Genomic DNA, 60,263 nt, shown 5'->3' on the forward strand with positions numbered 1-60,263 from the left:
ATGACCTTTTTAAATACGGAAATCTTGATTTTTTTGTGAGTGTATATATATATATGTATATGTAAACAAGGCGACTTTCCGTTGCTCTCTTTAGTTGCTGTCCCTCTCTCTCTCTCTAGGCATGTCTCATTCGGTGTCTGCATCCATCCAAATGGAGCCTGGGCTGGGCAGCTGCCGTGTGTCTGACGCGTGTTGTTGGGCGTGAGTTGGGCGTGTGTTGGGCGTGTTGTATGCCTCAGTGTCGGCGTGTCATAAAAGTGTCGACGCTGCCAACGCGCAAAATGACAGCTGCACGATGGGTTCAAAAAATGCATATTCTTTTCTATTTTGGCCAGATAGTTAAGGCTTTAAAATGTTAAAAAATTAAATCATAATGGTGTCAGTGCTTTTTGGCTTAAACTATTTATCGTATGTAAATTTTATAGAAATGAAAATATATTTTTAGCTACTTATTATAAAAATATCTTCACGTATATCTAAGATAAGAAATTGCTTTGTGATCTTAAACATTGATGTTGCCTAAATAGTCCTATGAATAATTTACTCAACTTCAATTACTATGTATTTAACATTTAACATTAACTTTACTTCTCTTCTTTATTTTGCCTGTATAATTTTTTCTTGTTGCCATTGTACAACATTTCACCTTTGCCCTCTGGTGGCTTTATATATTTTTTCGCTCTGCCTCTTCTGGAATTATTTTGTACACATTTATATTTCTCATTTTTTTTTATGTTTTTTTAGCACCTATTTGACGTCTGTTGATGTTGTTGTTGTTGTCTTCGGTTACTCTGGTTGCCTGCAGCTCGCTCAAAGCGCTATTGCCCTGATTAGAGACCTTGATAAGCCGTGTCTCAACATCTTTCCATCTCAAGCTGACCCGTTTAAATTATGCATCAATCTAGCTATTGCAACGTTTTTAGCATTAGCGATGATTATCGTTGCAGCCACAGCAACAAGAGCAACAACCGACATGTCTTTCAGCATGTTCGAGTAGTTGTTGCTGCAGTTGCTGTTGCCGTTGCCGTTGGCGGCAAGGCCTACAGAACAACAGCAACAACTTGAAATGCCGTCATGTGCAGTCTGTGGCATTGTTTCGTTAAAAGGCAATGTGCCACACAACAATGGAGCGACTGCAGCAACGGCAACAGCAACAGCAACGTGCAACGTCATGCACTTGAAATGCAAGTCAAGAGCAGCGGCAGCAACAGCGCAGCTGCCCCAAAGTATGCAGCATAAATACATACGAATATATGTAGGATTGTTGTTGCCAATGCTATACTGCAGTGGCAAGCGTAAATGTTAAATGCTTTTTGTGGCAAATGTTTATTTTAGTTTTATTTTTATAGTCAGTTTCTTTTCTTGTTATTATTTATTTGTTGTAAGCAAAACACAAGTGTTTGCGTTGTTTGCAAATGTAATTACACACATGTTTATCAACTTTTGTCTTTATTTTAGGGCAACTCAAACATGCCACAAGTCAGCTGGCACAAAAGATCAAGAACAAGTATTGGACATACAAATTTTATTTACTTAATTATTAAACTCAATTGAAAAGCAAATTCATTTTCAATTGAATGCCAAATGAAGTGAAAAACACAATCAAGAAAAGCAATATTTTCAAAACTAATATTTGTAAAGCTTTTTTAACTGTGTTAAAATAAAAACCCACAAACGACAAAGAATTAAATAAGACAAAGTTTAATTTTTTATAATAATACTTTATTTATATTTTATAAAATTTTTATTTTGTATTATATTTTTATTTGAATACTTTATTTATTTTGTAATGCTTATTAAATATTTAAATATTTAAAGTTGAACATATTCTTCGAGTACACAATGCCAAGCCTATTGAAATTGCAGCTTATCAAACTCTCACTCTTTCTCTTTACTATATCTCTCTCTCTCGCTTTCTACACTCGCACAGCCAATGACATTTGTCTATGCTGCGCGTTCGTGTGGGAACGGGAACGCGATCGCCCATGGGAACGCCCCCTGGAATGACCACGAGAGCGTCCACGAGAATGTGAGCGATCGCGCTTTCTGTCCGAGCGGCGTCGACTCTCTCGCTCTCGCTCTCGCCCATGCACTGTGCTTTTCTTCACAATTAAAAGCTCATCGTCAGAAGAGTCTGAGGTTTCCAGGCAGCGAGCTTTTCCAGCTCGAGAATTGCCTGTACATTGTGTCTCTTCTAATTGTTGTAAAACATTTAAAAGCAAGCTCTGCGCTTTATTGGCCTGATCAATTAGCTTAGTTATCAACTCAGTTGTTGTTCCATGCGACATTTCAATATTTAGAGATAACACAATTTATAGAGAACTTAATTTCAAGATTCTTTCACTTGCAACACTCGCTGCAAACTAAATGAAAAGCTCAGTGTTACACAGCTTTTATAGAAGCTCGTCCAACGTTCGGTAAACGTTTACAAACGTTCAAAGCTTATCGAACATTTGCTGAACGTTTAAAAACGTTTTCAAATCTTCGTTCAATTTCGATGTTCGGTAAACGTTTACTTCGCTGCTGAGTCATATCAAAACCGTTAGAAATGTATACAATGTAGCTTCAATTTATTTAGCACCCGTCAAAAATCGTGCCAATTGGCATGACAATCCAAAAAATGTGAACAACATGCTGAAAGCTTTGCCAATGTCTGTGGAAATCCACTGTGAGAAAAAGTAAAGTAAAAATCAAATATGCGCCCGCAAACCAAACTAAACAGCATCACAAAGCAAAGAATAGCAAAGGATATGAGAGTGGAATCGCATAACGAATTGGTTCATCGACTATCAGATACCCTGCAAAAATTATTTTTAATAAGTTGAAAACCTGACCAAAACTTCTTAAGAAATTAAAATAAAAACAGTTAATATTGAATCAACTTTACAAATTTTTCAAATATTAATCAAATATATACTTAAGTTTGTATCGAGCAGTAAATATATTTTTAATATCTCGTATATCTTCAAAATTACTTCTAATCGCAACATAACCTATGACTAAAAATTGTACAGGGTGCAACTAGAATTCGCGACTATCGCGCACACAAACAGCATAAGAATGAATCCCACGCAGGGCGGAAAAGAATACGCTTGAAGTTAGTTTTGCCATGAAATCCCAGGAAACTTCAGATGTCGATGGGTCTGGGATGAGTTGGCCAAGCACATTTCATGCAGTGTAGAAGTAGAAATACGTGTGTTGGGGCAGACCACGTTCAGATCCACTGACTGCTGGGCTGCTCAAGTAGCTTCAAGTTAGGAATTCATTGTTAGTTATGCGATTTCATTGCTTGTTTTCTTTGCGAATTTCTTGCGACGACAACGACGAGGATGAAGATGAGGACAACGACGAGGACAACGATGAGGACAAGGACGACGAAGGAAGATGAGAACACCCAAGCAAACTAAACGCCTTTCATTGGATTTTGGCATGCCAAGCATCAGGACTAGAATCACGACTTCAGGCAGCCAGCAACAACAACAAAAACAACAACGACAACAACAGCCACAAGGGCAAAAACAATGGGGAAACAAGGAGCTTTGTAAGCCACCCTCTCAATCGCATTGCATTGCACGGCAGCAAGTCAAAGTCAAAGTGTTCGACATTATTTGAAATTCATGAGTGGCATTCTCTTCAGCTCTATGTACTTGGGTCTTCTACATTTTGTTTGGCAAATAAATTGAAGTAACAGCAGCTGATAATGGCATATTATCCACCCTAAACCCATCACCCGCTATTGCCCCACCCTTAGCTACCCCTTGATTGTAATTGAACACGCACGCTAATTAAGACACCAATAGTTTTAGTTTTAGTTTTAGTTTCAGTTTAAGTTGCGGATTGTGTGTTGCTCTGTGATTATTTGATTCTATGGTTCCTTCGTTTGCAATCCAATTCAGTATTGGTTTTGTCTTCTTATTTTTCTGCTTCCTACTTTCGCATTTAACGCAATTATTACGCTAATTAACTGTTTAAGTTTATGCTAATTATGCGCGGCGCGATTCTTACAAAACATTTCCTGGCTTGCGTCCAATTAGAAGCAGGCTGAATGCCAAATTCGAGCAGCCATTTAGGAACTTACCATAATTTATAGCTCATACGCAGTGTATTCCGGTTATGTGAAATATGTACAACACTTTATCAAAGCCAATTTATGTAAATGATAATTATTTTGAAAATTATATGAATACAAGTGTACTGATAGATGATTCATGTTTAAATGCAGTTTATCATATCTAATTCTTGAGCTTGTTTTCTGTGTGAGAAATTTATTTATTAATTTATTAAGTTCAAATAAGAACAGTTAATTTAAATTATGATAAATTACATGAGAATATCTTAAAATTGAAATAAAAAATATAAATTAAAAATTTAAAGGTATAAAAGTCTGGGAAAATTTTTTGATTACTTTTAAGTATGTTTTGGGCAACAATTTCTGCAAGTTGAGAAACTATTATATTTTCTGCTCTTTATCATTGTTATACATTCTCCCCTCCAAACTTTAACTAATGCACATACTATATCATAGCTAAAATCTGTCTGCATTTGCTCCCCTTTTCCTTTCCTCTTCACTGTCCTCTCTCTCTCTCTCCGCTTGCTGAGACTGGTGTCCACATCAAGTAATGCTTCATTCCTGGCATTCGCACGTCACCGTCACTCAGCAGCAAGCGGAAACAGTTAGCAGCCATCACAGCTCCCTTCGACCCACTTCCTGTGTATATATATGTATGTGTGTATGTGTGCGCTTGCATTTCTTCAACTCTGTATGTGTAATTGTGTATGTGTGCGAGTGTTTGTGTAATTATTGTAGGTCCAACGTCATCGTCATCGTCATCGTCGTGTTTGTGTCGACAACGCCGCCAACTTGTTTGCATACAAATTAAACTCGTCATTTATGTGCGCGCTCTCTCGCTCTCTCTATTTTTTCATATTTGCCCTCTTTCTCTGCTGTCTCCTTCTCTTTCATTCCTTGCTTTTTATGCTCTTGGCGCGGCCACTCAATAGCGCGCTTCGTTGCACACTGTAGATTAATTTATCATCTCGCTTTACAAGCATTCTATGAGTGTAATGAACTTTTAACAAGCAACTGCCACGCCCACAATATATCTCTCCCCCCCCCCCCTAGTCCACAACTTATATATCTCCCCCTTTGACGCGTTAGTTTTGCGCATCCAATTAGTTTTTGCAATTTTTTGCAATGCTTTTATTAGCGCAGTGCAAATATTTTTCCACTGGTCCACTACACATCCATCAAGTGTACACAATTTATATGCTATAATTTACAGCTAAAGATACATATACACATATATAGATGTGTTGTATGTATTTAAATTGCTACACATGCATGCATGCAAAGTGAATTATTGTAACGCTGTTGCTGCCTCATTAAAGTTTAAAAAACATAATTAAAGTTTTTGGCTGACACGTAGGAACCCTTGGGAGAAGTGCCTGAAAGCAGGTCTAAAGGTTGACTAATGCGCGCTGCTTTCACGCGCCGAAAGGTAATTAAAATGCTAATAAACACTCGTTAAGTACATAATAACCCAGCAGCAACAACAACAACAAGAACAACAACAACAAGGACATCAGCCAGGCGAAATAGAGGAACCAACTAATGCGACTTATCTGCAAATTTACACCCAGCATGAGTCCTCGACACGTAGCACACTTTGGTCTCGGCCAAATTTGCTGAATTTATGTCTCAAATGTACGCATACTTATGGAGAGAACGATTTTTGGGCACATTTCGGGCACAGAAGTCGACTAGTACCATGTACTAGGAGGAATACTACTACTCGTACTCTTAGTATGTTTATTATGCGTCCGATGTCGCCTCTGAAATATGAATTACAAGCGAGATTTAAATAAATTAACTCTTGCACACATACTTACGCACAGTTGGAGAGAGATAGAGGCACAGTTAGGAGAGAAAGCAATACAATACTCGATACACACACTCGGATATCCGAAACCCTGTCACACAAATAACAACCCCACTCTTCCCTCTTTGAGTTGGTTCCCTTGTCGTAGGCCTCATATTAGTTTCACTAAAATTACATAAACATAAAACCCAGCTCGGTCTGTGTATATGTGTGTGCGTGTGTAAGTGTGTGTGCTTAAGCAGTTAGGCTATAAATGAATGTGTGTAAGTAACGGGTGCTATGTGCGCTGTTCTATGTGATTCTCAATACCTAAACTTAGTTCCACATTAACCGAAAAAAGTTTCACAGATTTATACTTTTTTTTCATATTTTACAAACTACAACTTAATTGTAACTTGATATTAAAGCAATGAAAAAATAATATAAGATCAATATTTTAAATTGGGTACCATTAAATATTATAAACCTTTATTTAATTAATCGAATAGGCTTAAAAAATCACAGAAAAAAATGCAATTGAAGACATAAGTATACAATTGCAAGTAAAATATAGTAACCCTATTTTCACATTTTAATAAAGCATATTTTTTTTTTTTTATTAACACAGTTATATTATAATTTTAAAAATTGTTTTTTCAAGTTCTTCTCTTAATTCTCAAAATGTTTTCTACTTTATCGCATTTATTTTCCTTTCTATATAATGAGCTTAAATCTATGTATGTAGAAGTACCTACGGCAACACCCTATACAATAAACAGGTTACACCCTTCAACCTTCTGTAAAAACCCACAAACACTAAAGTCAAATTTTAATTAAGTTTTTTCAAGTGTTTTTTTTGTGCTTATGAAGCTGGCCAAGCATTCGCTACGGTTCTCTGACCCTGTGGTCCATAAATTGCCAGCAATTTCTCATGCCTTTGCCGTTGTTGTTGCTGAGTTGTTGTTGTCCCTGTTGTTGCTGTTGTGACTGTTGTGCTAGTAAGGAGGATCGACCCAGAGCGCTGTTATTTAATATGTCAAATATGTTGGCCTTGTTCAGATATTAGGCACCAAAGGCGCAAGCACATTAGAAATTATGACATAAAAATATAATAAACTCCAGAATCTGCACACAGACACAGAGTGTCAAATGTTGGGTGTACTCTATATCAGAGAGGGTGTGAGTGTGTGTGTGTGTGTGTTTGTTTGTTTGTGTTTACTGGCCAAAATGGTTACATTATTCAAAACTATTGTAGGGTATTAAATATGTAAGAGCATTCGGGTGAATAGAAGGAAATGTCAAGTCAAAGTTTGCAACTTTATTATGCTTCTTGTTGTTGCTGTTGTTGTTGTTGTTGTGGAAAATGAGCAAGAAAATGCGCCCGTTAGTAAAATTTGCATAAAGCTGATGCAGTGAAAGGTTGAAAGCTAAAAGAAAAGCGCGCAAGTGTTGCCACATAAACAAACAGGCGATGAGCGAAGCGTTACAAATGCCAACAGGTTAGCACCCGACACGCCCTCTTTCCTTACCCGCCTGCCCGTTTCCCAACCATGTGTAGCTGCTGGTTTGCTCCGGCATTATGACAATATAACAAAGCTAAAGTCGCTTCCAACGCTTTGCCTCGCAGTGGCAACAAAAACGAATTTGCATAAATAACAAAAACATATTTAAGCCAGCTTCCAGTCCGCAACCAGTCCTTCCTTCACCCTCCTCTGTCCGCCCACCTTCGTCCTCCCAACGTCTGACTTTTGAGCGCTGTAATGCCAAAGGAGCAGGTTCAGAGTTCGGGCTAGGCCAGGTCATGGCACAAGCTGGCAAACTTCCTTGGCAGCACCCGGACAGTTACCTTCAGCATTCTCTTCTCTTTCTCTGTTTTTCCCCCATTATTTTCCTTGACATCTTCTCCTTTTTTTTTGGTTTCTCTGGCGTTGTTTGCGTTCTGCATAATTTAGGGAGACGCAATGAGCCAAGGAAGTTGCTTTGACTCCTTGCGGACATCTTGTCTGCTTTCGGATAGTTGATTTCTCTTAGCCCATAAAAATCACAAAAACCGTCATTCGTTTTTCTTATTTGCTTTTCGATTTTTTTCTCCTCACTTTTCCGACTGCTGCTGTCTCTGGCAAATATGCATGCAAAATTATTTGTAAAATGTGGCGCCAAATATTTGAAATGAATGCAAAGCGGCAAATAAACGACAGCTAGCAACCGGAATAGCAACAGGATATGCAAAAACGCGTTAAGGAATTTCTTCGTTTTGCCTTCTCGATTTTACAAAGAAAACACAATAAGAACTTGAGTTCATTTTTAAAACGACTGAGTTGGGGAGGAGAATATTAGTTTTAAATCGCTTTTGGCATCTGTTTATAGATAATGCCGCTTCAAACAAAAAATTAAAAAATAAAGAGCATAGTTATACCCGTTACTTCAAGAATAAGTAAAAAGGGTATATTGTGTTCGTTGGAATGTATGTAACAGGGAGAAGGAGGCACAAACCCACAAACCCAGAGTTTTTAAGATAATACAGTTTTTATGGTAAATAATGTTATCTACTAATGTTATCTATAATCTCACTTAGCCGCAGCAAGAGCGGACAAGTAGAACGGCAGTAATTGCCAACCAAAGCTATTAATAAAGTTGTTATTTCAATAGAATCACCTAAAAGTATGCAGTAGTTTTTATTAGGTAGTAATTTCTTTAAAGTACTTTTATATATATTGAAATAAGTAACGGGTATGGTCCAGATCTCGACTATAGCCTTTCCCACTGGTTTTTACGTTAAATTTTAGTTATAAAATTGCTTAAGAAAGACCAATATATTTCAATAAAATTAATAGCAACATTACACAAAATTTAAATTCTATTCATTCTGATGTAAACTTAGAACCAGAAAAGATAGCATAGTATATATAAATACTGCAAAACACCAACTAAACATTTCTTATCTGATTTCTAATTAGGCTGACTTCTATATGCTTATATCTTTCTTTATAAATACTTTTTTAAACCAAGTAGATAAAATTAAATTCTAGCATTCTTGAACCTACCCCAAGGAACCTTCATCAATTTAGCCAATAACAAACATTGGTGCACCCTGTTTGCGACTCGGCAGGCTTCAGAGTGCCAGGGGGTACCAATCAATATGCTCCACAGACCGCAATGCACAAGACCAAACAACGGGGAGAAAACCCCAGCGATAATGTTGCTGCGGTGTGCAAAACAACAACTTCAACAACAACTTCAACAACAACAAAAACAACTGACAAGAACAACAACAACTGAGAATTGCTACAAAAACCGCAACAGCAGCAGAGACAACCAGGACAGCGAGGACTTTTGCCAGGACACGCAGAATGCTCCGCAAACAAGAGAGGGGCAAGATGTGCGGCAAGTGATAGAGGAAGCAATAATTTAATTCTGCATTGCAAATGCAAACAAATTTTGTTGAGCCGCAGAGAAAAACTTAAACCGCAACGCGCGACAAAAACGCAGAGAAAGACAAAACCGAAACGCGCAGCCGGAGGGGATGAGTAGGAAGAGCGGAAGGAGCAACTAGGAGCGGCATACGACCGGGAAGAAGGAGCAGTGGCAAAAGTGAGCGAGTGTTTATTTTATAGCCGGCATAGAGTTGACTTGGCTCCGGTTCCTGGCTAAAACCGCCAAACGCTTTGCTGTTGCTCCTTCCTCGTTCTCGTTCTGCATCCTCTCTCCCATTCTCTCAGTCTCTGTGCTGCAGCCAGCGCGTCGGTCTGTTATTATTGAAGAATTATTACGCGGAGAGGCAACAGAAGTTGCCAATGCAGTCGACGCGTCGTCCCGACAGACGACGACTAATAGCGCAAATCCCCCGCACAATATCCTCACTCTGTTGTGTTCCTGTTTCGTTTTTCTTCTCGTTTTCTTTTCTGTGTTTTTTTTTTGCTAGCTTTTTAGATTTATATATTTGTGCATAAAAAGTGAGTGTAAAAGTTTTGCATATTCATGGCGCTTTAAATGTCGTCGCGATGTCTGAAGTGCAGCAGCAGCAACCACAAAGGCAACTAGCAATAATAGCAACAACAACAACAACAACAGCAATACAAAACTTGAAAGATACTCTACTGACAATGGGCACAAAAGATTGTTAAAAGAATATGCATACGGACTTAGATAATAACAGAAACTTATTTGAAAAAAAAAAAAATATATAAATATAATTAAAATTTTCAATTTTTAAATGCTAAACTAATAGAAACAGAATTAATTTAGAGGACAATCAATGACAAAATGTAGTGGCCCATCAAAATCTGCCAGGTTATCAACGAATTTCAAGAGTTGGAATCTTTTAAAAAAAAATTAAAAAGTTGTTTCGTACTAACAACTTTGGCAACATTTAAGAAAAAATTAATTTTTATAAATATACAATTAAAAACTTTGATGCTGTATCAATAAAGATGTCAAAAAATAATGAAAAAATAGTTGCTCATTAAAGTCGGAAAAATGTTGTTCAAATTGTAAGAGTTTTAAAAATGAAATAATATATAAATTTTCAATTTATATTATTTTTAAAAATTTAATTTTTTCAAATAATCAAAATGTTAAAACAGAGTCAATTTTTATTTTTTTCAAACAAAAGGAAGTTTTATTAACAAAAAATTATAGGTTTTGATATAATTATGAACGTATTGCCAAAGAAAGTGTATTCACGCTTCAGCTAGTTATAGTTTGGTAAAAGTTCCCATGCTTTTTATGCAGCAGTCGCTAAGGACTAAAAGAGAGCGCGAATATTCAGAGGAAAAGAGATGGCGTACAAAAAAGTAATAACATCAACCATAAAAGTAGCAACATCAGTTGGCAGCTGCAAGCAAACCAAGCGACAGACAGACAGAAAGACAGACCAATAGACGTACAGACAGACGGACAGACGGACAGACGGACATATAGCAGACGACCGACGTCACAGACATATTGTGTCTGCAAAACTTTGTTGACAACACCAACAACAACAACGATGTCATAGATATACAACAACAACAAGAACAAGGAGAAAGTGTTACAGCGACTAAAAATCGCGAGCAATGAAGCTCATGTGAAAACAATGAGATTATTGGTTGAATTTATGTGTGTTCCATGAAGTTGGCCATCTCTCTTGCTCTCTCTCTCTCTATCTCTCCTTTTAGTATGCTCACTCCTTGCTTAGTCCGCCCAGTAATTGTCGACATGTCAGCACATTAAACGGCCATAAAACGTTGGCAACTGGCAAATCAAAGCAACTTGTGCCGCGCACAGAAAAGTTTTCTAATTTATGGCCACATGGAATGCAACAGTTAAGAGCCTGTGGCGCTTTGTGAACCCGCGACCCCGTCAACATTTACATGTCCGAAACCAGAACCAGAACCCAGGGCAACCAACCTGGTCTACCTGCGAACTACGAACTACGAACTGCGAACTGCGAGCTGTGAGCTGTGAGCTTGCTGTAGAATTTATCATGACACTAATGAGCATGAAATGGGACAAGGTTTATTAAATTTCCTTTTTAAAATGCGCACATGGCAAGTTGCCCAGGAAGATGCGCTGCAGTTACCACCAGATACTCTGGGACTCGGAGACTGCTGAGGAGGCAACAAGTTTTTTTTTATTTTCATTCTCAATTGTGGCAAACGATGGTGTTGATGCTGGCGACATGGACATGGCGCCATTGCGACGTTCACACCCTTTTGCTACCTATCAGCTGGCTAACTCTCATCCCTCCAACCACTCCCTCTTTCCACCCCCTCTTTTAGAACAGACGTCCAAGCAGCTGCCGCCTGCCTGAGTTGCAAAATGAAAAATGTCCGCAAGTGAGAAAATGAATCTGCCCCATGTTGCAATTTATTATGCCAACATAATAAATATTATATACAGATGCTATGCCAAGGACTTTCTCTCTCCCTCTCGCTCTCTCTTCCCACTCTCGCTGGGGAGCTTCCATTCCCCCTTTGGGATGCGGGTTTTTGGAAACGTCGTTGTTTTGTGACAGTTTGAGAAATGCTTGCAGTCTTTTCCCCCTCTCTCTTTTCTCTCTATTTCTTAAGCTAATTGCGGCAAGGGAACAAAACTTATTTCGAATAAAAACATGAAACGACAACCAAGTACAGCAGTAAACAAAATATGACCAAAATAAAAAATATATATCAGCTTAAACTACTTTGGTAACATACAAAAAAGGCAAAAATGTTGCTTAAACAAGTTGCGAATTATTAGCGCGAACCTAGGCAAAATTTTTCTGGACATTGACTTTTCACATGAAATGCTAATTTAACTATGATTATAATAAATTTGCAAATTTTTCAATAGACTCTCAAATTTTTTATCTTATCGAGAAATCTTTGTGTTGGGCGTTAAGTAAATTTAATATTGTTGATCTTTTTATGACTTATGTAAGTAAGGCCCGTTACTTAAAAATTTAGTAAAAGGGTATATTGTGCTCGATGGAATGTATGTAACAGGGAGAAGGAGGCATCTCCGATTCTATAAAGTATATACATTCTTGATCAGCATAAACAGCCGAGTCCATATAGCCATGTCCGTTTCTCCGTCTGTGTGAGCAGGTCAAGTTTATTTTAATTTTTTGACACGCCCCCTTCCGTCCCCGTAAATCGCGAAATACCACCATTACCACCGTTTTTAAGATAATACGTTTTTTATGGTAATTAACTTTATCTATTAATATTATCTATGACCTCACTTAATCTCAGCAAGGTTGGACAAGTAGAACGGCAGTAATAGCTAATCAAAGTCATAAAAAATTAAGGCAATACAAGCACCCAAAAGTATGCAGTAATTTTTATTACATAGTAATTTCTATGAAGGATTTTAATATATATTTAATATAATTATCGGGTATTCTACAGTCGGAATCTCGACTATAGCCTTTCCGACTAGTTTTTTGTTGTGGTGTTTTCCTTTGGGTATATGAAAATTTTGCGACGCACCCATAAATAAATCATTCAAATTGTCAACACGAATTTATTTGCGTTGCGTTTTCGTAACATGTAAGTTTCTTGCGGTTTCCCAAAAGCGGAAATGAACCTTAGTGTCATGAGTGAGCGACAGAGAGAGATGGTGAAAGTGAGAAAGAGATGTGGTATTAAAGTGGGAGCCAAATTCTATTGAAGGGTTTTCGGGGGCAGCATCAGAGCATTGTGCTTTTGTCAGGCATCTCAACTTGCTGGCGATGCATTCTGCCTGTATGTATGTATGAATGAGTGAGTGTGTACATGTGTGTGTGTGCATGTTTAAGTAACTGTTTACGTGTATCGTTGCCTTGGCAGCCTCTGCGGTGTCCAGCTTAGTTACTTGTGGGAATCCCCTTACTGAAAGTCATACAACAATTTGATTAAATGTAATATAAGCGCAAAATCAAGTAAAATTCTGAATTTAAAAGCAAAAGAGAGAAAATGCTGTATACAAAATGTACCAGAAAAAATATAAATATTAGAAAAATCTATAAAAAGGTACATATTTTTAAATTATAAAAATAAATTTTGGTTTATCAGAATATTTATAAATTAATAAATGATATAAAAAATATATTTAGCTATAAAATCAAAGCAAATCAGAATTAAATAATGGTGTAGACACAAACAAAGAATAATATTATATAGACTCCTCTTTTCGAAATGAGCATAAGGGATATTTTCGAAGAAATTGAGTTTTTGATTTAATATTATTTTGAAATCCTTAATAAAAAAAAACGATCTTCTAAACAATTTTTTTTTGTCGCTTACGATTATTTCGAAAAAGGAGGCTATATGTTTGTATGTCTGTCTGAAAATAATTTCCACCCATAAGATAGAGCATGTGTAAGTCATTGTATGAGTGAAATGTCTTGCTTTCCTGTTGTTATTTAAGCAAATTTATTTGTGTGCTGTTGGCACTGCTGCTGCTGCTGCTTCTGCTGTGTCTCTGCCTCTGCCGCTGCCTCAGCCTCTGCCTCTGTTGTTGCTGCTGTTTGCTTTTCATTTCCGGCCACGTCGACAAATCACAAACAACCTAAAAGGATATTATATGCAGCAAAACTGTTTCCTTGGCCACACTATCGTCGTCTCTGAGGTCTCCCATCATTGCTGTGTAGCTCTCTCATGTTTATTTGGATAAATAATTTGGAAAACATTTTTCGTTTTTTTTTTCGTTTTTCATTGTATGCTTTCTTAATGGGCTTTTAAGTGGTCTCCAGTTTACTTCAAAGGAACACCAGCCATAGCATAATCTTATCAACGCCTAACCGAGCGGTTAACGCAAAAAAAATAAATAAATAAATAAAAGAGAAAAAATGATAAATAGAACCCAAAAGTGTCAGATGTTCTTAGACTTCTGGTGCGAGTATCTCAATTTCAGTCTCACGTGTGCAAATAGAAAACCGAAAATGAAACTAAACTGATGTTGGGTTTCAATGTCTGCACTCCAAAAATCCCAGCACAATTCAATCCTAAGTGATGATGCTAATTGACTGAGCAAATGTTTATGAAACATTTCCACTTGTCACCATTGATGGCTCATTTAGAATTTGGCCCGAAATCGGTTGGTTACAACGACACCCACAGTTGGACTTGAAACGCGCTACGACTATGTCGGGAATAAGGAATCTGATCTGTGGATATATATTACTGGCTCTTGGATGCAGCTGCTGTGGCTCTAGGAATCTAACCGAGTTCCTTTTGCATCGCCAGCGTCGAGGACTCATCTATCAGAATAGTGGATCCATCAAGTTTGGCATTGGACCATCTTTGCCAATTCCTTTGGGGGATCACGTGACCTTTCGCTCGACTGTGCTCTCCTTCACATTACAGGGTGGCACCTACAGCCTGCCAACTACGCCCATTTGGCCTTGGGATAAATGGGAAAGCACTTTTGCCAGATCTCTGCAGCAAATGAGACGCAACATTGAGAGGCATGAGGCAAACGGAGGCGTTAGATATGCGGACGATGCACGTCTGTTGGTTTACACGGTCCTGGAGGAGTACATGGGCAGAAGGAACAATGATATGCCTATGGGCAGACAATGCCTATTGCGTTCCATATGCGAAAATGCTCAGGTTCATCATCATGTTGGCATTTTCTCCGAAATTCTAAACATTGTGCTGAGGTGAGCAAACAATTTAACAATGTACAGTTTCCCATCTCTTGCTCCTCTGCCCCTTTTGACATCATCTTTGAACTCTTTGTAGTCCGGGCAAAGCGGATTTAGATAACTCCTATCACGATGCCTTTGCTGCTGGCCAGGCAGGTGCTAATTGCCTGGCCCTTTTTAAGGCTTGTCCACGTGGCCTCAACTTTCTGGATGAGCTGTTGATGCTGGAACACAACTGAAACTTGATTGATTGGATTGGATTCTCGTTATGGATCGATGCATTGAACAACAATAAAGTATTTCAAATTGGCAAATCAAATCGCATAACTAATGCCAGTTGTTGTTGTTGTTGTTGTTGCCGTTAATGTGTGTAGTTGTGGCTGTTGCATAATTTGTATTGCTGTCAAAGGAGATGCTCGCTGTGAGTATGGGTAAATGTGGCAGGAAACGGCATTAATGGAGGCTGCACAAACAAACAGACAACAGATACAATTAAGCAAACATAGCAGTTTATACGCAGTACGTTATCACGAACAGAATAAATAAAGTTTGTAGTGATTATGATTAGTACTTCTTAGAAATGTAAAAATAATACAAAAATCGAAAACTTGATATTCGCGAAAGCTCTTTTAAATCACTTTAACCTAATTATTTGTATTATCGATCAATAGCGTAATTTAAATCGATTTTTATGAAAATTCGACAGCTAAACTCTAATTTTATTTTGCATCTAACTGTCTATTTTTTTCATACTTTTTCTTTTTAAACCATTTTTAATACCTTCAAAGTTTAATAACTTTATCAAATCTTAACCGATTTCATAGCGGAAAATCAATTTAATTATCATTTTGCATCTATTTTGATTCGGCATCAAAATTGAAAAATTTAATTTTTTCCTATCACTGCCTATTTTTTCGATTCTGTTGTTTAACGTTTTTCAAAAACTTCAAACTTGCATAACTTTGTCAAAACTTAACTAATTTCCTTGCGGGATGTCAATTTAATCATTATTTAACCTCTATTTTCATTCTGCATCAAAATTAGAAAATATAATTTTTTTCAATCACTGTCGATTTTTTCAACATTGACGCCGATATTCGATTTTAACATTTCGATTTTAAGCTGAATTCACAGTTTGGGCTTACATCACTAGCTCCAATCACATAGATATTTCTATAATTTGTATACAATTTGATTTCAATATCGCGTATTCGTTGTCCACATAAACATCGTCGCTACAGGATTGTTACCTATTCCTATGCTGCATCGCAAGTTCAAATACCGCAAAGTTGCACAATTCCTGCGCCTGCCTCACTGCCACACCTCCTGTCTGCATGTTGCACGACTAACCCACGCCTACCCCTGCCCCACCCACCATTTACTCATCCACATCGTTGTTCGCGTTGTCATAATCGCATTTGAATTAGCTGTGCATACAAAACGACGGCTGATAGCAAATACAGGGTGTCTCCGCTGCATTTCATTGTTGCCGTTGTCAACTCTGACGTAAATTGAGCACCCTGTATGTCTCTATTGCTGTCTTGTTGCCTCGTTGTCAGTGTGTAGCCACCTGGCAAGCCTAATGTGCCACTTAAGACGCATTTATTGTCTTTCAGTTGCTGTTGTTGTTGCTGTTGTTGCTGTTGTTGATGGGGCTGCTGCATTTCCATTTAATTGACGCCATTGTTGACAAAATGGCGGTCGCATGCTCGCTTCTCCGCAGCTCGTCTGACAGCTAAAGTTGCAAGCCATTAATGTGACGGCTTTTTTGAGGCGTGGCAACTACCAAGCTACAACAGACAACAACATTACAAATACACTGATAATAAACTAGCTGAAAATGTTAAAAACGAGCAATCTCCACTGAGAAAGACGCTCTACTTATTTTGTAAACAAGAGCTTATTGAAAGTTCAAATAAATAGCGTTTAAATATGTATTCTGAAGCGCGAGTCAAAACTTGATACTTTTCACATTAAACTAAATATTTTAATATAAAAAAGGATGGAGATTAACAATTTTTTAAGTGAAAACTGCCCAAACTAAAAAAAAAAAATACCCTAAATCGAAATTAGAATTTAATATACAGTTCGTCAAGAAAAAAACTTTAATTCTTGACATTAATTATTCACATCCAAAGCAAAGGCATCCAGGACACTGTCTCCTCTGGGACAACCCGGAAACTGCCGCAAGCAGTCGACACCTGCCAAACCCGCCGCGTGTGCTTCCCTGTAGACATCCTCGAGCTTCGCTTTGCCGGGTCTGCAATTTATCACGTAGTGAAATGGCGATTTGGATAACGATCGTTGGCACTTACGTTAGCAGCACATTTAACAGCTCGGCCATAATGCCCACATGATGATGCACTTGCGCATTCTCACACATTGCACGCAGCAAGCACTCACGACCACGACCCGACACGCCACTGGCATTGTCCATATACTGCTCCAGTGCCGTGTAGGCGAACAGTCGAGTATCATCCTCATGGGATGCGTCCAGTTGACGTATCTGTTCGTTAAGGGATCTGGAAAATATGGATTCCCACTTGTCCCATGGATAGAGCGGGGAGGAGGGCATTGAATATGCCCCAAAGTGTAGCACGTAGAAGTTCACCATGCTGCGCCACACCACAGGATCCTGGAGTTGCACTCCCATCACAGGACCAACCACCAGGCGAATTGTTGCTCCGTTCTGATAAACCAACTGATGACGCTTCTGTCGGGCATGAAGATAAGCCGTTAAATTCTGTGAAGGTGCAATAACATCGTAGGAGGCATGCAACAGAGGCACGAGGCAAAGCAGATGTATAAATAAATGCATCACAAATTCTTAAAGTAGTCAGTCGTCCGTAAGGTGCACACAAGATTTGAAGAATGAGCGACGACAATGCCTAACAAGATCAGGCGACTCAAATATTCTTCAACAGAAACCAAATAAATATTTACTCGACCAATTAGCAGTTAAATTGGGTTATAAAGCCATCAACTGAGCTGTAGCTAAATATATCAGAGATTTTGGGCTACTGTATATCATTATTTTCTGATTGCACGATTAATTTGTTGATTTCTTTATTGCATTGTTTAATTTTCAAACAAGTTCAAGCTGCGCGCTCGGAAAACAGAGCTGCCAGCCCTGCGAATGTAATCGATGTCCAATATCGATAGATGCCAGTGCGGGTTAATTATAGAATCCGCAACTTCTAACAAGTTAACTGGTATGAAAATCACCTAAATATTTTGCAATGAAAGCTAAAAATAAAGAAAAATTAAAAAATATATATTTAATTTTCAAGTTACTTTTTTTGGCATTGTACCTAAAATGGTACGAGCTGACACATCTAAGAATTTTGCAGGGTGGCAGCTTTAGGACAGGGTGGCAACCATCGAGCTAAGCAGCATTCAACTTTAGCAGACATCTGTTTAAAAATTATCTGGAAAAATGAGCACCGAAGCGGCGAAAGCGCAAATCTCGCAGGAGAAAATTGTGGCCCAGTTCCAACAGCTAAGGAATGAACAAAGAAACTTGGCCAACAGCCTTAACACGCTGGAAATGGATCTGCGTGAACACAAGTGAGTCAGAATAGGGCCGCTAACCTAACCTCCAAATAATAAACAACTAATTGGCGTTCTTCATAAATAAAATACAAATTTGAAACAGAACTGTGATAGAAACACTCCATTCGGCGGATCCGGAACGTAAATGCTTTCGTCTAATTGGTGGCGTGCTGTGCGAACGCACCGTCAAGGACGTCCTGCCGCAGTTAGTGGAGAATAAGGATTTCATAGCGAAAACGATTACAATGGTCACCGAGGATCTGAGCAAAAAGGGTGTGGAACTCAATAAGTTTAAGGAGGAGCACAACATCAAGATACGTGGTGAACAAATTGGCACTGACGGCGCCAAGTCATCGGAGCCGGAAAGTGCCAGCAAATCGGAGAATCGTAATGTGCTCGTGTCCAACTAGAAACCCGAACCGAAGTCAAGTCAAATCAGAAAAGCAATGCCAAAATAAGCAGCGTATTTATTGTGTCCAATTGGAGGTTCATTCAATAATTAATGCATTGATTAATGATTCTAATGTTATATGTAATTTTAGCTCTAAGGCGCGACACACACACACACACTTACACACCTCACCACTACCAACTTAACCATTAAACACACATTAACACTTGGCCCACAATTAAAAACGAGAGAAATGCTCATTTCAAATGGCAATGGATGCTTTATGACTTTATTGACGTTGATAATCCCGCTTGCCGCCCGATTTGCTCAGCAGTCGCACATTCTGGATGCAGATGTCGTGGGAAACGGCCTTGCACATGTCGTAGACGGTGAGAGCGGCCACGGAGACGGCTGTGAGTGCCTCCATCTCGACGCCAGTCTGTCCCTGACAGCGCACAGTGGCCACCAGGTGCACAGACTGCTCCGCCTCCAAAAGTGTCGCCTGCACTCGCACCGACGACAGTGCAATGTTATGGCACAGTGGAATCAGTTGTGAGGTCTGCTTGGCGCCCATGATGCCCGCCAATTGGGCGACACTCAGCACATCGCCCTTGGCCAGCTCATTGGCCGCAATCAGCGCTGTGAGACGCTCTCCCACCTGCACAGTGGCCTCGGCGCTGGCTACTCTTAAGCTCAGTGTCTTGTCCGCCACATCCACCATTTGTGCCTTGCCCTGGGCATTGATGTGCGTCAAGCTGCTGCAGTTGCGCAGCTGTCCTAGTTGTTGTCGTTGTCTATGTGTATGATGGGGATGAAGCAAGGTCCTGTTGCCGCCGTTACCTGCAAGCAAACAGTTGTTGTTGGGGGATGGAAGTGTCTTGCAAGGATTAGCCGCCTATGAGTATCATTGGGCGATTCTCCATTTGCGACAGATTCAGCATGCCTACAGCGGATACATGCGCCCATTAATACAGACTACTCTACGGATTAGGATTTAGGATGCACTCACCAGCATGTTGACGCTTCTTGCGCTGCACTGCCATTCCAATCAGCTCCACCAGCTGCTGCTCTGTGCAATCCTCGCTGCGCATGGCATCTCTTAAAGAGAACTCCTTGTTGCCAAAGAGACACACCTTAATGTTGCCATCTGCAGTCAGACGCAGTCGATTACAGCTGCCACAAAAGTGTTCCGTCATGGAGGTGATGAAGCCCAGTTGGCCAGCAAATCCTGGCACTGCATACGCCTTCGAGGTGTCATTTGGGCCATTGGGCAGTGCCTGGAACTCTGGCCAACGCTGTCTAATCAACTGCACTGTTTCGCTGTAGGAGATCAGGCGATCCGTGTGCCACTTGTTGCCGGAGAAGGGCATGTACTCAATGAAGCGCACATCGACAGGTCGCTCGCGGGTGAACTCGACAAAATCACAGATCTCATCGTCATTGAAGTTGCGCATCAGCACACAGTTGACCTGGGGATGAATATATACTTATAAGAACTGTTATGGTTCAGCTGAAACTCCGCACTCTGACCTTGGGTCTATAGCCGAGTTGTATGGCCAGATCGATGCCTGCTATCACTCGCTCCCAGCCCTTGCGGCGCGTGATCTTCTCGAAGCGATCCTTGCGCAGTGTGTCCAGGCTGATGTTGAGGGAATCCAAGCCAGCGCGTTGCAGTGGCAACAACAGACGTGTCAGCACCAAGCCATTGGTGGTAATGCCCACATGTTCCAGTTGCTCCAACGCCTTCAGCTCTGCCACCATCTCCACAATGTCACGTCGCACTGTTGGCTCTCCGCCCGTCAAGCGGATCTTGCGCACTCCCTGCTCCACAAAGATGCGCGCCAGTCGGAGCACCTCCTCCGAGGTGAGCAGCTGCGATTTGGGCTGGAGCGGCACACCTTCTGCGGGCATGCAGTAGTCACCTGGAATTTCACCACAAGACATTAGTTTCTTATCAAAGGTTTTGGTATTCGAGATAACACTGATTGGTTTGGTAACATTTAAATATTGTTTTGTTGCTAAACTTACAACGCAAATTGCAGCGTTCGGTGAGGGAAATTCTCAGATATGTGTGATGTCTGCCAAAGCTGTCGGTTAATGGAGACATCGCGACAGATTGTCTCTATAAATGGAGAGTTAAACAGAGAAAGATGAAACGGATTAGTTTAATTCCAGTTTGATGATACTAATCATGTTTACCTGTGATTTGTTGTTGCTGTCAGTATCCACAGTTTTTGTTTTTGTTGCTGTTGCTGTTGCCAATTTGTGGAACTGCGAACCGGTTGCCATGCCCACCGAGGGGCGAACCTGTGCCGTGCATTGGATCAGCAATAGATTTACACTCCTCACCAGCAATCTCATTGTTGACGAATGTATCTTTCACTTGTTTAGAGTAATCAAATTGTTATTAACATGCTAGACTGACGATTACCTAACCAATAATTCACTGGGGGGACTGAGGCTCCAGTCTCGCTGTCCCATCAAAACATTCAGAAAACTTGACACTCTTGATAAGCAATTATTATTTAAACTCAACCCAAGTGCTTACCTTACGTGTGTGCTTCTAAATTCCACTTGTTGCCCAGTTTCTTCCGAAGATCTCCCGCGATTTCCAAGTCGACCAACAACCGGCAACTGTTGTTTATAAACTGAATGCTTTGATCATATGGCAATTGTAACGTGGTGAAGCTTTGGGAGAAAAGCTCTCACTCACACAGCCAACGAGCAGTTGTGAGTGTATGTGTGAAGGTGTACATGTATTTGTGAATGTGGGGCAAACTGCTGAATGGACTATTATCTCTATACTTCAGAGAGTGTGCAATTGTACTCAGAGATACCCTGTAAATAATTTAGTTTGTAAGAATGTGCTATTTTTTTTTACTTTAATTTAATACTTCAAAAGCAGCGAAAGTAATAAAACATACCTTGATATAGTTAATTGGTTACCTTTTATTTTCTTAAAACCTACAGTCTTTTCTTACCTAAGGACACTGAGAAAGTATTTGCCTAAATTTTCTGAAAACTGATTGGATTTTTCTTACTATACTAAAGAGACTGTGAAAATGTCTGTATTAAAACACACTCTAAATATAAAACGTACTCAGCAAAAGTGATTGTTAAAAAAATATGCATAATTAAGGTGTTTGTTTTAATTTTCTGAAAACTAATCAGTTTTTTCTATACTACGAAAATTGAGAAAATGTCTGTTCCCTAAATAAAGAACATAGACAGCTAAAGTGACTGTACTAAAAGATGATCTGCTTGCATTAATTTGTGAAAACTAATCGATTTATTTTCTATGCTACAGATACATTCCGAATGTCCGTACTAAATGAAAGCGAAAGTGTCTGTACTTAGAGATAACTACTAAACATTTGAACAATATTAAAACCGATTCCCAATTGGAATTTTGCTATATTTCTCAGAAATTATGTTTATTAAATAATTTTCGGTTCTAACATTTTAACATTTCTCAACATTTCACTACATTTCAACTTTAAACATAGTAAATCCCCTTTTTATAAATAAATTTTATTTTAAACGGTATCAAATTCTATGTGGATTTTAATTTCAGTCCAGTTTTCTTCTCTTAAAGAACTTCATATGTAAATATTGTGTTCCGAAATTATTAAAAATTCAAAGCCCCTTTTTTCGCTACACTCTACGCCTCTGTGCCAGCCTCTGATGAACTCCGATATTAACATACATATGTATTATCTTGCTCATATTCCCTGCCAATTCTCTTCTGCTCTCAGTCTTCAGCTTGCATCGCTGCTGTTTGGTTCGTCGTTGGTTCGTGAGGCTGCTGGAATATTGTTTACTGAAGATCGGTGTCCGGCAGAGTTGTACTTTGTTTATTTGAAATTCGAATTGGTCTCTGCCAAATACATACACACACTATGCGTAGTGCGCGTCTTTGGAATCTTAAGCGAGTCTCGCTGTTGTTTAGCGCTGTCCTCGTGCTGTACGTCTTTGTTTTCTCCGGTGGCTATCAGAAATATCAAATAGACGGCGTTATCGGCAATACGGGACCGGAAAGGGTTTGGGAATATGTGGCGGACTTTAACAAAATGCGCCTGCTGAATCCCACAATGTGAGTAGAGCACCCGCAGATGCCATACATCAACAACTGACATCATTTGCTTATGTTCTCAGCATCAATTTTAAGATTCTGGCGGATCACGGCCACGCCCACGATTGGCGCTATACGGTGGAGTATACAGAGAGATTATCCCACTGGCCACACTGGCTGAACAAGGCTACGGCCAAGTATATTGTGACCAAGACGTTGCCGGGTGTCCAGCCACAGGAATGGGCCATAGAATCGAATCATGAGACCTGCTTCTTTGGCGGCTTTTATTGCTGTAAGTTCTCGGAAATATTGACTGCCACATGTTTAAATTCCCCCTTTTTCACAGTGCATTCATACAGCGATTTCCGTTTCGTCGCACGCGGCTCTGATACCTACGCCAATGAGAAGATCGAGTATCAGTGTCCACCACTTTTGGGCAGCGCCTGTCGACGGGAACTCGAGTTCCAGCGACGTGCCGTCATGCACAATCTGACGCACATTTTAAAGAGAACATAATTCGTAAATAACTATAAAAATAGTTCATCATATTCCCCGTTTAGTATAGTTTTATATCTGCATGTATTTCCGCAATTAAATGCTTTACAATTTCATAGTGTGTGCATTAAAAAAAAAAATTAATTGAAATCAACTAAATTAGCTAAAAGTTGCTCAGTAACAAAATAATTTAAATACATAATTACGTGTATTTATTAATATCGTCAACTAAATTAGACAAGTCATTTTTAAAATTTGTGCTACTCACAATAAAAACTTATAATCTTCTGATTCTATTTGAAATCTGTTAACTTTTGATTGAGGTACTTCAAATCCTTCATTCGTGTCAGTGAATAAACCTAATTTAATGAATAGAGTAAATATTCTTTACATCAACTTTTTAGAATAGCCCTAAAGCTTTTAAACAAATTGATGTGATTACTTTCTTCACACTTTAAATAGCAAATGATTTCATTGAATAAAATCTTAAAATTATTTAAATCCATCATGTGGACTTTGTTGAAGTTTTGGCAAGTTGTCAGAGTACAATTCACTGCATAGTCTTGAGTCTCTGAGTCTTTTTTTGAAATAGATCACGAGATCCACAGCCTCCCTTATCACTTGAAGAGATTTAGTTGCTTGCGTTTTGTGGGTCCTCCACTTCGTGCCACACGAGCGGCATTTGCTTTCTCAGCTGGCACCACAGGAGTGCTGGGCGCACTTTGGGATGATCCCGAGGCTGTCGCCGAGTTGAACCAACGGGTCAGCTTGGTGGACTGTGTGGATTTGATACTTTTCGGCGATTTGCGTTGTGCTTGACTTGATTGAGTGCGTTGGCCAGCATCCTCTGGCGTGCAGCCGGAGCCAATCAAATACTTGGTGATTTTGTTGCGCTGTTGCAATAGTTGTTGCGGTTGCTGCTGTTGATGGACGGGGGAGACATTGCCCGTGGAGTTGAGACGCAGTCGACTGCCAAACTCGCCGTTGTTGGTTATCTCAAAGATGTCATCGTCCAGCAACGTGAAGCGACGTGGTGGCAACTGTTTCTCTGGGCTGGGCAAATTGGGCAACAAACTAATGCCAGATTCTTTGCCTTTGGTTTTCTGCGTATCAAACATATTCTCCAAGAGATCCAGACAGGAGCGTTCGCGATTCTTTTTTGGCATCGTCAATTGTTGCACCTTGGCGTGTTGTTGCTGCAGCTGTTTTACTTCAGAGCCAAAGATCTTGAAGCCTTCAAACGGAGATGTTGAAGGCAAATGCTGTGCCAGCGTAATCTGCGATAAATCGGAGCAGTTGCTAAAGATGTCGGGAGATTTATTGACACCGTTACGTTGCTGTGCGAGCAACATGCCAAAGCTCGAAGTGCTGGGTTGCGATTGCTCCTTAGAGGAGCTGGAGACCTTTCTCTTCAACGCTCGTGTGCGTCGACTTTGCGTAGTGGATTGTTGAGAGCACTCATCATTCGAACTATTGATCACCACAACATCCGGCTTGGGATTTGAGTTGGGAACAACAACCACCTCCGAGTCGCTAAAGAAATTCAAAGTGACGGGCAGCATCGAAGGCGTCGCCTGCGGTGCCTGAGGTATGCGGAACTCAGAAAAGGACTCCAGTTCTGTGAGGTTGTCTGGCAGCTTTTGTGCGCACTGCATATACGAATAGTTGGAGCTGATGGATCCAGAGCTAAGCAGCTCTGGCGTGGCAACTACTGCACTAACATCCTCTTTCTTCTTTTTGCTGGAGGAAGGCTTTGATAAATCATTGGACAACTTGTTCTTTGGGCGACCTCTGCCTTTTTTCACCTTTGGTTCCTCTTCAGTTGTTGCTGTTGCTGTTGATTTCTTGGGCGTGAGTGCGGCCTCTAGTTTAACAGCTTCCTCTTCATTCCTGCGCTTACTCGTTTTGGGGGTTCGATTTACGTCTAGTCTGCGCTTTACTTTGGGTGCGACTTTCTTCTCAAATTCCAACGCCTTCAAGGGTGCCATGTACTTGCTGTGCATTCGCGAATCCGCGGAACGCGTCAGTCGTTGCATTCCCCGTGTTTGTCTCATCACCACCTCATCTGAATTCATGTCACGCAAATGGGAGCGTTTAGATTTGGGCTCGGACTTGGGTGTGACCAGCTTATCTTGCTTGGGCGTTATCGGCTCGGGTGATGACAATTTCTTCTTCTGTTCGGGTGTATTCTTAGATGTAGCAGGTGAAGCTATTGTCTTCAGTGCTGTCTTTAATGGCGTCTTCTTAGATGCAGGATTTCCTACGTGTGTTGTCCTTGATGGTGTCTTCTGCTCATGCGTCTTTTTGATCGAAACCAATGGCTCTTCAGACTCTAAAGGTGTTCTCTGCTCCTGTGACTTTTTAGACGCAGGCTTTGTCACTTGCGATGACCTTTTTGGTGTCAACTGGTCAGTTGAAACAGATGCTGCATTTTTCTGCTGCTCCGTTGTCTTTTTAGCTGTAACAGGCGATGGTTTCTTCACCGCCGTTGGCTTCAATGGAGTCTTTTTCTCTTGTGTCTTTTTAGTTGTCAATTCTGGTGACTTGTTGCAAGCAATCGGAGATTTCGTTCTTTGCGTTGTCTTCGATGGAGTCGTTTTCTCTGGTGACTTCTTAGTCGTCAGTTCGGATACTATTTTAGTATCAACAGGTCGAGGTTTTGTTGCTTGCGCAGCTTTCAATAATGTTGTCGGTTCTTGTGACTGCTTGGATGCAACAGGTGCTGGTTTCAATGGTGCCTTCAGCACAGGTGACTTTTTAGGAGAAGATTTCGTTACGGGCTCTAGAGACTTTTTGGAGTTTGATGTCACTTCTTCCTGAGTATTTTGAGTTAGCGTAACTCGACTTAGTCTAATGTTCAATTTTCTGGTCTTTCGTTGAGAGTTCGTCGGTTCCTCAGTCTCCGAATCGGTGAGATCTACCGACTTTGCAGCCAGCGAGCGTTTTGTGTATTTTCTCTTTGTTTTCGTCGCTGGTGACGTTGTTGGCACTCTTGACAAGCTCGGTGGTGTTGTTGGTGGTGTTACAATCTCACAATCATCGCTGGAGAGCAGCACTACATCGGTGGATGACATTGTTGGCGTACTCTTAGCCACTCTCACATTCTCTTCCACAACCTCTTCGGTTTCTGAGTCGGACATTTCCAAAACCAGTGGCTCCATGCCAATTGCTTCATCGCTTGACTCCGATACTGACATTTTCTCTGGTTTTTCCTGCTGGGTCCATTCGCGTTCTTGCTTTATTTTCATCAGGCACTCGAATATTTCATCAGTTCCGCCTGTGGAAAGCGCCTCTGTTGAGGATTCTATTGTCGTTTGACTTATTGTGCTATTACTGTTATTTTCTCCCAGCCAAAGCGATAAATTGATCTTGAATTGCTCCGGTGTTACCAGCGGCAAATATGACTCGAACTGGTGCCGATATCGACGCAGGCGAAAGTCTCTGGAAAATACAAGAAGTTTATAATGAAATGTTTTCCAAATGTGATGAAATACAACTTACTTGATATATTCGCCCAGAACGCCGCGCTGCTTGTAGTATTCCTCGAGATCGACGCGTTTGCTTAGCACCTCCTTAACATCGGGCAGGTGAAACTTACGCTCAAAGCTTTGGAAGGTCTTGTACTGATGCTCCAGGCAACCGCCTAAGCGTAACACATTATACAGCAGCTTTACATCGGACTAAAGGTAGAATAGAATAAATTTGAATACAGGATTCTTTGTTGATTATATTGTTTTTACTACCGTAATGTCCACACTAGAGATCACAATGTTGACTTTGCGCTCGAATTGCTTGAGAAGCATGGAAGTGCAAAAGTTGTTATTTAACGTAAAACCGCGATGATCTACAATGACGTAGTCAAACTTCAGCTTGCTGAGATCGCCAATGCTACGCAGGACGCTCCATTTGCTGAGATAAACGCTATGCGCCGACTCTGTGCTGTCTATAAAATAAAATTGAGAGTAAATAATTTAAAAAAAGAAGAGCAGTTTATTTCTTACTATTAACATCCTTTATGACGCATACGGGCAAATCGGTGAGGACTCCCAGGTGAAACTGCCAGCCAGCCAGCAAGTGATCATCGTTTTGTAGCACAATAAGCGTCTTCTTGGTTGCTCCCAGGCCATTTAACAAGGCGACTATAGAAGCACATTTACCCAGACCATTCTCATCGTTAAATATACAAAACTCTTGTTTGGACAGCCGGTCGTGGAGAAAACGCACTGCTTCCAGTTGAAAGCTCTTCAGGTACTGCGTTGTATGGCTGGAAATGAGCACATTGTCGGAGAGGCGCAGTTCCGGTGTTTGTTCTGAGACAAAATGATACATTTGCCCGGGTTACGGTTTCGTCGGTTTTGTTGTTTGTTTAGTGGACGTGGTGCAGGGCCAAATAGATTGCCACGAGTATATACAGCAGTTTCAGGTATGAGAATATCACAAACATTGAGAACGATCCAATTATCATCTTCTTGGACGACAACGGTCCATCGATGTAATCAGGACTAAAAATATCCGCCAAGTTGTTGTTATTGTTGTTGTTGTTGTACACGATATGCATGTGTAGAGTAAATGCAGCAGGTAGAAAGTAGGGAAAAAAACGCGCGTATCGTGCGGGCGGGAAAGCTGTAGGTTTTGGAAACGCGTTTACTGAGTGTTGCACGCGACTTTCATTGTTGCAGTTATTCAGGCCATGTTTCAAGCACAATTTCACAATATATTAGATTTTTAAGAAAGTAAACTAGAAGAAAAAAATTTATGTTCTTGTTTTGTGCAGAGTTGCCAACCTTTGAGAGGAAGAAATAGCTGCTTCAGCTAAGCTGGCAGCCCCTGTTGTGTGTCCATTGCGGGTTTTCAGCACTGTAAATTTAAATTTAGATTAATTCCAATTTCAATATGTAATAGCTTTGAAATAAATTAATAATTTGATAAAAAAACTAAAATTCGAAATTAGATAAAATTAAGGCAAGCATTTCTATAAAGGTTTGAAGCTCATCAACCCAAGGGTAAAGAAGTTACAAATTTAATTCTAAAAACTAAGTCAAAATATTGACAAAGTTCGAACAAAAGATCTGCAAAAATTTAAAAAAATTGTAGCTAACAATTAAGAAAAAGTCAAATTTTTAATTTGATTAAAATGAAACACGCTGCCATACTGGAAAATTTTGCAGGGTGGCAGCCTTTGGACCGAGTGGCAACTTTCGGTTTTTGTTATTATTTAATTGCACCAGCGGCCATTCATTATTTACATTTTTGGCAACAAGTTTTTAAGAAAAGAAATTATGTCTGGGACCAAAAATAGAAAGTCGGGAACAAAAAGAAAACATGAAGAGAGTCCTCAGAATACGTCAACAGTGGCTCCGCCTGCCAAGCAGAGAATGGTGGTGACTCCTTGGCGCGACACGTGCGTTTTGTGTGCGATTCGTTGAAGTTTTAGCCTTTTTTTCATAATTTTTTTCCACTTGCAGTGCAGAGTTTAGTACCGTGTACGAATGGCTGTTTTCCAAGCAGACCACGCCTGCCAACCTCCGCAAGGCACTAAGTCAAATGCGGATCTGGAGCCTGCGTCGTGGGAGTCTTTGTCCAGCTTCCGTGCTGGCCACTGGAGTTCTGGTGCAGGCCCAACTGGAGGATAAGCAGGGAAACCCCAACATTCAGACGACCTATGCCAGTGCTTTCACCCGCTTCTTCAACTTCATGTCCTCGATCATGCAGGGCTTCAACATGACCAGCATGTACGACACGGCAAAGCAACTCGGACTGCAGTCATTCATCGTGGATTTAAGGCACCTGTGTGCACATGGACAGGAGCTGCCGCCAGCTGTGGTATTGCGTCGCACGTCGGAGCATTGCTTGGAATGGATACGTAATTTTTACTGGCTGCCACAGAACGAAACGATGTGTAATCTAGATGCTCCAAAGCTGCAGCGCAAGGATAAAGCAGCATTTGAAAAGGAGCTGAAAGCTCTTATGGAAATTTACGACTTGGCCTTGGAGTGCCACCTAATGGGAGCAGATAAGCTGAAAGCAGTAAGCAAATTGAAGTCCAGCGCTGAGTTTAACAAGATTCGAGTTTATTGCTCCGCAAAGAAAATCAAAACCACAACAGAAATGATTGACAAAGTAATTAGCGATCTGGGTGCAGCAATCAAGCGACAAAACTCATCCATGAAAGATCTGCTGGACATATACATGGCGAGTGTGCTTAAGATGAAGTACTTCCTTGGCGCAGGCCTGAAACACAGTGAGGATGAGGAATTGGTCATTCAGGCCACACAGAGCCTGTTTCGTCTCTTTGCTGTGCAGGGATATATTGAGAATATATTTGTAGCCTTTGTGCAGTTGGCCGAGAATCCAAATGCGGACGATGACAGTCGACAAGGCGCAAGTTATTGGGGTACAAAAATGCTGCAGACATTTGGAATGCTCAGCCGAATGAAAAGCATGTATACAGAGGAATTGGATAAGGTAAGAATAACAAATATTCAGAGATAATATCTAACTAAGTATTTCTTTTTCAGAACCCAAACATGAAGACGGTGGACTTCACGACACTCAATAAACCAGAGATGTCGAAAATAATGCGCTCTCTGCTCATCCACTCGGGCGTAGATTTGACGCTCACATTAGTTTTTGGCGAGTGCCCGAAGAAACCACGCTCATGGGTATTTGAACGAGAGTTCCTAATGAGCAGACTGGATCCCCTGAGCTTGCACTCAGTTCCTATTTTCAAAGGGTATTGAGTTCTCTACATTGTTTTTAAATTGCAATTCATAAACTATTCATTTTAATTGTAGTTTGTTACCACTTGTGGAACCTCCATTGACTGCCGAACAAAGTGACGACTTGACGAAGTTATGCAACATAAAAATGCAATACACAAATGGAGAGACATCAAAAAATTCAATAGACGACAAAGTCAAAGAAGAAGATTATAACAAATCAGAGAATACAACATTTGGCATTTGGACAGTCGAAAAAGGTATGTCTACTTACTAAATTGTACTAACTAACAGTCTGATTAAAAATCTATTAATATTTTCTAGAAAATAACTGGTCAACTTGTGCGCTTGGAGTACTGCCCACCAATTTAGCTTAAATGAGAAACGTTAACTGAAATGTAATTAAGCTGTAAATATGATAATATGCGATTTTATTGCTTAAATAAATTTATAATACATTATATATGTGTACTTCCTACAAGCTGAAAAATCGAATTTTTGAATCTCAATTAAAATCATATTCAAATAAAATATTTGCGCGCCAATCTGCTTCTTCACTTTTACCATTCGCTACGAAAAGAACAGCTATTTTTTCCTCTAAGTAGTTGGCAACGCTGGTTACAAGCGTATTGCTTGGAATTGTTTTTTTTATAATTTAAAATTGAAATAAACCATACAAATAAACATGGAGATTCAACGAAGCGATGCGATGTTAATGGAAATATTGCAGGAGCGTAAAACCATCACAGGATTTCTGGACGCAGTCTTTGGTTTCTTGAAGCGCAAGTAATAAAAGAATTTATAAAAGTGAAACGAACAGAGTCAAATGAAAGTTTTATTTGCAGTACTGATTTTTATCACACAAAGAAGGATGCAACAGATAAAATCGGGTTTCCGAAGGGAATGCGGGATCAAATACTCTACGGCGCCATGCAGCGCTACGATCCGGAATGCTGGCTGCAAACAATGAGTGCGGAGAGTGGAATTGACGACAGTGGCATAAATGCTCCGCCTGCCATTTCTGAGATCACAGTGGAGACTGATGAGCAGAGACTCCAAGCTAAGCCAGCTGAAGCAGATGTGAGTACCAGCAAAACTAGGCGTAGCTTTGAGCCTGGTGACTATAAAAACGGTGCCGCATTTGAACATCATTGTTGGTCACAAACGCTAAAGGATTTGGAGCTGCATGTCAAGCTTCCCGGCAATCTACAATCTGCCAAACAACTAAGCATCGACATTAAAGCGCAACAGGTCAAAGTGTGCAGTAAAATGGATGCGACTCAAGTAATCCTAGAAGGTGTGCTTAGTCAACGTATAAGACATAACGATGCCGTGTGGTCCATAGAAAATGGCACTCTGCTCATCTGTTGTGGTAAGTACTCCAATATAATCATGAATGCGCTTCCTAAATCCGTGAATTTGCAGATAAAGCGAAGGAGCGCTGGTGGGATCGACTCTTTGAAGGCGACAATGAAATCGATATTAAGAAACTTGACTGCGAGCGTTACATAGATGAGTTGCCGGAGGATTCACAGCTGGCAATAGAAAAGCTGCGGGTGCAGCAAATGACAGCGGATCAGCAACAAAAGACTGCCTTGCAGACAACAGATCCTGAGCAGAACAAAACCTTAGAACGTTTGAAAAAGGCCTGGGATGCAGAAGGTTCACCATTCAAGGGACAACCATTTGATCCTTCTATGGTCCAAATGAGTTAGTTTTTATTATATAAATATATGAGTACAACTGATGAGAAAATACAAAAAGTATAAGTTATAACTTAATGGCTTAGAACTAGGGGTGTTCAATAAGTTTGATTGAGATGTGCTTAGCTTGTTAATACAAAGATCAGAAAGAAGGTGCGGTAGTAATACCATATATAATTGTGAGAATAAACTGATTGCTACATTTATTGAGCCTTCAATTCGAGTTTCTTGCGCTCCAGCTGCGACTTCTGATAGACGACGTCTCTTTGATCTGTGGACCAAGCCACATACATGTAGGTTGTAAGAAGCACGGCAAGAATCAGTCGGTCAAGGCTCATTACATTGGTGACAAATAGAATGAGAGTGAGTCCAACGAATGAAGGATGACGCACATGTGCATAGAGATTACGCAGGTCAGATGACTTGTATGCAAGGGGTTCCGTGTAGTTGTAGAGACTGAAGTAGGCTTGTTTGACGCCGAGCAGTTCCATTATGTCCATGATAACACAACCGCCGAAAATGACAATCCAGCCTATAACATGGGTTATCACAAATGTCCACCAAAGTGGCTCGCTCTCGTCCACATTGATTTGCCAGAGCACAATCGATTGAGCGGGCAGCCAGTGCTTTATCAGATACTAAAAGAATAGTGTGTAAGACTTCAATATATACAAACTACAAGGCTATACAAACATGTAAACATAGCGATGACGTCAGGGCATAAATAGTTCGCTCCGCAACAGACAAGCCCAATTTGCATAAGAGATTCTTCACCAACGCTGACTTGAGCAAGCTATGCTGTAGGATAAAGCCAATCACATAGAGAGTGTCCAATACAATAGGTCCATAAGCGGTCTCCAAGCGCGACTTATTGTCCAGTAGATTAAAGATCCAGGTGTGCGCTTTTGAAACGGAGCGCGGCATGGAAAGAAATAGAGTGAACTTGCCAATCACGTAAATTGTGTAGCCCACTGTGGCTATAGAGCTAAGCAGCAATATAAGTTTAGCAAAAGACGCCATTTCACTTGCACTTTCTTTCAGTACAATTATTTAAATAATTATTAAACAAGCAGAAATGTAAACAACTAAAATGCAGTAGAGCAGTGTTGCAACGGGTCTCATATCGAGTTAATACTATTGCGAATGGTAACCCTTTAAACTCAAGAACAGCTGTTTGTGACCGTCATACAGTGACTGGCAAATGCGGCTTTAAAACTGACGTCAACAAATAATTTGCTTTCCTTATTTTTATTTAAATAATTGCTATACCCTGTAAAGATGTTTACGCTGTGGACGTTGATTGAAGCCTCGCTGCTCTGCTTAAATGCAGTGTGCATTTTACACGAGGAGCGTTTCTTGGCCAAGAGTAAGATTTTCAAGTCCCAAACTTCCACAATACAATTGACACGATTCAATTACAGTTGGCTGGGGAAGACAAGCTGGTCAGCAAGAGTTTGGAGCTCCAAGTGCCAAGCATCAAATATTAAATCTCATACGTTCTATACGCACAGTTGCCAAGAGTAAGTAGAAGTTAGTTAATAATTACTATAAATAACACGTGTCCATCTTTTTCTACACTTTGCAGTTCCACTGATATTTCTTAATATAGTAGCGATTATATTTAAATTGTTACTTGGATAAAACTTAAAATCTATTGTAATAAATGTACTGTTTATGCTTTTTTCATAATTCTCAATTATTGTGTTAAATGTTGACTGGATTTTCGCTGTAGCACACACTTGACTCGATTCTCCAGTGCTATGCTATATGCATCCAACTTGTAGGCAGCTGCCTCCAGTTTGTCCACAGTATCTGAGATCTCATCAATTTGCTGCATTAGAGGAGCCAACTGCTGAAACTTGCCGCACAGCTCGTTTGTGGATACGTTTAGGTTTTCAGCTATTTGCCGCATGTCTTTGTACTTGGCAATAGTTGCCTTGTTCATCTCCTCGAGTAACTTGTAATCCTCCAATGGTGCATTCAACTCGTGTGTTATGTATTCTTCTGTTTTCTGGAACATTTTTGTGGCCAATTTGCTAAGATTTGGATCATGGCCGTGTGCCAATGCCTCAAAGCTGGAGGTCGACGTAGATAATGTCGGTCCACGCATCGGTGAGTCCAGTTGGGGATTGTGCTCCTGATAGCTTGGTTGATCCTTGGCAGCATTAGCGCTTGTTGTTGGCTGCTCGTTTTCCATGTTTACAACGCAAGAATTTTACAACACAAGTATTAAAGCATCAGCTGTTGTCTCCGCTTTACAGCGAATGCCCACATTGTGAATCGCAGTCTGTGATTGGCAAAAGTACGCGTCGTATGTGAATGGACAAATTTGTGGCGTTCGTAAAGTTAATGGCTTTTTGTTATCAAAATGTAATCAGTGTCGAACTGTCTGTAAAGAAGGAAAGTCTTTGAAATGTCGAAAGAAAATAAAGATCTGCAGCTCAAACATCTTTTCGATGGCGGTGCTTGGAACGTATATACGCCGGACATTTTAAATCTAGGTGTGGGTGCTCCAGGCACAGATTTATTGGAACCCTGTTGCGATATTTTCGAGCAGGCCACAACACATTGCTTGGTGAGCATCAAGCTATTAGAATCATATGTATAGTATGTATAGTATGTATAACACTGGGTAACAGATAGATTATTGCCCTTATCATAATCACTCTTGTTTTGTATTCACATGTTGCGCCGAATAAGAAAAAATATTAAAACTGAGATTTAAAATCGAAACTTAGAATTAGAGAATTTTAAAAGAAAATTAATGAAATTAAAATACAGAATGAATTAAGAGGCCAGACCATTTCGCTTCAAAATCGGTTCAGTTTTGACAAAGTTATGAAAGTTTGAAGTTGGTCGAACCTTTGAAATAGCTACTATACAATCCAAAATTTTTGTTCGATTTGACATGATTTTTTACAGAAAAATAGAAGGTCTCAGAATCAACATTAATTTGTTGTTTTATGCTAATAACGATATAAAAAATCGAATAAAAGTGAAAAGTTGAGATTTTAAATTTTAAATTTTCAAAACTCCAAAGGGGGGAGTCTTACCATCGAATCCATGTTTTTGAGAAAAATATTTTTTTTTCAAAATTAATTAAATTTAAATGCAGAATGAATTAATAGTAACGCGATATGATAATTATCTTTTGTTTATAAATTATTTTATTATTTTTCGAATAAAACCAAATATTTAAGAATTGAAGTGCTTAATAAATTTTTAATTTTTAATATGGATTTGTAGTTAGGTTTTGAAAATAAAAAACCAGGGAATAACATAGGAACCGATACCGGTATGTCATTTTGATCATGATTTGGCCTCTTAATTGATTCTGCATTTAAATTTTTATCATCTAGAAAATTTGATATTTTTTCAATACTAAGCCATTTATCATCCAATTTTCCATACATACCCCTTGACATTTTTTTCAAACACTTTGATCTCTCATAACTTCATCAAAAATTAACCGATTTTCAAACGGAATGTCATTTTGATCATGATTTGGCCACTAAATTGATTCCGCATTTAAATTTTTATCATCTAGAAAATTTGATATTTTTTCTATACTAAGGCATCTATCATCCAATTTTCCATACATACCCCTTGACACTTTTTTCGAAAACTTTGATCTCTCATAACTTCATCAAAAATTAACAGATTTTCAAACGGAATGTCATTTTGATCATGATTTGGCCTCTAAATTGATTCTGCATTTAAATTTTTATCATCTAGAAAATTTGATATTTTTTCAATACTAAGCCATCTATCATCCAATTTTCCATACATACCCCCTGACACTTTTTTCGAAAACTTTGATCTCTCATAACTTACCATCGAATCCATGTTTTTGAGAAAAATATTTTTTTTTACAAAATTAATTAAATTTAAATGCAGAATGAATTATGAGGCCAGACCATGTTTAAAATGGCATTTCGCTTCAAAATCGGTTCATTTTTGACAAAGTTATGATAGTTTGAAGTTGGTCGAACCTTTTGATCAAGCAACTATACAAGCCAAAATTTTTGTTCGATTTGACATGATTTTTTGCAGAAAAATGAAAGGTCTTAGAATCAACTTTAAAGTGTTCCTTTATACTAATAACGATATAAGGAGTCGATTAAAAGTGAAAACTTAAGATTTAAAATTTTCAATTTTTGAAATTTCAAAGGGGGGACCCTTAGCATCGATCTCATGATTTGAAGGAAAACAATTTTTTTTACATAATTAATAAAATTTAAATGCAGAATCAGTTTGCAGGCCATACCATGATCAAAATGACATACTACCTGAAAATCGGTTCAGTTTTGACAAAGTTATGATAGTTTGAAGTTAAAAAGTATTAATAAATAACGCTTTTTTTATAAATGACACCAAATATTAGCTATAAATAAATTAACGACTTTTGCAGAAGCGCGAAAAAGAAGAGAATCAGTCGCTGATCTTTCAATATGGACCAACAAGCGGCACTTACGAGGTGCGCAATGAAATTGCGAAGTACTTCAGCAAAATGTACAATAGCCCCGTTAACAGGTAAAAGCTTAAATATTTTATTATCCCTTTCAAAAGCTGTAAATACCGTTACCGCTAGCGAGGACTTGATAATTACAACTGGCGCAACGCAGGGCTTGCATTATGTGCTTTCTACTCTGATCGACTTCAATGGCTATATATTTGTGGATGAATACACATACATGATTGCACTGGACAGTATGAAGCACTTTACGAGCATTCAAATTGTACCACTTAAACTTAACGACGATGGCGTCGATCTCAAAGATCTCGAAGAGAAAGTGAGCGGGAAGCATTTCAAATCAAAGAACAAGGAGTTTTGGGGCATTTACTATACAATACCAACATACCATAATCCGACAGGCATACTGTTCTCGCCAGGTGAGTTCGAATTCTTTTTTTTTAACTCTTTTTGCAACTAAACTAAAACCTATGTTACTCCGTACAGAGGTTTGCCGTGGAATTGTGCAGCTGGCACGTAAATACGACTTCTTGGTGCTTTGCGATGATGTCTATAACATTCTCAACTATGGCGAGAAACCACTGCATTCCCGTCTGCTTTCCTATGATGCACGTACGGATAACGATTTCGCTGGCAATGTCATCTCCAATGGCAGCTTTTCGAAGATTATTGGACCAGGAGTGCGTTTAGGTTGGCTCGAAGTGCCACCACGTTTAAAACACCAGTTGGAAAGTAGTGGAATTATCAACAGCGGTGGCTGCTTCAACAACTATACAGCTGGCATTGTGGGCAGTCTATTTGAGTTGAAATTGGCCCAGGCACACATTGCACGGCTGTTTGAGGCTTACAAGGAGAGGATGTTGGCTACCACAGCGATACTTAAAGCTGAACTTCCTAAAAGTTGTCACTTTTCTGCACCCAGCGGTGGTTACTTTATTTGGATAAGTTTGCCAGATCACCTGGATGCACGCACATTTCTGGAATACAGCTTGAATCATGAGAAAATAACTTTCATTGCCGGTCCGCGTTTCGCCGTGGAAGAGGGTAAAGGAAAACAATTCTTCCGTTTATCCATAGCCTTCCATTCCAAGGAGAAGCTAGTGGATGGTGCAAAGCGCTTGTGTTCCGCTCTAAAAGAGTTTATTAAGACTTCTCCATGCAGTAGTTGAGTTTCAAAATGATGAAGACTGTTTACTGTTCACTATTCTCTATTTTGTTTTTAAAATATGGCAAAATCTTTTTATTGCTTGTTTTTGTTTGTTATCGTATTATAAATAGTGCTTATAAAGATAGGACTTAGATAGTAATTATCTATTAATAAAGATCGTTATAAATTACAAACATGTAATAAAAAACTTTTGGGCACAATGCTTAAAAATATCACAAATTTGATAAATTTATACAAATATATTCAAGTTGAACATTACAAAACAATTGTTTACACATAAATCCTCTCGTTTTTATGTGTTCTGAGAATATTTAACGTTTTAGTTTTGCATATTTTGTGCATAATACTTTGCTTGTACGACAATTGAAATGCGTGGAGGCAAATTCGAAAGAAAATTACAAAAAAAAACTATGACTACAAGAAATTCTAAATAATTAGATAACGAGTTACTCTGTGAATGTGTGGACAATCTCCTTTAGGGAGGTATACGTGCCAATTACCAGACCAAGAATGCCCACAATAATCAGCACAAAGTTGCCTGTGAAAGATTGGTAGATAAATATATGGCCTAGTTGGAGATGACAGTTGAAATACTTACTTAATAGCAGCCAGGCTTTGCTGATGCCACTCGTGTTGTACCAGTGTGTGCAGATTTGTATCAGAGCCGGAAAAGCCAATCCCAGAGCGGATAAGCACAGAGCACCAAACAGCGATATGAACAGCTCCAGATTGGGTATTGCCACAGCCAACAAAACTAGCAGATCAAACAGATATTCAAGGTCAATCTTTGAACATTCTTTCAGTTGCTTCTTGTATACTTACAAGTGACCAGCACAAGACCCGTGCGCACCGCATACTCCCAGAATAACTTGTTTCTCTGCGGGCCCAGCTTCTTGCCTACGTAATCGTTCCAGGTGATGTCAATGGCGACATAGCAAGCCAGTCCGTGGGTGATGTAAATGGCAAAAGCGAGCATACCCTTGACAATCTGTGCTGGACTGAAATATATAAATGGGAATCAGTATCACTCAATAGGATTATCTATAAGCTACTCACATTTCATGCTTTGGCAGATTTAAAGTGATGGAACCCAGCACACTGGCACCATAGTTGAGGTATCCAAACAAGCCCATGCCCACATACAGGAACACAATCCAAATCATGGATACGTTAAGCACACCACAGGATCCGCCAAACTTGTGCGGAGATTTCATCTCATTTTCAAGCGGCAAAATGACGCCAATGGCCTCCAAGGCAAACAGAACGGTGCCAAAGAACAGCGGAAAATTCTCCAACTCGCCAAAGGCTTCCTTGCCCTCAGTTGTGACGGGCTCGCGGAATATGTAGTAGCAAATGATGGCAAAGGACACCATGGTGATGAGATTGGCCAGCGTGGAGAAAGGTGCCAGGTACTTGAGCTGACGCACCCAGTTGATGAGTATCAGCGGAATCAATATGATGATCATGCATAGACGCACATCCGTGTCCGTATCATAGACTGCGTCCACAATGGACTTGATGTTGGAGGCCACAAACACCACATATACACAGCAGGTGCCCAGTTGATAGATGAGCAGAAAAACATTCACCACGGTGCCAATGTAGGGTGAACAGCATTTAAAGAAACCCGGACCCTCGTTTAGCGCTGACTCTGCCACAGCCGGATAGTTCATGCTGGGCACCTAAAAGGAAAAGATTGTTAGATCTCTTCAAATAAAGGAAATACCCTTGGACTTACTCTCTTGCGTCGGCAGAGCTCGTACTCCGCCTTGACCAGTTGATGTATGCAGTAGGTGCAAATAATGCCAATCACAATGGTTCCAATGGAGCCCGTCACATAACCCGAATTGCGAAAGGCATTGGGCATGGCCAGAATCCCTGTGCCCAGTGATCCTTTCAGCAAATGGAAAAGTGTTTCCCAGTTGCTAAATAATGATTTTTAAATTTTAAAATTTTATTGCTTTTCAATATAATTCCTGTGCTTACGTTGTGGGATGTGGCACATCGCGATGCTCGTAGGGATTGTAGTCGGGATCCTTGGCCGCCTTGTTGTTGTTGCCCTTCTCCGCCAGCTCAAGCGAGTATTTGTTGCTGCTCTGCTGTTTGATGTTGTCCACATGATCGCTGACAAACGCCGGATTGTTGTGTCCATTTTTACTCATGTCTGCCAAAGAGAGAAGAGGTAGACTTTCGGTTAAATTTCACTCGTAATGGGCGATAAATCAAAGGCAAGGCAAGTCCAGTTGCCACTTGGACAGACATTATTTAATTGCTGACACTGTCTATGGAGATCGCGATCTATCTAAACGCTGCAAATGCAACTGAAAATACTTTGACATATTTCTAAATTAAAAGCAGACCCCGCACAATGTCAAGTTCAATGTAAGCGAAACGTTTCCCTCCCCCTTCCAACACCAATAGCAGATGAGTCCACAATGTGTGTACTACATCTATAGTCTGTTGTGTGTGTGTGTCGTCAACATCATGTCGTGAGCATGAAACGTGCTAACATTTTGTAATTGCAGCCAATTTTACTGTCACTTGCGACTCGCTTTGGACTGCACTTTGTTGTGATTTTCATTTATTTAGCTATTTAACTGTTACCGTTACCCCTTTTGTTTAAGACACAAAAACACACACACATACACACAAAAGTACAGACAACGAATGCCTATATCTAAATTAGAAAACGGTTCGTTTAATTACCCCTCATATTAGTTGTAATAGCAAAGATTCAAGATAAGACCACTCCCGAGAAATGGAAATTTTGGCAAATCAACAGCAAGTTTTCCGGTTGTTCGAGCAACGTTTACAATTAGTATATTTAATTGTCCGAGTTGACTTCTTGACATATGTATAAATTCTACAAGTATTTCATATCACGTATACGTATGTGGGTAGTATTCAAAGTATGAGTATCAGAATTTGCAAGTGCACTCACTTGCATAAATATAAATAATATAAATAATAACAGTAATTGTCGTTTCTTGTTGTGGCCCAAACTCAGACAGAAGGTCGAGTGATACTGATTCATCAATGAGAGCGCCGGGTTGGGTTATTTTGTTTATTCTGTTATTATTATTGTTCATTAAATAACAACGTTTTAAAGCTGGTCATATTTCTCACACCCACACATTAAATTGTGGCTTAAGATGTTGCATGCATAATTTCAAGTACAGCCAGTTTTTCAGTCTAGCCAATATTAAGATCTTTGATATGCGGAAGTTGTTGAAAGACAATGAAGCTAAATGGCTTTTAGGTAGTCTCTTAATTGCATTCATGAATATCTATTAATAAAATAATAAAACAAGTATTTATACCCTGTCAGAAACTATTTGTGTACTTTAAAGAATACATTAGTGGATCATTGATCCCATTCCAGATGGATTAGATTACTATATCAAATAGCTGTCATATAATCATATAGCTTGAAAAAATAATAACTGGTAGGTACTGGATACTGTTCATTCTGAAAGAACTTTCAAATTTATAAAATAGCCAATCAGGTTCATGTTTTTGTTTTGATATTTAAATAACGTCATCAAACTCACTTTTTATTTATTTTTTATTTATTGGTTAAACCAGATTTACGTAAAACAAAATTCGCAGAAATACTTTGGATAATTTATTCTACTATAATTTATTCCAAACTAGTGGACAAAATAAAGTAAAAGAAAAATTTTCAAAGTTTGTTTTATTAATGAACTAAACTGCAACCGGTTCAAACCAGATGCGCTGTGTCTTTTAAGCCAAATAAACCTTTGACAAAGATAAAAAGAGAGGCAAACTAAACTCGTATAAGCTATAATAAATTATTTTAGCAAAAAAATACCAAAAATCCAAACATATCCAATATGCGCATTATTTAATGTAAATTTGTAATTGCAAATTGAAAAAATTTGCAAAAGAAATATTTGTTATGATATATTAAATTTAAAGCTAGAATTGCCAATATCTCGAACTTGATATCATATGAAAAATAAACAAAAACGCCAAAAAGTAATAATAAAAAAATGCGATCAGCACGCGACATTTGTTTGTTTTATTTTTCGTACTTTATTTTTTTAACTGAGTTCAATCGGACGTTTGAGACGAGGGGCGAGTTCAATGTGCCTGGCTTACGGTTTGGCCTTAGCGGTGCTTCAGGTGTTGAGACTGAGACTGTGACTGGAATTCAAAAATCATTTGTCAGCGCAATGTTGGCAATATCAATTGGTAATGATGGTTGATGACGGCTTCTCGACTTCGCCAGCGCCAGCTTCTGAACTCCAACAAAAGTTGTTGGCCTTGCTCCGCATTTACTTGAATAATTTTATTCGAAGTATAACTCAAATTGTAATTACTTTGTTCTAGTCAACTTTCAATTTCACTTAAAAACTCATAAAACTAACATTTCGAAATTCCAATTTTGAGTCTTAAACTATGATTACATAATACTTGAGTTGAAGAAAAGGTCGATCGCTACTTCAATTACCACAACTACAAATACAAATAATAAGCATGTGCAAATTTTATATAATTTAAATTTTATAGCCATTTGAAATGTCAAAAGGTAATTTACTGGAACGTACTATGGGAATATTATGTCAGCCAGTAGATAAACAAATTTTAAGTCCACATATAGCCAGATAAGTTTGACTTTTGAAACACAAGATCTCGTTGCCACATTTGCTTGTAAAAAATGTGCAAATAATGTTTTGAACAATAAATCAATTGCTGTATTCAGCTCATTCATTAGCGCATCTCATAACTGATCTCGCTTTTGGCTCTCTGGAGGCTTTCCGGTAACAAATCATAGCGAAAATAATTGTCCTCGACTAAGTTTAGTTTGTTCTATTTTCGTACACTTGATCAATAATTTGCCAGTTGCGCTAATTTTAAATGCAATTAATTTAGATTTACAAAAGAACTTTTAGCTAGATTCAAACACTCATCTCATAGCCCGGACGGAGAATGTGCACTCAAGCTCGACTCTCGAGAGTGTTTTGAGTATTTCGCTGGTTTTTGAGGGGCAGCGGGGAGTATATTCGGTATGTTTAGTAATTTGCAAATGCTGTCGCACTTCCGTTGTTAATTAGACGAAAAATTGTTCGGCACAAGTGTCGAGATAATAAAGTCCAAAACTTACCGATGAGCCTAAGAACAGATTTTTTATTAAATAAGTTACAACTGAAGATAGAAATTGACTCTTTTTGTTTTTTATCACAATTTGTGTTTTAATTGCAAATAGATTTGATTTTATAATAACAATAATTTTTAACTATCTAAGGAACGTATTGCAAAATGCCAATTAAATGACTTAAGACATACTAAATAACCGAAACTAATATCAAAACTGAATCCGATTCGAGACAGGTGTCACAATTGATGTAAACTAAGAGATACGATCTGAATGATCTGCAATATTCGATGTGATCGTGTTGACCGCGCGCTAACGACTAAATCAGACCCAACGTGGGTCACCGGTTTTATGCACTGAGCGAATTGTATTTGCTGTTGTTGTTGTTGTTGTTGTTGCTGTTGCTGCTCGACGCCGATCGCGATGACAGCAGGCTGGTGGCACACACATGAATACTCGTTCTCTCAGGTTACGGGGTAGCACGAAAAATCAGAGCCACACACAAAATATAACTACATTTTTAGTATTAAGTCAAGTGATACAGAATCCGCCGTAATAAATATACGTGTGTGTACGAAAACAATGCCGGAGAAATGAGAATGAGAGAGAGTGAGAGATTGTAGATGCGAGATATGATATAAAATAATATGATATATTTATATATCTTTTAACTACTCTGTTGATACGCGTCCAGACTATACTATATAATGATGAGGAAAGCTCTTTCCGTCTTGAATCTCAATTGATATGTTTACTACGGCTTACAGTTACCGTTGACTATCGAAGATTTGATCAGTTGAAGAAATCATTTGTGGGATTTTTATTAAATAATTGTTACTACGATAATAAAAACGGATTAGAGATTGTGATTTTCTTAATGGGTTCACAACAATTTCAATTCATTTCCTTATAATAGTATTATGTAAACTATATAGGAAATGTTTTTATTAATAAAATCCATGAGATAAACTTGTTCTACTCACTAGACAAATTTCCCTTACTCAGCTAAAGAATCAATTCCACTAAGTTAAATCTTATATAAAAATTTAAGTGAATGGTTATATATACGAGTATATCGAGTATATATTCGCTTCGCATTCTTTAGCTGTCCCATTATCGATGTCATGACAAATGAACAACAACGATAATAAATGTAAACAATGTAAACATGCGTTTTGCCTTAACAGTTGAACAGTTGAACAGTTGATGGATTTCTCACTCTCTTCTCTTGTAAACGCTTTCGAGTCTTGGCACAAAGCCGTTGCCAAATATTCGACAACAACTACAACAACAACGACAAGTACTCGTAACTATGGCAAGACTACATAAAGAACCAGTACAAGTTGAGGTGTAAGGTGTCTTTAGCTGCTGCTACCGTGGGTAACTAACTTTGGGCAACAGCAACAACAACGCCAGCAACAACAACAACGCTGTTGCCAAAATGTGCAATTTACATTTTTTTTGTTGCCTTAATGCACTTTCTCAGGCGAGCAACCGGTTTTGGGGCAAAGAGAATTTGCAGGCTTGCGTGAAATTTCATTTACAACGGCGGCCTTCCAATCATTTTGCATGCATTGCGCATACGCCGTGTGTTACAGTTTCATATGGTAGACACTAAGTATATCGTACGACAAGCAACTACAATACGAGTGCGAGTGCGAGTACGAGTATAACCAAAAGCCGGCTAAATATTTGCCCATGTCCATGTCTAGCTACTGTTTGTCTGCCTGACTGCCTGCCTGCCAAAAACCGGTCAAGTGTTGCCCCGACTCTGACGTAGTCTTGTCTGCCCCGAGGTATCAGCGTCTTTGGCTTCGTCGCTGTCTTCGTCTATGTTTTCGTAGTCTTGTTTGGCCTGTGACGTCAACATTGAATGATAGTCGTGAATCATGTGAACTCGATTGGAGCAAGCAGATAAATAAATTGCAACTCCTGTTCATCTGATCCATTGCTGTCTACGCAAATCTCACATAACCATGGCTTTGACATATATCAATTGGGCTCTTTATGACGTTTATTGCCTCTAATGTGTTTATCTATTCGTGGAATGGGTTTATCGCCAAACCTAAAGTGCTAAGAGCCGCCTTCAAAATATTTGATAGGTTGGTGCTAATTTCTTATCTATAGTGGTTTCCTTTTCGGCCTTTCAGTCCAATCAAATGGCTTCCAAACCGGCTAAAAAAGTAATTAAATTATGATTATTAATTATTAATATTTACTTTTAATATTAAAATGGAAGTTTTTACATCATTTTGTGTTAAACACTTTTTAATTTCATTCATAGTTTCCGCTACAATCGCTGCCATTCATAAACAAAGCTTTTAAATCCACATTAAAGACTAACATTTTTTTGTGCTGCTGTAAAAAACCTTTTAGATGACCAATCAGTGGGTCAACTAAAACACGATAATTAAATGTCAGCTAATTTTAAATATTATTTTCGTGCTGGCACTGAAATAAAGTAAAAAAAATATGAAGTGCATCTATTAATTATACGCGATAATTGACTCGAAAATATGAGTACTGATTGCTATTGACGCCAGGCAGAAATATAGAAAAATAATGGCAAAAATAAAATAATAGAAAATTAAATAAAAACAGTTCCATTAGAGGCGGCATTAAGTGTAGCATAATTGGAAATTGTTTTCGCCATGAACTTGTGGCAACATCAACAGTTCTATTTATTGTATTTCACGTGTCATTATCACGACCAGCTTGGGACTCACTGGGCTTAAAATTAGAATCCATCCGAAATTTGCCCTTTGGCCTCGACTGTGCAGTGGTCAATCGCATATGAAATGTTTGATATCTGCATTTATTACACGTGCGTCACATCGTAAATTGTGTAGTTCTCTATATACGATACTATTTGTATAGTGATATTGAAATCTGGCTGTTAGCCACCTATGGACTCATCATCCATGTGTAATAGATGTATGTAGCTACAGCAAGTGGATTTGTGTGGCCTAATTGAATGATTATCTTGTTATTGTCAATTTGCGGTGTATCTCAACTATTTGACGTACTATATATTTAATAGAAATCAAAACTAAACAAAAAATTGCGCATAAAATGTTACGTTAAAGTGTTGAATTGGGTGACGCTTTATGATTTATATGCTGCTTTCGCAGCCGAATTACAATTAAAGGAAGTGAGAATTGAGAGCAGCAGTGTTTTAAAGTATGACTTGCTCTATTAAAAATAACAGCAACAGTGGTTTGCATTATGTCACACTTGTATTAGTATTTTTGCGAAAAATAGAAAAAAAATCAACATATGTTTTTTTTGCCTAAGAAGTGCCAGTTGCGTTTGTAGTCTCTGTGAAGGAACACATACTTTGAAAAATCGTGCTAATTAAAATTTTAAATGTATAAAATTTAATTTTTTACATTCTACTGGCATTCTACTCATAATTCACTCAGCGATTGCAAATCAGTTGGCTTAATCTAGCCATACCGCATACCAAGAGTCAGTAAAAAAAGCAACTTAACTAATCTGAGTGATATTTGTTATTGTTGTTGTTGGTGTCCCTTAACACTGTCGATAAGAAATGAAAACAATGTTTAATCGCTGTGCACGCTGGCCTACACAATTGTCTCCATTTTATCAGTTGAGCTACTGAAAATTTGTCGTATTATGTGAGTCTTTTCGCACGTTTTGCTGTCTGCGTCTCAAATATGCGCTGAAACTATTGCAATAAAAGCAAAATGAACAAAAAATATATGCCAAACTAGACAAGTGCGAGTACGAGTATTGCCATTTGGGTAGCAGGCGTTTGTTCAATGTTAATATTAATGCAAAGCCGCAGTCATTGCCAGGCACTTAAAGTGTATTCGAAATGATCTCAGTTTGAGCACAAGTCGAATTGAGTCTGTTACCGCAGCCTGAAAATGCCTATACTTATGAGTATATTCACTCAAAGAGCGACCGGGCTTTGAGTATTTTTAATGGAGTTGTTGTTGAGTACATTGTATTAGCTTTGTGTTTTAAACAAAATGTATTGTAAGATTTGCGCTTTTTTCCATTGCACGCCAATCGGTCCATAAGTAATGAACAGTAGTCGGTTCTTAGCGCTCAACGAGACGTATACTTCATTTAATTGTTTCACGAATTTAAAGTGCAAAAGGAATGGCCGTGATTAGTGGAGCAAATACCAATCGAGATAATGGAACAGTAAGTTTTTTTTTTTTTTAATTTTATCAGGCTTCCAATAAGTACCTGATTGTGCGCGACACATTTATGAATCGTTAATCGGACCTATATCTGATTAAGCAATGATTGTTTGCAAATCGAAATGTTTCTTGTCGTGCGTCAAGTTCCCACCTATTAAATTATCATTAGGCAAACGTAAATCATTGAAACTGATATTAAAGAGATTGTGATTCCCTTCCTCAACTGCCGACATAAACTGACAGACAGTAGGTTAAATTAGAGGACAAGTCTGTACGTTTGAGAATATTATTTAATAATAGTAAACATTGCTAACGGAATTTTAGTGAGTTCTCTTATCAATTCGCATTATGTGCATTACTTAATGACAGTTCATGAGATGCTCGGCAGTAACTATAGACCAACAATAGATTTTATATCTGTTTACACAACGATCACGGTGCTCCAATAAATGGATTAGTGAAATGATTCAGCTAATGGTATAACACAATGTAATCGGTAATTCGTTATTAACAACAATCGTAATTAAGCATATACACTGGAGATTGTGATGTTTTGTTAGTTAAAAGCACTTCAGAGAACTCGTGACTATCGAAGATATAGATCGAATCGTGATACAGTCATAATCCGTTTACTCGTTCCCATGAACTTGACCTGCTGAAAGCCAGTAATTAGGCAAATCAATTCACGTTCTGCTTCCGTAAGTTAAATTCTAAATAAATATTAATAAAACTTGTTAAACTATCAATCAAAGAGTTTGAATTGATATAGTTCGCGGACAGCATGTATTAAAAACACCGGGATTTTTTTAAATCAAATTCCTAGATAATTTGATAGATTTATTTAGAGCCACAATTCAGCAACATGAATCACATGTTATTTGTAGAACTATTTTTAAAATTGGATAACCGATAAGGCCCTAAAAATGGCCAATTTTCGGCTAATCAGTTAATCATTTGCCAGTACAACGATTTTTAATTAAGCAAACATGTGGGCCATATGGCCATTTTCTTTAGTCTGGCCCGACGATTTGTGAGACCTGAATAACAACGGTGCCTGTGATCTTCAGTGTTGGCCAAGTTATCGGAGTTACGAACATGCATATAAGCCCAAAGATTGTGCAATTGCTTAATTAATGACAAGACAAAGCAAGTAAACCCGACACTGAAGCTTCAGGTACTTTGTACTTTTAATATGGCCAATTGCGGATATGGTCAGTGCCTAGATACACAAAGTTACTTGGCCAGTAAAAGTGTTCAATTGAAATCAGTTCTTCAACGGTTCTTGAACTCAACGCATTGCTACGGTGAGCAGTACCTGAGGATATACTTGTTCGAGTAGTATATAAATATATCGTCAAATATTTAGATGACATCCGACAGTGAGGTGAGCATTAAAAGTGATGTGAAGGATGATTAAATGTATAGCGTACAATAAACTCTGCTATCTAAATCTATCCTGTTGTGAATTCAAAATGTGATATTCAAGCTCAAAACAGTATACAGGTTTAACCCAGTATGACCGCTATATTTGTATATTTTGTGACTCCCCAAAACGTCATCAGAGTTTGGAAATGTGATTCGGCAATTTTGCTCTGTCCTTAGTGTGAATCAAGTTATCACTTGTTGATGTGATTCGCATACAAAATGACTGCGACAACAAAGTATTACGTATCCGGATACCTTAGTAGCTTTTGTTGCGGCTTCGGAGTTGTGGTTTGAATCTCCTTCTGGTTATTATTCATGTTACGAGTGTGTGCGCCTTTTTTTTTTATTTCATTGCATAAACCATTCTGATAAATGAGCTCAACCGGTTGGCGGACTAAATTTAGAATGCATTTATTACTACATATATGACTGTTCTGTATGCAAATTTCTTAAATTCGTTTCAACTTAAAACTCATTTACAGGCCAGCAACAATTTCAGTTGCCTGAGATTGCTGTAAATTAGCATTCAAGTACGACTTGATTTTGATTTGTTACTTTAGTGTGCGAATGCTTTTAGTTATTTTTAGTTAAATAGCTACATTTCTTGATCTGAGAGCAGAGGTCACAAAAATTAAATCAATCTTTGGCACACTTTAAAATGTGAGCCAAAAATAATATGCGAATAAAACAAATATAATTCGTCTTGCGGGTCGTATGCGCAATGTCCAGTCAGTGTGTCGCGTTGCTAAATTTCGTTAAGTGTCTAAGTTTCGTTAAGTGAATACGCGTTTCAGTTCAGTTCGCCAGCAGCAACCAAAAGATGGCGCTGCTTATCGTTTCGCACAAAAGTATGCAATGCTTTTTTAGGTAACTCTGAAACGTTTTAACGGATATTTGAACTGTTGATGCAAATATTTAAATGACAAAGAAAATAATATGTATACGCTAAAATATTATTTATTTAAATGACAGATTGAAATTATTTATTTTTTAATATTATTAATTCATACAAGGACAAATTATTAAGCTGAAATCAATGTCGTCTTAATCTAATCCGCTCTCGCAGTGATTTGCTTTCATTTACAACATAAACTCGGTCAAGTTTAAATATTTCGCCATATTCAATTGATCTCTACTTAGCAAAAAAATTAAAGAAAATCACAAAAATTTCCATATGCACAAATTGAACCGCTTTTAACTGGTTGAGTTAGATCGAGATCGGTATCGGTTTGATATTTGCAGCTGTCACGTTTCGTATTACACATGAATAAATGCGCCGTAAATAACATAAATTGATTTAAATTTGCAGTTGTTTTATACATATTGAGTACATAAATTTATATACTTCATGCTTTTAGTGTCTGGATTGGCCCTTGAGTGGCGATTCATATTTTTGGCAATCAATTGCCAGTAATTTGTTTGGGGTAAACGTCACACAATTCAATTGCCAGCTAATTGAGCGAACGCATTTCTCGTCTCTGTTTTTCCAATGTATGGCGGGTAGAAGAAAATCGGAGTGGAGATTGCAACTTTATTACGCTCCAGAGAGTTTTGCGCAGTTGAAAATTGTTGGGCATCGATAGAGAGCACCCTTTGACGTTTGTCGCTGTTATTCATTTATTTATTTATATATATTATACATTTTTTTTGGCCCTGTCTTATCTAACGGCATCACTAATTAATTAACGCTTTATTTGCCATGCATATTGTATTGAGTTTACCGTCTATTTTCTAGTCTTATCTATAGAATCGGAATATTTGTTATACCCTGTAAAAAAGTGAAATCAAATAGTGAATGGGATAGAACACTTAAATGGCTATTATCGGGAATTATTGTTCTGGTAGCTATCGTCACAATACACTTAAATGGGCATTTAGATCTGGACAGTTATCAATATTTTCCGCCCATTCAACTGTCATTAATCATAAAGAATTTGATTTAATTACGTTTGCAAAACAAAATAATTGATGAATGTGTTTTTAAGAGTATTTGGCATTCTATATAATTAGTTACTAAGTATAAATCGATTTATTAGTCAACTGATTTCTGCTAGACTATTTAAACTAACTTTTATACCGATAGTGTAGCATTTTCTCACTGTAAATCTTGACGGCTTGTGACGCATATGCCATATAAGTCTAATTGCAGCGGAACTGATTTAACGATTTACTATTGGCAATATCGGATGATAGCCTTTGGTTCTGCCATATGAGGGTCTAGCAAGTTATGTTTCGCTGGAAGTTTGCACTTTTCATTATCAGAAACGGAACCAGACGACAAATAATGCACTCTCCACAATAATGTAGTGCGCTCTTTTGCTTACGTTCTCGCTCTCTTTTTTTTCTTCTTCTCTCTCTGTCACTTTTACTCTGTCTCTCTTGCTCAGTGTTTGCCGTTGCCCGTGAAATCGTCAAATCGGGGGATTTTACTCACTCGTTTTTGTGCAAAGGTTGGCATTCTTGTTCTGTTTGTCAAACCGTGCGGTTGTCAGAACTTTGAAACTATCTTTGCAACGTCTTGACAACGTTTTTTTTTTGTACATTTTCTTTCGACATACAAAGAAAAAGAAAATAGTCGAAGAAACGTTGCCTATTTTTCAAAGCCAGAGCGGTCGCAAGTTGTTGAGAATTGCATTAGTAATATTGCATTTTATCTTTATCCAAAATTAATTAAAAATACAAAAAAACCAAGTCTCAATTGTTTGCACTAAATTTTTCCATTAAATTCTATTTATTACTGTAACAAGTGTTTGGAAGTTTCTGGAAAACGCGCCGCAACGCGTTTACCGAGAGTTTACGATATACGTTAAGCGCGCTACAGTTGCCATTGCCGACAGGATAACACACGGCCGGCAGGATATAAGTTGCTGTGAAAATGAGTTTTCACAAAAGCGACTCACGCACGCCGCTGGCACCGGCAGAATACACCGTAAGTAACTCCCTCTCTCTCTCTCTCTGTCTCTTCGGGTCTCTCTTTATTTAGGTCTAGACTCTAGACACGAACTTGCGGCATTCCTTTTGATGACGACTGACCCACCTTCACATCGATTTATCTAAGTTGTTTCTCAAATGAGAGTTTGAGTCTAATTAGACAGTTTTACAACGGTTCTTGTCTAAAATAGATATAAACAATATCTTTCCTAATAATTCTATTATATGACTATGATTCAGGATGAACTTCCTCGTATTTGTGTGATAGATACATATGACTAGGTCATATGATTCAAGCCATCCATCAATTGTCATTAGATACCAAGCACTTCAGCACCAAAGAGAGCTATTTCTTAGCCTGGTCTTAAATAAGTTTCTTATTGATTGATCGACTCGGCCATAAATAAAGTTTATGCAAATCATTTTGTTTTGTTTGAAAAGATAACAAATTAAAATAGCTCCCGAAAAACTAAAGCCTAATTTCGGGGATGTTTTTGTTTTCAGTTGCTGTTTCTTTTTCGCTTGCTCCTCGCTCGCGTTGCAATGAACAGCTCACACACACACACATTAAACCACCCTCACAGATACTCCTAGAGACCAACAACACCTAGTCCTGTTGTTGTTGCTAATGTTTGTCTATGGAATTTTCCACTCGCTTTGCCTGTGCGAGCGCCTTGCACTTTTATGTTTGCCTGGCTCGAAATTCGAATTCGGTGCGGTTACGTGGTAGGGGACGAAGTAGGGCATTCAGCTAACCGTCTATAGCTGACTGTTGTCGTCGTCGTCGTCGTCGTCGTCTTCGACGTTTTCGTCTACCTACTGCGTCAGCGTTTTTCAGGGTTTCAACTTTAGAGCTGCTTACAATTTCGTGGCAATATGCATAAAATATATGCTATATATTGTACTTTGACTTGAATATTTGTCAGTCAGTCAGTCAGTCGCATAGTCAGTCAGTCAGTTAGTCTGACATGCCTTTTGCTGCTGCGCAAGCGCCGTTGTTGAAATTGCTGCGTTGCTTTTCTTTAAATGGCACAATAAAACATTCGATCGCATTTGGTAATTTTCCATGCCCAGAAGTCGCACTCTGAAAGTGTGTCCAGATTTTCAACACTTGTAATGTAATTATTGGCGCTCTCTCTCTCTCTCTCTCTCGCTCGCTGCCTCTCTTGTTATAGCAATTAGAGGTGCCGCATTGCATCAGCGTTACTGCACTTGAAACCCGACTGCAACGGCACACATTATGTTCTAGCATCGGGTAATACGTTTAGCAGTCATCGAAGAGAGTGTATCCTATTACTGCCGATGGATATACAATCAGTATTGCCTAGTATAGAATTGCAATCGATAAATGCTGTCTCCGATTGACACCAGTTTGGAGTGGTATCTGGAAATTGTAGTCCCTGCATTGCATTTGATATCTTATCTATGCATTTGAAGCCGCCCCAAATGCATTTGGCGACTGACTGACATACGCCCCGTGTGACATTTGGCATAGTTGGGGTATGTGGACAAACCATAAGTCGAGACGATATGTTTGCATTGACTGGTTGCTGACAGTTTTCGCTAGAAATGAACCGAACAGAGCCGAACTGCATTTAAACTGTTGTTGCTTGCAATTTAGCCAGTTTTGTAAAAACTTTCCACTACAAATTGTTGGCGTTTGTTTGCATTTTATTTCATTTTGTTTTCTTTTTTGTTTGTGCTTGCTATTGCCGTTTTCGATTTCGTTGACTGTTTCTGTTTCTGTTCAGCTCTGTTACAGTCGCTTATGTAAGTTCAATGGCATGCAGTTGAAGCTACAAAGCGATAGAACTTTACAGCTATTGAGCCAAGTTGACAGTTTTAATTAGAAAATGAAATGCACATGAATTCATGTGCGACGTTTTCAGCCGTACGCCTGCCAATGTGCGAAATTTTTGGCTTAGTCACTGCATTTTGAATGGGACTTGTTAAAGGGTATAGAGCAAGTGGTGGATTCTATTGGCGATTTCGTCATTCCATGCAAAAAATGAGGCGGAGCATTCTCAATAAAACTTAATTACTCATTATTTGCGCTTAATTTGTAATAACACGTTTCGAGATTACACTGAGATTTCAGTTGCAAATACTTGCAATTAAGTCTGCGGGCTTCTTATCTTGGCTCTTAGAAATTGCTATCGTTATCGAGGTGTAAACATCGGGAAATACCTGCTATAAACTATAAGCAATGGATACCTTTTGATTGATGTTGCTTTCATGAATTCGCTTAATTTGCCAATCGGTTATCTAAGAACATATTGTATATGCTTTCTGTATGTGTATTTCCATAATGATCGATAACGATACATTATGAGTCAGCTATTATGAAAGTTTTTTACTTTAATAGATAAAAATATTATTTATTATAATAATTTGTACGAAATTTCTGCGAATACACAAATTGAATATTTAGTAACCCTGTAAAACTAAGTGGTTTTAGTACAGGGTATTCCTATGACGTTTGTTAAGAGTTTCGATTTGAGCTTATGTAATGTGCACTTCAGCGTGTAGTCACCCGTTCAATTAATTTTGTTTGATTTTCAAACATTTCTCATCGCATGTTCATGCAATTGCATTGTCTTTTTAATCTATCTATTATTATAACATCGCTACCTCAATATTCGATTAAATCATTTTGCAAACATTTTCAAAAATATTTACAATATTTCTATCATCACCAAGAGTGGCTTTTATTGCTGTTTATCTCTGTTATCAGTTGCAACACTGCTGCAACTCTCAATTCGCCATAGTTACAATGCTAACGGCACTCGCCGCCATATTGAACTTGAACCGCGCCAATGACACGTGTTGAGTGCTTCGCTCTGGGAGCTTTCAGTTTAGTTCGCTTCCAGGTTGCATTTTCTGTTGTCATTCTTTCATCGCACATGCTTCGACTTTTTCTCTTTTTTTTCGCTTTGCTTGGCTTGCGTTATTTGCGTAGCTGTTGCCGCCATTTGAATTTGAGTACAAATTCTATGCACTCTTTTCTTTGCCCCTTGTCTCCACGAACTTCTCAACTCAGACGACGCGCAATAAAAATGCAAACTCAGTTAAACGAATTTTGTAATTGTTACACGGTACATGAAGTTTTTGAACTCAGAATATTTGCACGCGATAAAAACAACGACACACGCATTGACTGAATGACGTTTATGAATATGACAAGTGGCGCCCCAATGCTGGAGCCCAGTTGTCCAATTAAATGTAGGCAAAACTATTTTTATTTTTAGCTGGAAATACAGTTTAGAAGTTATTTTTAGTTACAACTTATATACCCTATGTCTGAGCATTTTAGCGAGTATACTTGACACATGAATAACTGAGACATATCTGATTGTTGTTGTCAGCATTCAACTTTGTTTACTTTTCATTTTGCATTTGCGCATTTGCTATTTTCTTGTCTGTGGTCCATAATGAATGTCAAGTGATGCGTTAAACTGTCAATTTGCCTTTTGGGATATGCGAAAACTTTTTAGTTGCATTGCCTCTCAAATTCAAACAACAAAACGATATTTACATTGATTTTTACGCCTGTCATATTTCATTTCGGAAATTGGCAAATTAAATAAATCCATCAGTCGTAATTAATAGTTGTGATTTATTAAAAATTCACTTTTGTAAATTACATCAATCGGCTAACATCAAAAGTCAAACATCGCATGGATTTCACTTCGTATTCGCTGCGTTGTTCGGCACGAAACACGATGAGCAATTCGCTGCACGATTCGTTTGTGAATTCGCCGCGCAGCTGTTTGAGATTCGCCGCTGTTAAGTGTGGCGCAGCTGTAACAGTCTCCCTTGCATTACCATAGATGGCGCCACCACCATGCAGGCGCACAACAAGTATACGCACTGTTGACTCTCGCTGCTTGTTTATTTCCCATAAATAAATAAAATGTACAAATTTTTAGCTTAGAGTAAATTTGTAAATTTATGCTGCAATTTTTTAATAAACTCAAATCGCTGTCAAATGTTTTATTTTGATGGTTGGGCAGTTGAATCAATTTGGGCTACCAAAAAAAAATAAAATTACTATAACAACAATAAGGCACACTTTTTGGTCTATGGCCATGTATGGTTGTTGTTGTAGTTGTTGCATTCGTAAATACTTTTCGCACATTTTTTGCGCAAATTTACAGCTTCCTCATTAATTTTATTTACGTCGCACTTGCTTTAGTCGTATCATGTCGTTTACGGCGTCCCACTGATTTTGATCAATTTATATGTGGGAGCACTAACAGTACAGATTGTGCTTTTTTTTAATAGCCATGCTCACGTTTTCCCCCTCCCTCCGGCGACTTTCACCATTTGCTACAGTTTTCTCTCATACTCTGACTGGGGCACGTGTGAACATATAGGAAACAATGGCAGGCCAAGCAGCTGATGACGACATCGAGAATTTAGACGACTGCTACACCCCAATAATTGCATATACCCGTACATATCCCACACCTATAGATGCCGAAAAAAACCTCGTTCCGAACAAATCCCGTCACAAAATAGTTGCTCAGTGCTCAAAAGGCAGCCCCTAGTTGTTGTGTTTGGCTGTGGCTGTGTCTGTGGCTGTGGCTGTGTGTCCCACTATTTATTTGTAGCTTTTTGTAAGAGATCATAGACAACTCTCTGAGTGCGCCAAACAGTGACTGACTGTGGCTGCTGTGGCTGTGACTGCGGTGGCTGTCGCTTTTCATTTTGGCCACAAATGCGCATATAAGCGGACGACATTGGCCGTGAACGCGAATAGATTTGCATTGTATCTCTCTGGAATTGAACGCGTAAACGTCGCGCATGTCGCTCAATTGCACGAATTTGACATTAATCTCAATCTCGACCAAGACAAGTGTAGCGCAACGCCATCAAGCTGAACGCCACCGCCGGAAAGCCGCCATTGCCGCCGCGTCAGCAGCAGCAACAGCAGCTACAGCACCAGCAACATCACCAGCAGCAACATCACCAGCAACAGGATCACGAGCTAAGCATCTTTGGCTCTAGATCAACGGATACGCGTCTGTCCAGTGTAGCGCTTAATCGACACCGACTGAAAATGTCGCTGAAACGGGGCGGTCCACCGCCGGCACCGTCAAGTGGTGCTGCTGTAATGACCACGTCGTTAAGTGCGACTGGTTTGGAACAGCAGGTGCGACTCAAAGATGCAGCAGCTACATGTGTGTATTTGTGTGTGTCTGTGTGTGTGTCTGCGAGTGTGTCTGCTGACGTGGGTGTATGTGAACGCATCGTTCTTCTTCCGCATAACAATTTGACTATTGAACTTGAATATTGCGCATACGACGCGTGTTGCCAACAAATTTGCGCTATACTGTGCATTGTCGGGCGTTTTGTTTACCACCTCAAATTGATCAAGTTGCACAAACGACGCGATTAGTGACAAGCCACAAGACATATTTTGACATTGCGCAAAACATTTGTCAAGGTCAAAGAAATCATTGCAAATCCAGCAACAAGTAACCGTTGAGTGCATCAATCTGGCCATAAACTGCATTTATCTTGCTGCCAGAACTACGTAAATCGTTCTTGGCATAGGTGTAGACTCTGTCTCTCTCAATTTACATAAGCATTCGCTCTTTTATTCGTCTGCACTCTGATGCATTGCAATTATCGGATTCTCAATCGGTCTCTCAATCTCATCTCGATCTCTTTTTGCAGAAAATTCCGACGGTTGTGACGGTCTACGATAGCGAGAAGAAAAATGGCAGCAGGAATAATGCGAGCATAAGCCAACCCAAGTGAGTATACACGTATTTACAGTTCATTTCAGTGTTCGATGTCATAGCCAATGGTGCTATACCGCGCATTCGAATCAAAAGTGCTTTTTAAATTACCTTTTGTAAATTTTGTGCATTCGGTGTTTGTGCAACATGTATAAGAACATCGATAATGTATCCTCAAATACAATGTTTGAAATGTATTCATCCTCGGATAGATTCATACGCTCCGACATGGCCGATGTGCCTGTCCAGCAGGCGGCGGGCTCGACTCTCCCTTTGGTCCTGACCCGCAAAAAAGGCGGCGATGATGGCGAGGATGGCACCTACAATCCCTTCGAGCATCGCAAAGTGGAGCATCCAACATCGTAAGTATTAAATTAAAAGCATATTAAAGTATTTAACAAAAAGTGTCCTTTGAGTAACAGCAAAATATTGCCATATTCTTTATAAAGTTTTCAATTGAATAACGATTCTCGTGCCTACACCAATAAAATACACGTGCATTCACAGTGTTTGCTCCATATAAAGCTTATGTAAACAGATGATTAGCATGTGATTAAGATAAATCAATGACTAACTAATTAATTAACGTCATTGAACTTTGCATAGACTTTGATTTCGCCGTTTCGCCTTTTGTAATTTCAACGAAAAGGAAAAATAAAATAAAAATACAGAAAGATCGGAAATGCAAATTGCAATTTTATTGACATTGTCCTTGGACTTTAGCTGAAAAGCTTCCACACTAAAAATAAAGTAAATTCTCAAATAGAACAAAACGAAAAAAACAAAATAGGTACAAAAAAAAAAAACCAAAACAAATGTCGAAATTCAGATGCACGATTCGTTTGCATTGCAAAAGTGTATGTCTGTTGATGTGTGTGAAAATCAGCGAGAGGGGTGGCGCCATATTCTGCACTGTCCAACAAAGTTGGGGTTAGCTGAGAAATAGTTGATGATACTTTGTAGTACATAGTTTTGAATTAATTCAATTGATTCACGTTTTAGAATCGATTAACTAAGATGATTAAGAAACAATGAATAGTTGGTATTACTTATATTGTGTGTTTGTGGTCAACACAATTGTGTATAGGTGTGTGTGTGTCTATAAATACGTATACGTATATGTAATACTTTCTCTATTATATGCCTGATGGGGCAGTGTTATGACAGAATTCACTTATTTTCGTAAATATTTTGATGCAACTTAAGTTTTCGTTTATTTTGTATTTTTCCGTGTTTGGCAGCCGGACGGGATTGCATATTATAGATAATATATGATAAGTATATAGGTATAAATAAGATTGCAATTGCTGCGCCTGTCAACAACATGTCAATTAATGTACACATGTGTAATTGATTTTGATTTTTAGTGATCTGGAAACGTTTGTGCATCTGCTGAAGGGTTCCTTGGGCTCGGGAATTCTGGCCATGCCCATGGCCTTTTCCAATGCCGGCTTGTGGTTCGGTCTGGTCGCCACCTTTGCCGTTGGCACCCTGTGCACCTACTGCGTCCACATATTGGTCAAGTGTGCCCACATCCTGTGTCGGCGTCGCAAGATACCCATGATGGGATTCGCGGATGTGGCCGAACAGGCCTTTTTGGATGGTCCACCCTCGCTGAATCGCTGGTCCCGCTTCATACGCTTCATGGTGAATACATTTCTGGTGATCGATCTACTTGGCTGCTGTTGCATCTATCTGGTGTTTGTGGCAACCAATGTGCAGCAGGTGGTTAATCAGTATACGGTAAATGAGATAAGTGTTCGCCTATGGATTGTGATTGTCTGTGCACCTTTGGTTTTCATGTGCCTGGTGCGCAACCTCAAATTCCTGACGCCCTTCTCGATGATTGCCAACATTCTGATGTTTGTCGGCATTGTCATCACGTTTGTCTATATGTTCACGGATCTGCCAGCGCCCGCAGAGCGTGAGGGAATTGTTGATCCAACACACTGGCCTCTCTTCTTCGGCACGGTCATCTTTGCCTTGGAGGGCATCGGTGTAGTTATGTCCCTGGAGAATGACATGAAGAACCCCAGTCATTTTATTGGTTGCCCCTCGGTGCTTAACTTTGGCATGGGACTGGTCATTGGACTCTACACCTTGGTCGGCTTCTTTGGCTACCTCAAGTATGGACCCGAAACGGAGGCCAGCATTACGCTGAATTTGCCACTGGAAGACAAGTGAGTAGCCGCTCCATTTCTTCTCTCTTTCTCTAAATATCCCTTTTGCTTCTTGCAGACTGGCTCAATCCGTTAAGCTGATGATTGCCATTGCCATATTCTTTACCTTCACGCTGCAGTTCTATGTCCCCGTCAGCATTCTGTGGAAGGGTATTGAGAATAAGATTTCTGCCTCTCGCAAGAACATCAGCGAGTACGCACTTCGTGTTGGTCTGGTGGTAAGTATTTGACCCTCATCCTGAAGTGGAACATTATCTAATTGAATGCTTACAGGTGCTCTGCTGTGGCATTGCTGTGGCGCTGCCCAATTTGGGTCCATTCATCTCGCTTATTGGCGCCGTTTGCCTCAGTACGCTGGGCATGATTGTGCCAGCGGTTATTGAGCTGGCTGTGTATTATGAGGATCCTGGATATGGACGTTTCAAGTGGCGGCTGTGGAAGAACTCGTGCCTGATACTTTTTGGCATTGTGGGCTTTTTGACGGGCACATATGTGAGCATACGCGAGTTCCAGGCAGAGTTCAAGGGCGGCCATGATGAGATGTGAGCGACCGCCTCACTTTATGCTAATTTTATTTAAATTAGTTTTAATAAAACTCTTCTAAGCACAGGGATATCTAAGTTAAGTTTTTAACTAATTTTAGGGCTAACCAAAGTTTTGTAAGATCCTCCCTCTGCTTCTCACTCCCATCTTAATTTCAAACTAAACAAAAAAAACAGCACGCAAGCAAAATCATAAAAATAATATAGTTTATCATTAACTTCAATCAGGCCAGGCTGCTTTCTCGCTACCTATACCTAAACAAAATTTAGCTCTACCAATACCTATAACTTTACCTATAACTATACCTATACCGTAACCCAAACAAAGTATTTGATTTAGTCGATGCCGCATTACAATGTAAATCGTAATTGTGGCATTACAGTTATTTAGAGAATTCTTCTAGAAGTGATTTCGTAAACGTAGTGATCTTTTGACAACAAAATATATAGTTATAGTAGTTGTAATTAGTTCCTAGTCGAACTAAATTAGTTACACACCAAAAACAAAAGTAAAAAAACACACACACACAAAAAGTGTACAAAAAATGCACAACAAATATTCATTTTGTTAAATATTTTCGATTATTAAATATCATTGCTTTTCCTAATTATATGCCCTATTCAATA

At 38.9% G+C, this 60,263-nt stretch overlaps 15 protein-coding genes across 19 annotated transcripts; 8 read left to right on the top strand and 7 right to left on the bottom strand.

Annotated features, from left to right (window-relative positions):
• Window positions 1–14,443: 14,443 nt before the first annotated feature.
• On the top strand, window positions 14,444–15,268 carry LOC117786997. The gene is made up of 2 exons (XM_034625430.1): window positions 14,444–14,961; window positions 15,044–15,268. Exons 1-2 carry the CDS (start codon window positions 14,444–14,446, stop codon window positions 15,183–15,185), a joined length of 660 nt encoding a protein of 219 aa, XP_034481321.1. The 3' UTR covers window positions 15,186–15,268.
• A 1,796-nt stretch (window positions 15,269–17,064) lies between these two features.
• LOC117786998 lies at window positions 17,065–17,764 on the bottom strand. Its single transcript, XM_034625432.1, has 2 exons — window positions 17,262–17,764; window positions 17,065–17,206 (listed from the first exon to the last, which is right to left on the bottom strand). The coding sequence occupies exons 1-2, from the start codon at window positions 17,762–17,764 to the stop codon at window positions 17,065–17,067; spliced, it is 645 nt and encodes a 214-aa protein (XP_034481323.1).
• A 545-nt stretch (window positions 17,765–18,309) lies between these two features.
• Window positions 18,310–19,134, top strand: LOC117786689 (probable prefoldin subunit 2). The gene is made up of 2 exons (XM_034625037.1): window positions 18,310–18,513; window positions 18,602–19,134. The coding sequence occupies exons 1-2, from the start codon at window positions 18,383–18,385 to the stop codon at window positions 18,906–18,908; spliced, it is 438 nt and encodes a 145-aa protein (XP_034480928.1). The 5' UTR covers window positions 18,310–18,382; the 3' UTR covers window positions 18,909–19,134.
• Window positions 19,135–19,145: 11 nt separating this feature from the next.
• Window positions 19,146–21,538, bottom strand: LOC117786687 (molybdenum cofactor biosynthesis protein 1). 2 transcript variants are annotated; one of them, XM_034625035.1, is made up of 6 exons: window positions 21,438–21,535; window positions 21,089–21,271; window positions 20,918–21,011; window positions 20,420–20,811; window positions 19,899–20,358; window positions 19,146–19,729 (listed from the first exon to the last, which is right to left on the bottom strand). In XM_034625035.1, exons 2-6 carry the CDS (start codon window positions 21,248–21,250, stop codon window positions 19,179–19,181), a joined length of 1,659 nt encoding a protein of 552 aa, XP_034480926.1. In that variant the 5' UTR covers window positions 21,251–21,271; window positions 21,438–21,535; the 3' UTR covers window positions 19,146–19,178. The 2 variants fall into 2 exon arrangements, with proteins under 2 accessions (XP_034480926.1, XP_034480927.1); XM_034625036.1 differs by having other exon boundaries at window positions 19,694–19,832; window positions 21,438–21,538.
• Window positions 21,539–22,651: 1,113 nt separating this feature from the next.
• On the top strand, window positions 22,652–23,572 carry LOC117787760. Its single transcript, XM_034626366.1, has 3 exons — window positions 22,652–22,982; window positions 23,045–23,253; window positions 23,308–23,572. Exons 1-3 carry the CDS (start codon window positions 22,789–22,791, stop codon window positions 23,475–23,477), a joined length of 573 nt encoding a protein of 190 aa, XP_034482257.1. The 5' UTR covers window positions 22,652–22,788; the 3' UTR covers window positions 23,478–23,572.
• A 70-nt stretch (window positions 23,573–23,642) lies between these two features.
• On the bottom strand, window positions 23,643–27,810 carry LOC117787759 (protein suppressor of underreplication). The gene is made up of 4 exons (XM_034626365.1): window positions 27,458–27,810; window positions 27,200–27,399; window positions 26,958–27,136; window positions 23,643–26,897 (listed from the first exon to the last, which is right to left on the bottom strand). The coding sequence occupies exons 1-4, from the start codon at window positions 27,783–27,785 to the stop codon at window positions 24,074–24,076; spliced, it is 3,531 nt and encodes a 1,176-aa protein (XP_034482256.1). The 5' UTR covers window positions 27,786–27,810; the 3' UTR covers window positions 23,643–24,073.
• LOC117787761 lies at window positions 27,771–28,265 on the bottom strand. Its single transcript, XM_034626367.1, has one exon. The coding sequence runs from the start codon at window positions 28,012–28,014 to the stop codon at window positions 27,823–27,825; it is 192 nt and encodes a 63-aa protein (XP_034482258.1). The 5' UTR covers window positions 28,015–28,265; the 3' UTR covers window positions 27,771–27,822.
• Window positions 28,266–28,697: 432 nt separating this feature from the next.
• LOC117787297 lies at window positions 28,698–30,636 on the top strand. The gene is made up of 5 exons (XM_034625786.1): window positions 28,698–28,857; window positions 28,922–29,921; window positions 29,975–30,189; window positions 30,251–30,435; window positions 30,500–30,636. Exons 1-5 carry the CDS (start codon window positions 28,736–28,738, stop codon window positions 30,550–30,552), a joined length of 1,575 nt encoding a protein of 524 aa, XP_034481677.1. The 5' UTR covers window positions 28,698–28,735; the 3' UTR covers window positions 30,553–30,636.
• A 154-nt stretch (window positions 30,637–30,790) lies between these two features.
• Window positions 30,791–32,083, top strand: LOC117786591 (nudC domain-containing protein 3). The gene is made up of 3 exons (XM_034624928.1): window positions 30,791–30,961; window positions 31,021–31,547; window positions 31,601–32,083. The coding sequence occupies exons 1-3, from the start codon at window positions 30,861–30,863 to the stop codon at window positions 31,888–31,890; spliced, it is 918 nt and encodes a 305-aa protein (XP_034480819.1). The 5' UTR covers window positions 30,791–30,860; the 3' UTR covers window positions 31,891–32,083.
• Window positions 31,861–32,976, bottom strand: LOC117786592 (nurim homolog). Its single transcript, XM_034624929.1, has 2 exons — window positions 32,572–32,976; window positions 31,861–32,516 (listed from the first exon to the last, which is right to left on the bottom strand). Exons 1-2 carry the CDS (start codon window positions 32,896–32,898, stop codon window positions 32,082–32,084), a joined length of 762 nt encoding a protein of 253 aa, XP_034480820.1. The 5' UTR covers window positions 32,899–32,976; the 3' UTR covers window positions 31,861–32,081.
• Window positions 32,977–33,063: 87 nt separating this feature from the next.
• Window positions 33,064–33,567, top strand: LOC117786594 (immediate early response 3-interacting protein 1). The gene is made up of 3 exons (XM_034624931.1): window positions 33,064–33,244; window positions 33,300–33,398; window positions 33,464–33,567. The coding sequence occupies exons 1-3, from the start codon at window positions 33,157–33,159 to the stop codon at window positions 33,517–33,519; spliced, it is 243 nt and encodes an 80-aa protein (XP_034480822.1). The 5' UTR covers window positions 33,064–33,156; the 3' UTR covers window positions 33,520–33,567.
• On the bottom strand, window positions 33,446–34,139 carry LOC117786593 (biogenesis of lysosome-related organelles complex 1 subunit 2). Its single transcript, XM_034624930.1, has one exon. It carries the CDS (start codon window positions 34,073–34,075, stop codon window positions 33,575–33,577), a length of 501 nt encoding a protein of 166 aa, XP_034480821.1. The 5' UTR covers window positions 34,076–34,139; the 3' UTR covers window positions 33,446–33,574.
• Window positions 34,140–34,201: 62 nt separating this feature from the next.
• LOC117786590 (uncharacterized protein YER152C) lies at window positions 34,202–37,689 on the top strand. The gene is made up of 4 exons (XM_034624926.1): window positions 34,202–34,453; window positions 36,290–36,411; window positions 36,470–36,771; window positions 36,839–37,689. Exons 1-4 carry the CDS (start codon window positions 34,292–34,294, stop codon window positions 37,519–37,521), a joined length of 1,269 nt encoding a protein of 422 aa, XP_034480817.1. The 5' UTR covers window positions 34,202–34,291; the 3' UTR covers window positions 37,522–37,689.
• LOC117786589 (proton-coupled amino acid transporter-like protein CG1139) lies at window positions 37,574–42,954 on the bottom strand. The gene is made up of 7 exons (XM_034624925.1): window positions 42,649–42,954; window positions 39,507–39,684; window positions 39,259–39,445; window positions 38,577–39,202; window positions 38,343–38,518; window positions 38,119–38,274; window positions 37,574–38,058 (listed from the first exon to the last, which is right to left on the bottom strand). The coding sequence occupies exons 2-7, from the start codon at window positions 39,680–39,682 to the stop codon at window positions 37,967–37,969; spliced, it is 1,413 nt and encodes a 470-aa protein (XP_034480816.1). The 5' UTR covers window positions 39,683–39,684; window positions 42,649–42,954; the 3' UTR covers window positions 37,574–37,966.
• A 3,713-nt stretch (window positions 42,955–46,667) lies between these two features.
• Window positions 46,668–59,812, top strand: LOC117786369 (proton-coupled amino acid transporter-like protein CG1139). 4 transcript variants are annotated; one of them, XM_034624580.1, is made up of 6 exons: window positions 46,668–46,812; window positions 56,850–56,929; window positions 57,127–57,276; window positions 58,282–59,094; window positions 59,153–59,312; window positions 59,368–59,812. In XM_034624580.1, exons 1-6 carry the CDS (start codon window positions 46,768–46,770, stop codon window positions 59,638–59,640), a joined length of 1,521 nt encoding a protein of 506 aa, XP_034480471.1. In that variant the 5' UTR covers window positions 46,668–46,767; the 3' UTR covers window positions 59,641–59,812. The 4 variants fall into 4 exon arrangements, with proteins under 4 accessions (XP_034480471.1, XP_034480472.1, XP_034480470.1 ...); XM_034624581.1 differs by lacking the exon at window positions 46,668–46,812 and adding an exon at window positions 48,098–48,195; XM_034624579.1 differs by lacking the exon at window positions 46,668–46,812 and adding an exon at window positions 50,683–51,165.
• Window positions 59,813–60,263: the final 451 nt, after the last annotated feature.

Source organism: Drosophila innubila (genome assembly GCF_004354385.1).
Source record: "Drosophila innubila isolate TH190305 chromosome 3L unlocalized genomic scaffold, UK_Dinn_1.0 0_D_3L, whole genome shotgun sequence".
Lineage (NCBI taxonomy): Eukaryota > Metazoa > Arthropoda > Insecta > Diptera > Drosophilidae > Drosophila > Drosophila innubila.

Excerpts from the sequence above, each read along its gene's own strand:
- LOC117786591 (XM_034624928.1), top strand. The coding sequence starts at position 30,861 with ATGGAGATTCAACGAAGCGATGCGATGTTAATGGAAATATTGCAGGAG. Across the intron at positions 30,962-31,020 it reads TTTGGTTTCTTGAAGCGCAA|TACTGATTTTTATCACACAA; the intron begins GTAATAAAAGAA and ends TTTTATTTGCAG. Across the intron at positions 31,548-31,600 it reads CACTCTGCTCATCTGTTGTG|ATAAAGCGAAGGAGCGCTGG; the intron begins GTAAGTACTCCA and ends GTGAATTTGCAG.
- LOC117786589 (XM_034624925.1), bottom strand. The coding sequence starts at position 39,682 with ATGAGTAAAAATGGACACAACAATCCGGCGTTTGTCAGCGATCATGTG. Across the intron at positions 38,519-38,576 it reads AATCTGCCAAAGCATGAAAT|TCCAGCACAGATTGTCAAGG; the intron begins GTGAGTAGCTTA and ends TATATATTTCAG. Across the intron at positions 38,059-38,118 it reads CAAAGCCTGGCTGCTATTAA|GCAACTTTGTGCTGATTATT; the intron begins GTAAGTATTTCA and ends AATCTTTCACAG.
- LOC117786998 (XM_034625432.1), bottom strand. The coding sequence starts at position 17,764 with ATGCATTTATTTATACATCTGCTTTGCCTCGTGCCTCTGTTGCATGCC. Across the intron at positions 17,207-17,261 it reads CTGTTAAATGTGCTGCTAAC|ACCCGGCAAAGCGAAGCTCG; the intron begins GTAAGTGCCAAC and ends GATAAATTGCAG.
- LOC117786687 (XM_034625035.1), bottom strand. The coding sequence starts at position 21,250 with ATGAGATTGCTGGTGAGGAGTGTAAATCTATTGCTGATCCAATGCACG. Across the intron at positions 20,359-20,419 it reads AACTCGGCTATAGACCCAAG|GTCAACTGTGTGCTGATGCG; the intron begins GTCAGAGTGCGG and ends ATTCATCCCCAG. Across the intron at positions 19,730-19,898 it reads CAAGAAGCGTCAACATGCTG|GTAACGGCGGCAACAGGACC; the intron begins GTGAGTGCATCC and ends GTTTGCTTGCAG.
- LOC117787759 (XM_034626365.1), bottom strand. The coding sequence starts at position 27,785 with ATGTATCATTTTGTCTCAGAACAAACACCGGAACTGCGCCTCTCCGAC. Across the intron at positions 27,400-27,457 it reads CGTCATAAAGGATGTTAATA|ACAGCACAGAGTCGGCGCAT; the intron begins GTAAGAAATAAA and ends TTTATTTTATAG. Across the intron at positions 26,898-26,957 it reads GTTCTGGGCGAATATATCAA|AGACTTTCGCCTGCGTCGAT; the intron begins GTAAGTTGTATT and ends TGTATTTTCCAG.
- LOC117787760 (XM_034626366.1), top strand. The coding sequence starts at position 22,789 with ATGCGTAGTGCGCGTCTTTGGAATCTTAAGCGAGTCTCGCTGTTGTTT. Across the intron at positions 22,983-23,044 it reads CGCCTGCTGAATCCCACAAT|CATCAATTTTAAGATTCTGG; the intron begins GTGAGTAGAGCA and ends TTATGTTCTCAG. Across the intron at positions 23,254-23,307 it reads CTTTGGCGGCTTTTATTGCT|TGCATTCATACAGCGATTTC; the intron begins GTAAGTTCTCGG and ends CCTTTTTCACAG.
- LOC117786590 (XM_034624926.1), top strand. The coding sequence starts at position 34,292 with ATGTCGAAAGAAAATAAAGATCTGCAGCTCAAACATCTTTTCGATGGC. Across the intron at positions 34,454-36,289 it reads AGGCCACAACACATTGCTTG|AAGCGCGAAAAAGAAGAGAA; the intron begins GTGAGCATCAAG and ends CGACTTTTGCAG. Across the intron at positions 36,412-36,469 it reads TACAATAGCCCCGTTAACAG|CGAGGACTTGATAATTACAA; the intron begins GTAAAAGCTTAA and ends CGTTACCGCTAG.
- LOC117786594 (XM_034624931.1), top strand. The coding sequence starts at position 33,157 with ATGTTTACGCTGTGGACGTTGATTGAAGCCTCGCTGCTCTGCTTAAAT. Across the intron at positions 33,245-33,299 it reads GGAGCGTTTCTTGGCCAAGA|TTGGCTGGGGAAGACAAGCT; the intron begins GTAAGATTTTCA and ends ATTCAATTACAG. Across the intron at positions 33,399-33,463 it reads TATACGCACAGTTGCCAAGA|TTCCACTGATATTTCTTAAT; the intron begins GTAAGTAGAAGT and ends TACACTTTGCAG.
- LOC117787761 (XM_034626367.1), bottom strand. The coding sequence starts at position 28,014 with ATGCATATCGTGTACAACAACAACAACAATAACAACAACTTGGCGGAT.
- LOC117786997 (XM_034625430.1), top strand. The coding sequence starts at position 14,444 with ATGTCGGGAATAAGGAATCTGATCTGTGGATATATATTACTGGCTCTT. Across the intron at positions 14,962-15,043 it reads ATTCTAAACATTGTGCTGAG|TCCGGGCAAAGCGGATTTAG; the intron begins GTGAGCAAACAA and ends AACTCTTTGTAG.
- LOC117786592 (XM_034624929.1), bottom strand. The coding sequence starts at position 32,898 with ATGGCGTCTTTTGCTAAACTTATATTGCTGCTTAGCTCTATAGCCACA. Across the intron at positions 32,517-32,571 it reads CGTCATCGCTATGTTTACAT|TATCTGATAAAGCACTGGCT; the intron begins GTTTGTATAGCC and ends CTATTCTTTTAG.
- LOC117786369 (XM_034624582.1), top strand. The coding sequence starts at position 56,230 with ATGTCGCTGAAACGGGGCGGTCCACCGCCGGCACCGTCAAGTGGTGCT. Across the intron at positions 56,323-56,849 it reads CGACTGGTTTGGAACAGCAG|AAAATTCCGACGGTTGTGAC; the intron begins GTGCGACTCAAA and ends CTCTTTTTGCAG. Across the intron at positions 59,095-59,152 it reads AATTTGCCACTGGAAGACAA|ACTGGCTCAATCCGTTAAGC; the intron begins GTGAGTAGCCGC and ends TGCTTCTTGCAG.
- LOC117786689 (XM_034625037.1), top strand. The coding sequence starts at position 18,383 with ATGAGCACCGAAGCGGCGAAAGCGCAAATCTCGCAGGAGAAAATTGTG. Across the intron at positions 18,514-18,601 it reads ATGGATCTGCGTGAACACAA|AACTGTGATAGAAACACTCC; the intron begins GTGAGTCAGAAT and ends AATTTGAAACAG.
- LOC117787297 (XM_034625786.1), top strand. The coding sequence starts at position 28,736 with ATGTCTGGGACCAAAAATAGAAAGTCGGGAACAAAAAGAAAACATGAA. Across the intron at positions 28,858-28,921 it reads GTGACTCCTTGGCGCGACAC|TGCAGAGTTTAGTACCGTGT; the intron begins GTGCGTTTTGTG and ends TTCCACTTGCAG. Across the intron at positions 30,190-30,250 it reads TCAGTTCCTATTTTCAAAGG|TTTGTTACCACTTGTGGAAC; the intron begins GTATTGAGTTCT and ends TTTTAATTGTAG.
- LOC117786593 (XM_034624930.1), bottom strand. The coding sequence starts at position 34,075 with ATGGAAAACGAGCAGCCAACAACAAGCGCTAATGCTGCCAAGGATCAA.